Genomic DNA, 72,089 nt, shown 5'->3' on the forward strand with positions numbered 1-72,089 from the left:
AGCGCTTCTTTTTGATTATAATAATAATAATAATAATATACGTATATGGTTCTAAACTGTTGTGTTCTGAGCACCTCTGCAAAAACAGCGATTGTGTGAGTGAGGTGAAAGTGTTGAATGATGATGAAAGTATTTTCTTTTTGGGGATTTTCTTTCTTTTTGGGTCACCCTGCCTCGGTGGGAGACAGCCGACTTCTTAAAAAAAAAAAAATAATGTAGGTATGTAGTCCACCTGGGCTACATACCTACACCTACCTACATAGCTACACATTATTTAATGTGGCCCAGAGCCATATTATTACCATCGACATACCATGTTCACTGAGTTTAATCATTTCTAACAACTATCTTTAGATGCCATCATAAACAAAGGGAGAAGTAATGAATAATTCATGCCGAGAATTGTAAACAAAAGCGTTACATATTAAGGGGTAACGTAATGTTTTCCCTCCTCCTGGCTACCGCACTTCAATAGTATATAAACATAAAATGTTTATATGCTATGTAACGTGTTTCTTATATAATTTGGAAAAAAATTTCATAGATGGATTAATGAAATGTCTATGTTAACATAAAATAAGACATTTAACCCTTTCAGGGTCCAGAGGCCAAATTTCAAAGTGCGCACCAGGGTCCAAGAATTTTCAAAAAAAAAAATTATTTTTTCTTATGAAATGGTAGAGAATCTTTTTCTGAAGGTAATAAAACAAAAAGTATGAAATTTGATGGAAAATTCACTAAATTATGCTCTCGCGAATTTTGATGTGTCAGCGATATTTACAAATCGGCGATTTTGCCGACTTTGACTCCCAGTTTAGGCCAATTACATTATTCCAGACGACCAAATTCTTAGCTGTTTCACTAGTATTACTTCTATTCTATCGATTGAGCACAAGAAATCGCCAAGTCAATTGTTTCAACTACAAAATTAAGTGATCGGAAATTGGTAAATTGGCCAATTTAACACAAAGTTCAAAATATTCCAATTTCAAAATAGGGTCCAGAATAAACAATGTAGGTATTCCTGGCACTAAACTAACATTTCCTCTGTTCATTAGTTACATTTTGAGGCTTTACAAATGAATTCCATTTTGATTTTTTATTAACATAATGAATTTTTATTCAAACCAAAAAATAGAAGATTTACTGTTATGCAATATTATAATAATTGTATAAATATCATCACCACATTTGTGAATGTATATTAGACCCACCTGCTGACGTGTTCTAGATGTGTGAGGTCGTTTGTTTACTCTTGAACATCAGCAAAAATTTAACATTTCCGCTACTTTGAGCTCAGTTTCAAGCCATTTCCAGTGCTAAAACCAATCAAATTCATCTCTATTTCTGTAATATATCTTCCATTCCATCAAATGAGACCAAGAAATCGCAAATACAACTATAAAAAACATACGAAAAACACTGCAAAGTCGCTGTTTTAATCGAAAATCACGGTCTCAGTTTTTTTCTCTCATTATACACTGTGTGCTGCAGGATTTGTTTTATGTGGTGCACCCATACCACATAGATGTATTCTCTCATATCTAGGCCCAAATTTACCACTCACAGCTTATCAGAGTGAGCTGAGCTCATGGCATAGATCTACGGTTTGGACCCTGAACGTAAAGCCATAGATCTACGGCACAGACCCTGAAAGGGTTAATGTGTACAAGAGTGATTATTATCAGTATTACATAATGTTTTCCCTCTTCCCGGCAACCACACCTCCGTAGCATATAAACAGCATGTTTATATGCTATGTAACGTGTTTCTTATATAATTTTGAAGAAAATACCATAAATGGCTTAATGAAAATGTCTTTACTGACATAAAATTAGACATTTAATATGCCCAAGAGTGATTATTATTACATAATAGAGAGATGTGCTCATGGAGAATGTAAACAAACCGAGTGGCACGTGCCATATTTGAAAGACCTCTTGCCATATAGAAAGTTTTGGTCATAATTTGAGATCGCCGTATTAGCGGACCACCGTAAGGTGAAACGCCAAAAAGCGGGGCCCTGCTGTATGTACATTAGTTTATATATTTTATGTGATGTTGTGGGGTTCATAGGGGATGTTTGGAATAATGCCAATTATTATAATCAAATAAAGCGCTAAACCAACAAGAGTTATGCAGCGAGAGTAATATAAAACACACGTAAGTTGTCTGGAGGTGTGTATTATAGTGTTGAGAGAGGAGCCCAGGCCACCTGTCTACCGTTCCTATGTCTAGTCGTTGAATGAGAGCAAGGCCTCTGGCCTACAGTTCACGTGGGGAGTCTTGTGATGTCATTGCAGGCAAGAGAGCCTTACTATAATGTGGCTGGAATATCAAAGTGTGCTACATGACCAACACTGTTGACAGTGCTTCAAGATGTCTTAGTGCTTCAAACATGGGTAAATTCTTAGTCTGACATAGTTCTGCTTGGAATATGCAGTATACTATATATTTTTTTTTTTCACTACTTAGCGTTGCTAAGTATTTCTTGTACCCTGGTCTTCTAACAGTTGTTTCAAGGTGTAATACTCCTCAAAACAGGAAATAAGTCACACTGTTTGTATTGGGTTATCCTAGGTTACCTTTCCTAGGCCGACCCCTGCCCCGCCTTCCTTCCACTACAGACTGATACACTCTTGAAGTCATTCTGTTTCGCTCCATTCTCTCTACATGTCCGAACCGCCTCAACAACCCTTCCTCAGCCCTCTGGACAACAGTTTTGGTAATCCCGCACCTCCTCCTAACTTCCAAACTACGAATTCTGCATTATATTCACACCACACATTGCGCTCAGACATGACATCTCCACTGCCTCCAGCCTTCTCCTCGCTACAACATTCATCACCCATGCTTCACACCCATATAAGAGCGTTGGTAAAACTATACTCTCATACATTCCCCTCTTTGCCTCCAAGGACAAAGTTCTTTGTCTCCACAGACTCCTAAGTGCACCACTCACCCTTTTCCCCTCATCAGTTCTATAAGGGGAAAAGGGTGAGTGGTGCACTTAGGAGTCTGTGGAGACAAAGAACTTTGTCCTTGGAGCAAAGAGGGGAATGTATGAGAGTATAGTTTTACCAACGCACTTATATGGGTGTGAAGCATGGGTGATGAATGTTGCAGTGAGGAGAAGGCTGGAGGCAGTGGAGATGTCATGTCTGAGGGCAATGTGTGGTGTGAATATAATGCAGAGAATTCGTAGTTTATATATACATATATATATATATTTTTTTTTGTTTTTTTCAACAAGTCGGCCGTCTCCCTCCAAGGCAGGGTGACCCAAAAAAAAGAAAGAAAATCCCCAAAAAGAAAATACTTTCATCATCATTCAACACTTTCACCACACTCGCACATTATCACTGTTTTTGCAGAGGTGCTCAGAATACAACAGTTTAGAAGCATACACATATAAAGATACACAACATATCCCTCCAAACTGCCAATATCCCAATATATATATATATATATATATATTATATATATATATATATATATATATATATATATATATATATATATATATATATATATATATATAATATACATATATACATACATACATACATACATACATACATACATACATACATACATACATACATACATACATACATGTATGTATGTATGTCGTGCCGAATATGTAAAACTGGTCAATTAGGAAGAACTCATTTAAAATTAAATTCATTCTAAAATTTTCTCTTATACGTTTGAAGATATATTTTTTTTATTAATTTTAATGTAAAAATTTTTAATTTTGCTCCAAAAGAATCTTAGAAAACTTACCTAACCTTATTATAACAAGAACAATTTATTTTACCCTAACCCAACTAAATATATTTTAGATTTGTGTACAGTAATTTAATACTAAACAAACACAGTGAAATATATTTTTTTCATTAGGTTCAGAATGATTTTGGCGAAATTATTGCATACACAAATTTTCGCTTGTCCTATATGGCAAGATGAGAGTTGCTATTTAAGCGAAGATCGCAAGTTCTGCCTATTCGGCACGACATATATATATATATATATATATATATATATATATATATATATATATATATATATATATATATATATAGCTATGTGTAGAAAGAAATTTGGTAATAAATAATACATATTTTATGAAAAAGAGGATAAATAAATATACAATGCATGATGCAGCATGTAATGAAAGTAGTTTGTTAGATTATGTATTGGTGGATAAAAGGTTGATGGGTAGGCTCCAGGATGTACATGTTTATAGAGGGGCAACTGATATATCGGATCATTATTTAGTTGTAGCTACAGTTAGAGTAAGAGGTAGATGGGAAAAGAGGAAGGTGGCAACAACAAGTAAGAGGGAGGTGAAAGTGTATAAACTAAGGGAGGAGGAAGTTCGGGCGAGATATAAGCGACTATTGGCAGAAAGGTGGGCTAGTGCAAAGATGAGTAGTGGGGGGTTGAAGAGGGTTGGAATAGTTTTAAAAATGCAGTATTAGAATGTGGGGCAGAAGTTTGTGGTTATAGGAGGGTGGGGGCAGGAGGAAAGAGGAGTGATTGGTGGAATGATAAAGTAAAGGGTGTGATAAAAGAGAAAAAGGTAGCTTACAAGAGGTTTTCACAAAGCAGAAGTGTTATAAGAAGAGCAGAGTATATGGAGAGTAAAAGAAAGGTGAAGAGAGTGGTGAGAGAGTGCAAAGGGAGAGCAGATGAAAGAGTGGGAGAGGCACTGTCAAGAAATTTTAATGAAAATAAGAAAAAATTTTGGAGTGAGTTAAACAAGTTAAGAAAGCCTAGGGAAAGTATGGATTTGTCAGTTAAAAACAGAGTAGGGGAGTTAGTAGATGGGGAGAGGGAGGTATTAGGTAGATGGCTAGAATATTTTGAGGAACTTTTAAATGTTGAGGAAGAAAGGGAGGCAGTAATTTCATGCACTGGCCAGGGAGGTATACCATCTTTTAGGAGTGAAGAAGAGCAGAATGTAAGTGTGGTGGAGGTACGTGAGGCATTACGTAGAATGAAAGGAGGTAAAGCAGCTGGAACTGATGGGATCATGACAGAAATGTTAAAAGCAGGGGGGGATATAGTGTTGGAGTTTACCTGGAGAGAGTTCCGGGGGTCAACGCCCCCGCGGCCCGGTCTGTGACCAGGTGGTTGGTACTTGTGTTTAATAAATGTATGAAAGAGGGGAAGGTACCTAGGGATTGGCGGAGAGCATGTATAGTCCTTTTATATAAAGGGAAAGGGGACAAAAGAGATTGTAAAAATTATAGAGGAATAAGTTTACTGAGTATACCAGGAAAAGTATACGGTAGAGTTATAATTGAAAGAATTAGAGGTAAGACAGAATGTAGAATTGCGGATGAGCAAGGAGGCTTCAGAGTGGGTAGGGGATGTGTAGATCAAGTGTTTACATTGAAGCATATATGTGAACAGTATTTAGATAAAGGTAGGGAAGTTTTTATTGCATTTATGGATTTAAAAAAGGCATATGATAGAGTGGATAGAGGAGCAATGTGGCAGATGTTGCAAGTATATGGAATAGGTGGTAAGTTACTAAATGCTGTAAAGAGCTTTTATGAGGATAGTGAGGCTCAGGTTAGGGTGTGTAGAAGAGAGGGAGAATACTTCCCGGTAAAAGTAGGTCTTAGCCCAGGGATGTGTAATGTCACCATGGTTGTTTAATATATTTATAGATGGGGTTGTAAAAGAAGTAAATGCTTGGGTGTTCGGGAGAGGGGTGGGATTAAATTATGGGGAATCAAATTCAAAATGGGAATTGACACAGTTACTTTTTGCTGATGATACTGTGCTTATGGGAGATTCTAAAGAAAAATTGCAAAGGTTAGTGGATGAGTTTGAGAATGTGTGTAAAGGTAGAAAGTTGAAAGTGAACATAGAAAAGAGTAAGGTGATGAGGGTATCAAATGATTTAAATAAAGAAAAATTGGATATCAAATTGGGGAGGAGGAGTATGGAAGAAGTGAATGTTTTCAGATACTTGGGAGTTGACGTGTCGGTGGATGGATTTATGAAGGATGAGGTTAATCATAGAATTGATGAGGGAAAAAAGGTGAGTGGTGCGTTGAGGTATATGTGGAGTCAAAAAACGTTATCTATGGAGGCAAAGAAGGGAATGTATGAAAGTATAGTAGTACCAACACTCTTATATGGATGTGAAGCTTGGGTGGTAAATGCAGCAGCGAGGAGACGGTTGGAGGCAGTGGAGATGTCCTGTCTAAGGGCATTGTGTGGTGTAAATATTATGCAGAAAATTCGGAGTGTGGAAATTAGGAGAAGGTGTGGAGTTAATAAAAGCATTAGTCAGAGGGCAGAAGAGGGGTTGTTTGGTCATTTAGAGAGAATGGATCAAAGTAGAATGACAAGGAAAGCATATAAATCTATAGGGGAAGGAAAGAGGGGTAGGGGTCATCCTCGAAAGGGTTGGAAAGACGGGTAAAGGAGGTTTTGTGGGCGAGGGACTTGGACTTCCAGCAAGCGTGCATGAGCGTGTTAGATAGGAGTGAATGGAGACGAATGATACTTGGGACCTGACGATCTGTTGGAGTGTGAGCAGGGTAATATTTAGTGAAGGGATTCAGGGAAACCGGTCATTTTCATATAGTCGGACTTGAGTCCTGGAAATGGGAAGTACAATGCCTGCACTTTAAAGGAGGGGTTTGGGATATTGGCAGTTTGGAGGGATATGTTGTGTATCTTTATACGTATATGCTTCTAAACTGTTGTATTCTGAGCACCTCTGCAAAAGCAGTGATAATGTGAGTGTGGTGAAAGTGTTGAATGATGATGAAAGTATTTTCTTTTTGGGGATTTTCTTTCTTTTTTGGGTCACCCTGCCTCGGTGGGAGACGACCGACTTGTTGAAAAAAACAAAAAAAACAAAAAATATATATATATATATATATATATATATATATATATATATATATGCAAAACAACCACTTTGAAAGAATAGAGAAATTCCAAGCGCGTTCGTGACTACTCATAGTTCCTTGATAATGTGAGTAGTCACGAAAGCGCTTGGAATTTCTCTATTCTTTCAAAGTGGTTGTTTTGCATATTTTGAAATCACCTGTTTACTGTGATCTTATTGCATATATATATATATATATATATATATATATATATATATATATATATATATATATATATATATATATATATATATATATATATATATATATACGTATATATATATATATATATATATGCCTCGGTGGGATATGGCCGGTGTGTTGAAAGAAAGATATATATATATACATGTATATACAGTGGTCCCCCGCTTTTTGTAGTTCCCGGCAATCGTAAAATTCGCCAATCATAGAGGTATTTTCGTATAAACATGGACTCGCTTTTCATAGGTTGACTCGCGAGTCGTAGTTCGTCCCGGACACGTACGCACAACGTGAGCCAGGGCAGCAGCCAGTCTGGCATTGTTTACCAGTGAGCGAAGGTCCCCTCACGTGCTCCAGTGAAATATTTCATAATATTCCATTTATTTTAGTGCTTGCAAGTACTAAATAAGCTACCATGGCTCCAAAGAAAGCTCCTAGTGCCAAGCCTGTGGTAAAGAAGGTGAGAAATACGATTGAATTTAAGAAAACCATCATTGAACAATATGAAAGTGGTACAAGTGTGGCCGATCTGTCCAGGATGTATAAGAAACCCTACACAACCTTATGTTCCATAGTGGCCAAGAAAAATGAAATAAAGGATGCTGTTGTTGCAAAGGGAGTAACTATGCTGACAAAAATGAGATCACCAGTACTGGAAGAGGTTGAGAAGTTATTATTGGTGTGGATAAATGAGAAACAATTAGCTGGAGATACTCTTATGACTTCGTTTATTTGTGAAAAGGCTAGGCAGTTGCATGAAGATTTGGTAAAGAAATTGCCTGCAAATAGTGGTGAAGTGAGTGAATTTAAGGCCAGCAAAGGCTGGTTTGAGAGATTTAAGAACCGTACTGGCATACACAGTGGTAAGGCATGGTGAGGCTGCCAGTTCGGACCACAAGGCGGCTGAAAAATATGTGCATGAATTCCAGGAGTACATAGAGGCTGAAGGACTGAAACCTGAACTAGTGTTCAATTGTGACGAAACAGGCCTCTTTTGGAAGAAAATGCCAAAGAGGACCTTCATTACACAAGAGGAAAAGGCAATGCCAGGACACAAGCCTATGAAAGACAGGCTGATGCTAATGTTCTGTGCTAATGCTAGTGGGGATTTCAAAGTGAAGCCATTACTAGTGTACCATTCTGAAAATCCCAGAGTGTTCAGGAAAAACAATGTTATGAAGAGTAAATTGTGTGTTTTGGAAATCTAATAGTAAGGCATGGGTCACGAGGGAAATTTTCGTCGAGTAGTTCAATGAAGTGTTTGGCCCTAGTGTGAAGGAGTATCTCCTGGAAAAGAAATTGGATCTCAAGTGCCTGCTAGTAATGGACAATGCACCTGCTCATCCTCTAAACTTGGATGACCTAATTTTCGAGGAGTTTGGGTTCATCACAGTAAAGTTCTTGCCCCCGAATACCACTCCTCTCCTCCAACCCATGGACCAGCAGGTTATTGCAAACTTTAAAAAATTCTACACAAAAGCAATGTCTCACAGGTGCTTGACTGTGACCACAGACACTCACTTGACCCTAAGGGAATTTTGGAGAGAACACTTCAGCATCCTCCACTGCATAACCCTTATAGGTATGGCTTGGGAGGGAGTGACTACCAGGACTTTGAACTCTGCCTGGAGAAAATTGTGGCCAGATTGTGTCGACAAGAGGGATTTTGAAGAATTTGGGACTGACCCTAATGAGCCTATGTCTGTTGTAAAATCAATTGTGGCACTGGGGAGTTCCATGGGGTTGGATGTGAGTTTGGAGGATGTGGAAGAATTGGTGGAAGACCACAGTGAAGAGCTCACCACTGAGGAGCTGCAAGAGCTTCAGCAGGAAGAGCAACACATCGCAGCTCAGAATCTTGCTGCAGAGGAGGAGGAAGAGAGATGGAAGAAGGTGCCTTCTTCAGAAATTAAAGAGATTTTTACTATGTGGGGTAAGATGGAAAGCTTTATGGAGAAACATCACCCTAACAAGGTTGTTGCAAGCCAGGTTGGCAACATGTACAGTGACAAAGTCTTGGGCCATTTTAGGGAAGTGTTAAAGAGATGCCAGAAACAGAGCTCTCTCCACAGTTATTTTGTGAGACAGGACTCCAGTGACTCTCAAGGTGGTCCTAGTGGCATTAAGAAACAGAGAAGAGAAGCAACCCCAGAAAAGCAAATGGTACCTGAGGTGTTGATGGAAGGGGATTCCCCTTCCAAACTATAAACAATCCACTCTCTCTCCTCCTCCAGTCTCCCATACACTAAGAAGAATCTCCAATAAAGGTAAGTGTTATGCTGTTAATGTTTTATTCATCATTTCCCATTATATTGTTTATGTACTACATGCATATTTCATGTTAAAAAAATTTTTGTTTTAATACTTCTGGGTGTCAGGAACGGATTAATTGTATTTACATTATTTCTTATGGGGAAAATTGATTCGTAAATCGTAAATTTCGTTTATAGTAACGGCTCCAGGAACGGATTAATTACGAACAACAAGGGACCACTGTGTGTAATATATATATATATATATATATATATATATATATATATATATATATATATATATAATAACACTTCGGTGGTTGCCCATCGAGGCAGGGTGACTCAAAAAGAAAATCCCTAAAAAGAAAACACTTTCACCTCACTCATACATAATCACTGTCTTTGCAGAGGCACTCAGATATGACAGTTCAGAAGTCCCTCCAAACTGCCAATATCCCAAACCCCTCCTTTAAAGTGCAGGCATTGTACTTCCCATTTCCAGGACTCGAGTCCAGCTAACCAGTTTCCCTGAATCCCTTCACAAAATATTACCCTGCTCACGCCCAAACAGCTCGTCAGATCCCAAAAACCATTCGTCTCCATTCACTCCTATCTAACACGCTCACACATGCTTAAAATCCAAGCCTCTTGCCCACAAAACCTCCTCTACCCCGTCCCTCCAACCTTTTAGAGGACGACCCCTACCCCACCTTCCTTCCCCTACAAATTTATACGCTCTCCAAGTCATTCTACTTTGATCCTTTCTCTCTAAATGACCAAACTACCTCAACAACCCTTCTTCAGCCCTCTGACTAATACTTTTAGTAAATCCACACTCCGAATTATCTGCATAATATTTACACCGCACATTGCCCTTAGACAGGACATCTCCACTGCCTCCAGCCGCCTCCTTACTGCAGCATTTGCAACCCAAGCTTCACACTCATATAACAATGTTGGTACCATTATATTTTCTCTTCCTTGCCTCCATAGATAACGTTTTTTTGTCTCCACATATACCTCAACGCACCACTCGCCTTTTTTCTTTCATTAATTCTATGGTTAACTTCATCCTTCATAAACCCATCCACTGACAAGTCGACTCCCATATATCTGAAAACGTTCACTTCTTCCATACTCCCTCTCTCCAATGTGATATCCAATTTTTCTTTTTCTAAATCAGTTGATACCCTCATCATCTTACTCTTATCTATGTTCACTTTCAACTTTCTACCTTTACACACCCTCCCAAGCCCATCCACTAACCTTTACAACTTTTCTTTAGAATCTTCCATAAGCACAGTATCATCAACAAAAAGTAGCTGTGTCAACTCCCATTTTGTATTTGATTCCCCATAATTTAATCCCACCTTTCTCCCGAACACCCTAGCATTTATTTCTTTTACAACCCCATATATAAATATATTAAACAACCATGGTGACATTACACATCACTGTCTAAGACCTACTTTTACCAGGAAGTAATCTCCCTCTCTCCTACATACCCTAACCTGAGCCTCACTATCCTCATAAAAATTTTTTACAGCATTTAGTAACTTACTACTGTACCTATTCCATATACAGTGGACCCCCGGTTAACGATATTTTTTCACTCCAGAAGTATGTTCAGGTGCCAGTACTGACCGAATTTGTTCCCATAAGAAATATTGTGAAGTAGATTAGTCCATTTCAGACCCCCAAACATACACGTACAAATGCACTTACATAAATACACTTACATAATTGGTCGCATTCGGAGGTAATCGTTATGCGGGGGTCCACTGTACTTGCAACATCTGCCACATTGCTCCCCTATCCACTCTATCATATGCCTTTTCTAAAACCATAAATGCAATGAAAACCTCTCTACCTTTATCTAAATACTGTTCACATATATGCTTCAATGTGAACACTTGATCTACACATCCCCTACCCACTCTAAAGCCTCTTTGCTCATCTGCAATAATAACCTTTCCATACATTTTTCCTGGTATACTCAGTAAACTTATTCCCCTATAATTTTTACAATCTCTTTTGTCCCTATTCCCTTTATATAAAGGAACTATACATGCTATCTGCCAATCCCTAGGTACCTTCCACTCTCGTACATTTGTTAAACGAAAATAACAAATCACTCCCACACCATATTCCCCCATTTTTAACGTTTCTGTCATGATCTCATCAGTTCCAGCTGCTTTACCCCCTTTCATTCTATGTAATGCTTCATGCACTTCCTGCACACTCACATCCTACTCTTCACTCCTAAAAGATGTTATAGCTCCCTTTCTTCATGGAAATTTAAGAGTTCCTCAAAATATTCCCGCCATCTACCCAATACCTCCAGCTTCCCATCTATTAACTCCCCTACTCTGTTTTTAACTGACAAAGCCATTCATTCTCTAGGCTTTCTTAACTTGTTTACCTCCAAAATGTTTTCTTATTTTCATTAAAATTTCTTGATAGTGCCTCTCCCACTCTATCATCTGCTCTCCTTTTGCACTCTCTCACCACTCTCTTCACTTTTCATTTACTCTCCATATACTCTGCTCTTCTTATAACACTTCTGCTTTGTAAAAACCTCTCATAAACTACCTTTTTCTCTTTTATCACACCCTTTACTTCATCATTCCACTAATCACTCCTCTTTCCTCCTGCACCCACCCTCCTTTAACCACAAACTTCTGTCCCATATTCTAATACTGTACTGTATTTTTAAAACTATTCCAACCCTCTTCAACCCCTCCACTATTATCCAGAGGGCTGAGGAGGGGTTGTTGAGGTAGTTTGGACATGTGCAGAGGATAGAAGGGAATAGGACTTCGAGTGTATAAATCTGTAGTGGAGCGAAGGCAGGGTAGGGGTCGGCCTAGGAAAGGTTGGAGGGAGGGGGTAAAGGTTTTGTGTGCGAAGGGCTTGGACATCTAGCAAGCATGCATGAGCATGTTAGGAGTGAATGGAGACAAATGGTTTTTAGGATTTGACGTGCTGTTGGAGTGTACGTAAGGTAACATTTATGAAGGGATTCAGGAACACTGGCAGGCCGGACTTGAGTCCTGGAGATGGGAAGTACGTGTACAGTGTCTACACTCTGAAGGCGGGGTGTTAATGTTGCAGTTTTATAACTAGTGGGAGTGTGCCTCTGACAAGAGTAATGGAGTGAATCATGATGAAAGTTCTTTTTCAGGCCACTCTGCCTTGGTGGGGAGACGGCTGACGTGTTAATAAAATAATAAAAATAAATATAGGTTCGAGGGAATATCCTGGGTTATATAAGTAGTGCGTCCATAACACCTATGTGCCTTCCAGACTACTGTAAAATGTAGATTTACAAAAATGCTACGATATTACCATTGTTTCAAGGTGTATTATTATCAAAGAAAGCGCTAAACCAACAAGAGTCTTACAGCACTACAGGGCAGAAAATAGTGCCATGGTTGTAAACAGCTAGGTGGAGAGGGAATCAGAAGTGAGGGGAAAAAAGGGCCGAGACGCTGAGGGCTGTGTATCAAAGCTCGTATAGTAAAGCAGTTGCTGACAAAGTCAGAGTGATTTTAAATCAAAGGCAGGGCCATCTGCAAGAAGGAAGGATCAGGTTAGAGCAGTAAGGCAGCAGCGTCGTTGAAGGTAATCCTATGAGCTCACTGGTAAACCGGGCAGTCCACAAGAAAGTGAAGAACCGACATAGAGACCCGACAAACCTCTCGGAGAATAGGGTGTCGTTCCATGAGATACCCATGGGTTAGGCAAATGTGGCCGATGCGGAGATGGGAGCGCGCAGTCTCTCTTTCAAGATGTAATACTTATCAAAACATGGAAATAAGTCATAATGTTAGGCTTTATTGGGTTAAATTTACCTAGTGTGCTTTATGGCTGAATTCCACTGTTAGTATCATATTTTAATAAGTCATCTGCATGCCACTTCCACACAGTTTGATGATAGAGAAGCTGGTGGTGGAGCAGCAGATACTGATTTCATTATTTACTTATGCTAGTTTGGTGCATTAGTACATTGGAATTGCCTTTGTTACTTTGTCTGCTCTAGTGACCTTTGTGTTCCGTCTACGTGTAGGTTGGTCTCGGACGTTAGTAGAAGTCCATCATTGGTTCGGCGCCCCTGCTTACTCTAACCATTTTCTCTTCATCTTCACTTGCTCCAGTCTTCTCTCCAGTTGCCTCCCTTGTATGTTCATTTAGCGTCTGCTAAATGGAATAGGTTCCAACAGTTCATGTCTGTTCTCTCCTACTGCCGTGCGCCAAAGCTCTCCTACCTACGACTGCTTCTCGCTCTTTTTCTTGCTCACTTCTGGTTGCATGCTCATGCTGTTGCTGTTTATACAGATGGTTCTAAATCTTCTGACCATGTTGGGTTTGTGTCGGCGTTCCCTGACGATGTTGTCCAAGGTCATTTGTTAGACTCTGCTAGCATTTTTACTGCCGAATTGTATGCCATCCTCATAGCGCTTCTCCATATTACGTACGTCTCCTTCGACGTTTATGATCACTTCAGATTCCCTCAGTGCTTTACAAGCCATCAAACAATTTCATTCCCCTCATCCATTAGCCCTTCATATTCAACTATGGTTGTGCCATGTAGCTAGCAAAAACAGACATTGTTTTCTGTTGGGTCCCTGGACACGATGTGCAGGGCAGTGAACAAGCAGATGCTGTTGCGCGGTCAGCGGTGCATGATCTTCCAGTTTCCTATAGAGGTATTCCATTCATATTATTATTATTACAATCGAGGGGGAAGCGCTAAACCCGGAGGATTATACAGCGCCTGGGGAGGGATGTGGAAGGCATTCAGGCTTAATTTGGGGAACTGGAGCACCATTCCATTCAGAGATTATTTTCCGGTCATCCCGGCCCGTCTTTGTGGCTATTGGCAACAACAGTGGTTAGGCATGCACCATAACAAATTGCACTCTATTAAACTGCTTTTAGGTTTGTGGCCATCTTCTTACCACCATTGCCATACTTGGGAGACTGCGCTCTCCAGTCTCCACATTGGCCATACTCGCCTTGCCCATGGGTATCTCGTGGAACAGCACCCTATTCCTCTCTGTGAGGTTTGTCAGGTCCCTATTTCGGTTCTTCACTTTCTTTTAGATTGCCCGGTTTACCGGCGAGCTCGCAGGATTTGCCATCGCTGCCCTACCACTCTTACTTTGTCTTCCCTCCTTGCAGACGGCCCTACCTTTGACTTACAATCATCTTTTGACATTTTGTCAGCAACTTTACTCTACGAACTCTGACATGCAGTTAGCGTCCCTTCCAGCCCTTTTCTCTCCTCACCTCTGATACCCACAGTGCTGTACGACCCTTGTAGGTTTAGCGCTTTCTCTGTTTATAATAATAATACGTTGGAAACAGTCACCTGTGTGAAAACTCTGGGTTTTCTAAAGGTCAAAAATATCAGCAGGTGGCAGGTTTTAAGGCACAAAAAAATTGTGCATGCTAGTACATTAGACACAATCATCAATTGCATATTAGAACATTGGACACAGTTAAGGGGTTAAGTCACAACACATTGTCCTATTTAACTTGTAACCACCTACAGTTCAAGGGACAGGCTATCTGCTTATATGCTCACAGTCCAACATGAAAATAAGCTGTATCAATAAATTTTAAATGGTTAATAAAACAATGAAACAAAAGTTCTTTTATTTCAAAGGATTTTGAAGGCAGTAAGAAATTAGTTCTGAACAACAATATTATAGAATTAAAGCCACTGATGAACATAAAAATTGACTAGACTTGAGAATGGTAAGTCACATGAAATTTATATTTAAACAGAAAAACCTAAAAATAATGGAAGTAAATGTGACAAAAACTAATTCATTGCAGAATCAAATATATATTTTAAGAATGTCATAATCTAACTTTTTAATTATGAACACTATGATTTGGATTATTTTTAAACACTATGAAAAAATGTTCCATAGTATGTGAAGTTCAACCATGTACCATAATTGACTTACTAACCACTCACCATTATATGATGGTTTTCAAATTTTTAATTGTATACTGTTTAGTTTTGAATAAACTGGTACCAGAACTCAACAATCATAAGTTTATAGCAGTTATGTAATAAACTTTATACAAACAAGAAACAAATTAGTATTACATGCAGATTCAATAAAATTTTCGAAGTATTTAACAGCACATATGCCCCAGTATACAGTAGTATGCAATTTTTCAGCTACATAACCATAATTATATTACACAGAAGAAATAAGGAGAGAATATAAAACTCATTGCATGAGTAAAGGGAAAATATTCTTTGGCACTGGATTCCTGCTCAAAATACAAGTGTTACTCTGTGAGTGTAAATCACCTGTCACGATCTGCATCATGTGACGACTCACTGAATTGCTACAAGAGGTAAAAAAAAAAAAAAAAAAATCTTCAGAGGGCAGACACAAAAACAATTAATGATTACACTGGTAATTTTTCAGTAATATTTATACAGTTCCTACCAGGTCTTGTTTTACAAATAAATTTGTGCTTAGTAGGAATGATCATTGGCCTTTTTAGGAACATTTTTCAAAGGTCAGATATGAAAGCAAAAATATTAATACTCGGTTATAGTGCACAACTCAGTTATGCACTATATTAAGTACCAAAACCATCTCGGACAAGAACAATTTTATCTATGAATATGGGCTGAAAATTTTTTTGTGTGTAGTTAGTTTTCTTATTTTATATCATTGCTAATATTTGCTTTACTTCTACTGAAGTAAAACATTATTTTGATCTGTGAAATATTACACTGATTCAAAGTGATGGAGAGAATATTTACTGTATATGCAATTTATGAAAGTCATTTTCTACAGTTTTACAAAATAGCAATTCAGATTTAAAGCCAGGGAATATCTATAAATTTTATGAAACAAAATGTGATACGGATACATTTTCTTGCTGAATAGTATTACATTCTCTAACCCATTTGAGTGGTCTTGTTAGCATTATCCCTTCATCTTTTATGTCCATGAATGACCCCAAGATCAAGTTTGTGTGAATAGAAATCAGCTTATGGTTCAGTATAGTGTACTACATAAGCTTTGACTATGTTGTGTACTGGACAATGAAGGATAATTGGTATTTACCCAACGTAGCAACCTTTATATATTAAAAATAATTACTGATTATGATGTTGATTTAGAACTGCAAGATTGAGCAGGTTTGGATTTCAACTAAACTACAAAGAATAATATATATATATATAAATATATATATATATATATATATATAAATATATATATATATATATATATATATATATATATATATATATATATATATATATATATATATATTTATTTATTTATTTATTTATTTATTTTATAGACAAAAAAAAAAAAACTATCAGCCTGGCTGACAAACTATGTGCTTTTCATTTACTATACAAGGTCTCAGCATGGTCACCTTATTTAATGGATTACGGTTACCCTATATGACGTTTAAAACTTGAAAGTTCATTACAGCTAGATTGAATTTGCAAAATTACTCATCACTGTTATAGGTACAGAGCTGTTCACTGTCACAAAAATTCTCTAAACTTAAACTAATTGTTCTGATGATACCACCAAATGGTAGACATACCTAGTATAAAAATTATTCTGAGTGGAATTTTAATTCAATAAATTATAAACTCTCATTTGAAAGTGAAATACAGCAATGCAAACCGTATAAAGAAATAATCTAAATGGGTTTTACTTTAGACCTCTTACGATGTTCAAAAAAAGCTCTGCTCTTATTAATAACTAACAGGATAGCCTAATGCTAAACCAAACATTTTAAACAGCTAGCCTCTTCTGACTGGAGAATACTGTTCAGGTAGACATTAAACAAGGCACGAGGTAAGTCAGCTAGTGCTGCTAGTTCCCTTACCAATGATAATGCAAACAGACACTGCTGAATTAATCTCTCTCCCTGAGTTCACAAAACATAAGATATATAAATGATAATTACACCAGTCACCCAATTTTTAAAATTAATATAAACAGTAAGAATAAATAACTTGAGAATTCTAAATAAAAATTATGCAATTTCTCAAACATTAACACCCTTCAAATGTCACTTTCAGAACTTTTAACATGTATGAAAAACCAGGTACAGCACACTTATAAACAAAATTAAATTTTCATTCTTTTGTAGTTATTTAACTTGTGACCTTCACTGCTGTTTAAATTCCCCAATCATCAGAGGCTCATACAGTATAGGTACATTTATATTAATTGTAAATGATACAAAATTAATTACTAAATATTAACACTACATTAAATACTGTAATTATATACAGCTATCAAGACTATTTCTTAAATCACTGAGGTGAGCATGAGTTACAGGACTGAAATTATCTGTAAACTTTATACAATTTCTTGTTATATGAAGTATAACATATTGTAATAAAATGTAAAAAGCAATTTAGTTAAAGAATGGACTAAAATATTACAATAAATCTTTCCCCAAATACATTACCAAATATTATTACTAATCAGACCCCTCCTGTTTACATATTTTAAATATCAACCTAAACTCAATTCATGTTTCAGAATCAACACCTTGAAGAAAATTACACCAGACATGATTACAATACTTTGGAACCCTTCCATATCACAAAGCAGTTACCAGAGGGGGTTATGGAAGGAACAAGTTGAACAGCTTTTTTGCCTAAACAGTTCCTTCAACAAAGTTATTACTAGTGCTTTAAATAAAATGCTTCTATTATATCACGGCCATAGCTTTTAAAGTGAAATGTTATAATATCTGTTCTATCGGTAAATCTAAAAGTTTACATTTATTCTGATTATACTGGACCAAAAGTAAAATTAAATACAGTACCAGGAGAGGGGCGGGATTAAATTATGGGGAATCAAATACAAAATGGGAGTTGACAGTTACTTTTTTGCTGATGATACTGTGCTTATGGGAGATTCTAAAGAAAAGTTGTGCTGTATAGCCCTTGTGGCTTAGCGCTTCCTTTTGATTATAATAATAATGAAGAAAAGTTCCAAAGGTTAGTGGACAGGTTTGGGACAGTGTGTAAAGGTAGAAAGTTGAAAGTGAACATAGATAAGAGTGAAGTGATGACGGTATCAAAATTGGATATCACACTGGAGAGAGGGAGAATGGAAGAAGTGAATGTTTTCAGATATTTGGGAGTTGACATGTCAGCAGATGGGTTTATGAAGGATGAGGTTAACCATAGAATTAAGGAAGGAAAAAAGGTGAGTGGTGCACTGAGGTATATGTGGACACAAAAAGCATTATTTATGAAGGCAAAGAAGGGAATGTATGAAAGTATAGTGGTACCAACACTCTTATATGGGTGTGAAGCTTGGGTTGTAAATGCTGCAGCAAGGAGGCAGTTGGAGGCAGTGATGTCCTGTCTAAGGGCAATGTGTGGTGTAAATATTATGCAGAGAATTCGGAGTGTGGAAATCAGGTGGTGTGGAGTTAATAAAAGTATTAATAAGAGGGCTGAAGAGGGGGTGAGGTGGTTTAGTTATTTAGAGATAATGGATCAAAGTAGAATGACATGGAGAGTGTATAAATCTGTAGGGGAAGGAAGGCGGGGTAGGGGTTGTCCTCAAAAAGGTTGGAGGGAGGGGGGCAAAGGAGTTTTTGTGAGCGAGGGGCTTGGACTTCCAGCAAGCGTGCATGAGCGTATTAGATAGGAGTGAATGGAGATGAATGGTTTTTGGGACCTGACGAGCTGTTGGAGTGTGAGCAGGGTAATGTTTAGTGAAGGGATTCAGGGAAACCGGTTATTTTTTATATAGTCATATTTGAGTACTGGAAATGGGAAGTACAATGCCTGCACTTTAAAGGAGGGGTTTGGGATATTAGCAGTTTGGAGGTACATGTATATGTTATATATCTTTATATATGCTTCTAAACTGTTGTATCTGGGTGCCTCTGCAAAGACAGTGATTGTGTGTGTGTCAGGTGAAAGTGTTGAATGATGATGAAAGTATTTTCCTTTTGGGGATTTTCTTTCTTTTTGGGTCACCCTGCCTCAGTGGGAGACAGCTGACTTGTTGAAAAAAAAAAAAAAAACTAATATTAGATCTTTCGTTAAGTATTTTTAATTTTTAAATATTTATTAACTCCCTTAATCTCCTAATGCATCAATCTGTCCTCTTGTGAAAACATGCAAGTTTATAAAAAAAAAATCAGTACGTATTGGAATTTTGCCACAGTATTGGTTTTCTGATGTATGGACCTTGGCTAACTACTACATACAAGTTGTTTATTTTATGTTAGGAAAAAGAGAAATTACCCACAATTAACAAAATCTAAAAGAATGCAAGGAAAAAATATGCTTGTGGGAGCACTGTGTGTTCTCTCATACATATAGTTACCAGGCAAAGGCAGAAGTTGCCTTATGATCCACACATTGCAAAACTAACACTGAGGCAGAATGATTCTTTTTAAGTCATTGTTTTCAAACAAGTTTACTAGGCCTATATTGTCCTCTGCTAATTAAAGTGCTTTAATTAAAGGGGAAGTTATTAGTACTGTAATGTCGGAGGAAAGTTCATGTAATTGGATAAATATTTATATGCCTATTAATGAATACATTTCACCAAGACTTTACAACTAATGTACCAATACTGTATCTATGAAGTCGTACAACCATAAAGTAACAGTGTGTCATTGTTAATAAACTTACAGGTCAAAATGCATTGAAAAATGTTTGGTTATTGAAAGGACTGCCAATAAAGATATGAAGAACAATGTTACACAAAGAAACCTCTACAGTACACAATGTTGTCCTTGGGTCGAGCTTTCAGTCCAATAGATTGATAAAGCTCATCCGAACCAAACACTGTCTACCATAAAAACTGTGCTTGTGTGACATTTCTTTTTAGAAAGTGTTCTCAGGACACTATTTTTACATCATTATTACCTGTTTTATCAGTAAATTATGCCCTTATGACTCCAAGTCTTATTATTTGAATTCTATCATGGAATACTTTTCAAGAGAAGTACAATGCATCTCCAGCTAATTTTATGTCTTCAAATAATGAAAAAAAATTCCTTGATTACTTATATTTATACATGAATTGCAAAATCCCCCTTAAATGGTCCATTATGTTATTTGTGTACCCTGTAATACTCTATCATCAATCTAATTCTCTTTGATAAGATTTATTTTCATGAATAAAACATTTAAAACTAACATGAACTAATATCAAAACAATCCTTAATGTCAATCTTATGATACACCATTTGTCAATATTGAGCAGGATAATCTAACTATAATTTTCTCTAAATACTTCAATCATATCACATCTTGGCACATATGCTATAATCCAGCTATTAACAACACTGTTATCCCTTGTAACAAACTATCCCAGTCATGTTCAGCTTAAATTGGCCCAGTACCTACTCTTTTTATTTAACTTTTTATATACTATAATTCTGCATCCACTTCCATTAATTTATTTTATGTCAGTATTTTTTCTAACATGTTGTACATCTTACTCCCAAAATTTCTTAATTTTCCTCTCCAAAATGATATGGTACATCTGACTATCTTGTTTATTACTCCTAATAATTATGACAGTATTGATAGCAATTCCATGAATTTTTATTACATTCATAGGGAAATGCTAAGCCTATACATTAGGGTGGTACAGAAATCCATTAACATAAAAAAAAGGACTAAATACCAATATAAAGTGCATAAGTTTCTTAAATAGGGAAGATTTCTAAGTGTGATTTATTTCATATCTCACAGTACAGCTGTTTGTGAAATGCAATGCTGTAATTAATGTAAGCCTAGAGTGAAAATTACTGCCTGCTTATTTTTTCTTTTTTCTTTTATTAAATATCACTAGCAAACTTTCAGGTTATATAAAGATATATTTCTGGAAATCCTGCTATCTATATAAGTGTTATAACTTGTTTTGCAAGTAATGCGACAATAGAAAATAAATAACCTTCCTAAATCACCACAATAAAGGCACTACTTATTAATTTTACACTTCCTATCCCATAACACATACATACAGTCAATCTGACCTAATCTTTAGTTCTATCTTTCACAATTTCAATCTCCCTTCACAACACTGTTTTTCCCATTACACCAACAGTTACAATGTACAACCTTTATGCCAAATCATTACATAATTAACATTAACCTACTTATTATTCAATTTTTTTTTGGCTTCAAAATTAAATTAAAAGTTTAAATATGCAGTACTAATAGCTTACTCAGACCAGAATGATGAAAGTTTAGCACGTATTATACACTCATAAGTAGGGGCTGCAAAAATGGTGATTGTGTGTGAATGATGGTGAAGAGGTTTCTTCTCTTTTGGGTCACCTGCCTCGGTGGGAGATGGCTGACGTGTTAAAAAAAAAAGTAGGGATATGCCAAAATATCAGTATCAGTGGTATTGGCTAATTTTGATGGTATCGGTGGATTCTGGCCTAAAATTGAGCATCTGTATCAGGAAAAATAATTGGTAGTGCCCCAGCCCTACTCACAAGTGTGTAAATTTTCACTTCCATGTATGAATGGTACTTTGGATTATTTGAATTAACCTGAATTGAGAGAAATGCCAGCTTCAAACAGTGAAAGAAGTTTAGATCACTTATCAATGTAATTATTGTATTTACTGGTCATACTTATTTCAGTAGCATTAATAGTGTTGGAATTAAATTTACCAATATCCCTAAAATATTTATTCATTATTGTGAGTGTCATTTTAAATTACTTATTATGTTGCATTTCTAAAGGGGTATAATTTTTTTTGTTTATTTTTGCATGATAATGTCATTATTCAAGTACTGCACTTAGCACTGAAATTAATTAGCATGATTCAACATATAGTTTGTTACACATTCTATGTAATGAACACTAAAGGAATTCACTTATTTAAAGTTTTGGGCCTCTCATCTGTGAAGCCTTGATACAGCTCATTTCATTTTTCTAGGCTTCATTTAAATAATTTATTACATGTGATGGTGTTGGTTAGAAGTGCCACTCATGTCCAGATAGCATCCATCACAACCTACACTCAGGTATCTTTATGTTGAACATATACTGACATCCAGCAAACTATACGATTCTCTAGTTACATTACAAATGTTCCTCAACTGAGCAGCATATTTTGTAGCTGAAAAAGTACAGTAATTGCCATGGTATTGATTCAGTTTAGACTGGAGGCACCATTTCTAACAATTTTAAAATGGTATAATTTTTTCACTTACTGGGGCTTTAATATAAAAATTATATATAGCCAATATCATCCAATATGGATATCGAAAACAGATTTTTTTTTAAATAACTAAACCTTGCTAAATGGAATAGACATCATCACCCATGGACTATCATACAACTTGACAATGTGTAATGTCTGCTAGGACTAAGACACTTAATATGGTATGAGTTATTGTAGATGGGCATTATAACATAATATATTTACAAATACGATATGATACAAAATGCTTATCCAATGATGAAAATTATTCTATTTACAAGTAAAATGTGGATGGAGATAATAAGTGAATTTCCAGGTACTTTAAAACTCCTACAGGAGAATACTTGTTAATTGTGACCCTAAATGTATGATTTGTGTACATGAAATATATATAAGCTGTAGTAAATTATTATCAAAGCATGGAAATAATTTATAGTGTACTGTAAGTGAGGCTTGGTATCTGATATTACTACTGGACTAGAAATAATGCAAATTGGAAAAGATTCCTGTATAGCTCCTCTGATAGTTGACTTTGAATTCTTTTATTACACTACCTTGTAAAATTCTCAAGATATTTCTCGTAACACTGCATTTCTCTGGATCATTTAATAGTCCTTTCATACAGTGTTTCATAATGTCTAGATATACAGATATACTACACAGACTACAGGTATATCATATATTCTTTGAAAGTACAGAGTACAAGTAAAGAGCATTAATATATTGTGGTCATGTTGTACCCATGTTGGAGTTACTTAGACAACTGTGCAATAGCTAACTGGAAGAATTCAGTTTCCAGAACTCTTTGCACAGAATGAATCACACGAGTTTACCTCTTTATGAAATACAATTAAACAAATTACATGATGATAATTTTGCTACAAATTTACTTCTTGCAAATAAACATGCATTACTGTATTTTTTAAACATGTATTATGTGCATTATAATCAGTGAATGTTATCTTTCTTTGGTGAATTACCACATTTTCCATCATATAAGACGCACCTTCACATCAGACTTGCCTTAAATTTAGCAACAGTTATTGATTTGTTTTTAGTATACATAATCATACATGGGTACTCTACTGCTGCTATAATTAACTTCTGGTACTCAGGACAACAGACATTAAAATTAAAATGTCAATGAAAAAGAAAGAGATTTTGAGAATAGTTAAAATGGTGAATTTGTCATATTTCTGCCTGAAAACACACTACAAGTATTGTGGCAGCATGTTGTGAAGGATTGTAGTGTGTGGTAGTTAGCATGTTGTAGAGGATTGTAGTGTGACAGCATGTTGCAGAGGATTGTAGTGTGTGACAGCATTTTGTGGAGGATTGTAATGATAGCATGTAGTGGAGGATTGTAGTGTGTAACAACACGTTGTGAAGGATTGTAGTGTGTAACAACACGTTGTGAAGGATTGTAGTGTGACAGCATGTTGTGAAGGATTTTAGTGTGACAGAATGTCATGGAGGCTTGTAGAGTGTGACAGCATGTTGTGAAGGACTGTAGTGTGTGGTGGCATGTGGAGGATGGTAGTGTGGTGGCATGTGGAGGATTGTAGAGTGTGGCAGCATGCTGTGGAGGATTGTAGTGTGTGTGGCAGGATACTGTGGAGGATTGTTGAGTGTGGCAGGATGCTGTGGAGGTTTGTAGAGTGTGGAAGCATGCTGTGGAGGACTGTAGTGTGGTAACATGCTGTGGAGGATTGTAGTGTAGTACCATGCTGTGGAGGATTGTAGTGTAGTACCATGCTGTGGAAGACTAATGTGGTACCATACTACTGAGAATTGTAGTATGGTACTGTACCATGCTGTGGAGAATTGTAGTATGGTACTGTACCATGCTGTGGAGGATTGTAGTATGGTACCATGATGTAGAGGATTGTAGATTATGGTAGCATGTTGTGAAGGATTGTAGAGTGAGATAGCATGTTGTAAAGGAGTGTAGTACAGCATGTTTTATAGAATTGTAGTGTAGCATATTGAGGAATGCTGTAGTGTGTGGCAGCATACTGTAGAGGATTGTAAATGGTAACATGTTCTAGAAGATTGCAGTGGCTTGTGATGGAGGGTTGTAGAATGTGTGTGATATGTCGTGGAATATTGTAGCATGTGGGGCATGCTGTGGAGGGTTGCAATGTGTGGTAGCATTGTAGCATATGGAGTATTGTTTGTGTGGTGGAAGGTGGTTGTGTATGGCAGAAGGTTGTGAAGTGTGGTGGCAAGTTGTGTAGGGCTGTAGTGTAGGGCTTTACAGTAAATAACTGGATATAGCATCTACATTTAAAATAAAATGACAGTAGCTCAAGGAATGTGTTACTGTGCAAACTGAGCTGCACAATGGCTCCTCGAGATCACTAAAATCTTAAAACCAGCTACTACAGTAACAGGTTCATATAATCCTTAGGTCATCATACACTCAATACCCAACAACATCACCAACTGCGAATGGCAGTAAAAGAATTTGCTTTGATGGTTTTAAATTAAGAGCTACCTTACCATTCCTTAGATCAAACCTGATTACCACAACCCCTTCTATTCCTCTGGCACTGTATGACCCATATGGGTTTAGTGCATCCCTGTCAATATAATAATATAGCTTTATGACTGATCGTGGGTTCTAACCTCACCCGTGGTATGGTTTGTTTGCAATCGTGTCATTACAATTTCGTGAGCCATAGTTCTGACATAACCAATTAAGATTGTTTTTTTTTTTTTGCTTCATTTTAAAGAAAAATTGTCTTATATGATGGGAAGTATGGTGCTTAAATATACTGAAAATTATTTAACTTTTCACATTTACAACTTACACACTGAAATTGATATTATTATTATTATTATTATAATTATTATTATTATTATCATCATCATCATTATCCATGTTCCTTATAAACACTTCCAGGTGATGACTATTTTAATAACACTAATGTGTTAAAATATATCTATATGTATTTAATTTCACCAAGAATATGTAATCATAAATTACCCAAAGACAATAAACATCAGAGCCATGGCTTATCAGGTTTACATTTCCAACAAAATATAATGCACATACTAAAGCTCCATACAGTGCATCCAATTACTAATAACATGAACATAATATAAAACCAAGATTAATCAGTGTCAAGCCATTAACATATTTCTAATTGTGTTGTCCTACTCTATAACTGATAGTTCTGAGAGTGTTCCATCACCATTATCAACAAGTGTACCCTCTTCCATAGTTACTCCTAAAATAACACCCTGCCCCCCTAACATGTTTTCAGGTTGATTATCAAGGGAACCAAGTACTGAAGTAATACCTGTTGGAGTTGACGCAAGCTGGTTCTTTAGGGCCCGGGCCAACATTGCTGAAGAAGACAACCCTGTTCGCTGCGAACCTTTCAAAGAATTAAATGAGCTTGCAGGTATAGCTACTGAAAGTGTAGATGTAGTGACTGCTACTTGATGCTGAGATAATTTTGAATTAGACTGAAGTAATTTACTAAGTTCTATTTGTTGAAATCCATCAGTTTTTAACTGAACAAGATGATTTTTTCCATCATCTAGAGAGAAATCATGTTTTGAATCTGATTTGACTAGGGTTGCTAATTTTCCTTCCAAAGGTTGTGAAAGTAGTAGCTGACCATTTGGGAGAGCTTTAAGAGCAATTTTACCACCACTGGCTGCTACTAAACCAGTTAAATTAATACTTGATATGGTCGTAGTTCCTTTTGTAGTTGCTGCCGACCCTCCCTTTATGATCTGTCCAGTTACGGCTATTGGATTGTTGACAGTAGAAGGTGCTGTCGTACCGCTTACCTGAACAATCCCTTCATTCTCAAATGATCTAGTTACTGGTGTCGTTGAAGATTTGTTGTTATCAGAGAGCTGACTGTTGGAATTTGATGAAGACAGCTGGTTTGCAGGTACTTGAAGAACTTCACCAGTATTTGTTGTGACAGCTGTTAAACTCTCGTTTTTATGTGAATGTGTACAATGATTTTTGAGGCCTTGGTTTGTACAGTAGCTTTTACCACAGTAACATCTATAAGGTTTTCTCACTCTGAAAAATAATAAGTGTATTAGGAGTGAAGCTAAATATACCTACTACTGCATTTGTATGAGTAGAAAGATACATCACAGCTCTGACATCACAGGGTTTGAAATCTGCATACAGCCTCTCCTCACTTAGCGATGTACTCATTTACCAATGACTCAGACTTAAGACAGACTCTCTGACCAGTATGCATTCCTAAATAATGTATATTAGAACTGATTTCCTCTAAATACAGTACACTGCTGTATAAACATTTAAAAATATACCAGAAATGTTATAAATGGTGCAAAAGTGACATTAACACAATATCAAAGATGGTTGAAATAAACCCACTACCATTATAGCATGCTCCTCACTTAGCGAGAAATTCATCGACCGACGTGGTCCTAGGAACGGAACTCCGTCGTTAAGTGAGGAGAGGCTGTATAGCTTTAATTCTTGTGATTTATGGTCATTAAGTAAAGTTTCCTTTGTATTTCTCTCAGGGGTAAAGGAGGTGTTGTGGGCGAGGGGTCTGGACTTCCAGCAAGCGTGCGTGAGCATGTTAGATAGGAGTGAATGGAGACAAATGGTATTTGGGACCTGACGAGCTGTTGGAGTTGAGCAAGGTAATATTTAGTGAAGGGATTCAGGGAAACCGGTTATTTTATATAACCGGACTTGAGTCCTGGAAATGGAAAGTACAATGCCTGCACCCTAAAGGAGAGGTTTGAGATATTGGCAGTTTGGAGAGATATATTGTGTATTTTTATACGTATATACTTCTAAACTGTTGTATTCTGGGCACCTCTGCAAAAACAGTGATTATGTGTGAGTGAGGTGAAAGTGTTGAATGTTAATAAAAGTATTTTCTTTTTGGGGATTTTCTTTCTTTTTGAGTCACCCTGCCTTGGTGGGAGACGGCTGACTTGTTGAAAAAAAAAAAAATAGTGTATTTACATTTATAGGCACTGTGCAAGTAAGAGGAAGGTACTTGTATACCTGGAGGGATGGGGGTTTCAGGGGTCAACGCCCCAGTGGCCCAGTCCGTGACCAGTATATTAATAAACTTTTTGAAACTGCATCATGAACTATTCATATAAATACAGTACTTACATACATACTTTGAATTAAAAATACAGTGGGCCCTCAACCAACGGCAGCATCGACTAACGCCAAAATCGACTAACGGCGCTCTTTGGCATCAAAATATTGGCTCTACCAATGGCAAAAAACTCGTCTAAAGGCTTTTGTCCTGAACGTGTCCATGCAGCTTGAGCAGGCCCAGCCACTCCAAGACTCCACGTACAGCCAGTGTGACATTGTTTGCAAGCCACTGTGGTCGATCCCACGTGTACCTGCGATATATTTTGTATTATTCCATTGTTTTTAGTGCTTGTAACTGCTAAATAAGCCACCATGGGCCCCAAGAAAGCTTCTAGTGCCAACCCTGTAGTAAAAATGGTGAGAAACGCTCTCGAAATACTATCGTACCACAGTCAGCTGCTGCTGCACTACTATCAGCTGTTGCTGCACCACCATCAGCTGCTGCTGTACCACGGTCAGCTTCTGCTGCTGCTGCACTATTGTCAGCTGTTGCTGCACCACTGTCTGCTGCTGCTGCACCACGGTCAGCTGTACTACTCGAAGATGTGGAGAGACTGTTGTTGGTGTGGCTTATTGAGAATACTGAGAAACAATTAACCCCAGAGGGGTTAATTGTCAATAATTTGTATGCTTTCATAAAAAATCCCTTTTACATCACAAACTTTACAGCATTGAAAAATGATAACTTTTCAAAAGAGCTAACATAATGCCTGCCACCAGTTCAGCTAGTCACATTTTCTTTTGAAGAAATTACAGTACAGCCTCTCCTCACTTAGCAATGTACAGTGGTACCTTGACTTACGAGTGCCCAACTTATGAGTTTTCCAAATTACAAGGTTACGCTCGGTTGATTTTTTGCTTTGAGTTGTGAGCCAAAATCCGAGTTACAAGCGAGCTTCAGATACGTTGCCACTAGTTGGTGCAGTGAACACCACAACATCCACTCAACATGCTTTTTGTGCAGTTATTTTGCCAAATTTCTTTTTTCTAACCATGGGTCTTAAGAAAGTAAGTGCAAAGGACAGTGCTGAGAAGAGGATGATGTCCATTGAATTAAAGCATGAAATCATAGAAAAACACAAGAAAATCGCTTTTGTTTCAGTGTTTTCCTTATGAAACTAGTGATCTAGTGCAGTTAGCCTCACAAACACTCCGTTTTCTCTTATAATAAGACGTCAGAAGGTCAAGAATGGAAATGTATGGTCAGAGCAATAATTATTTTTACCCCGGGAGTGGAGCAACTAGGCAAGTACAAATAGGAAGCGCGTCTGTCTGGCGCTCAGCAGACAGAGGATCAAGCCACCACGTCATGCGCTGAATGATCCCCATGGATTTAGCGCTTAACATAAATTATATTATATACCTCGGGAGTGGCTGCCACCACTTGTCACATAATGACATATTTTATTCATTCTAGGATATATATCATGTTTCTATGTTATTTATATTGTTTATTTTGTCATATTAGATCACTTGTGACAGATAAATAAGCAGCCGAGTTGATATTAGCGTTATATTGAAATATTTTCTCCTGCCTCCCAAAAGCCAGGAATTCCGCTGTAACGGATTAATGGCATTTCAGTTAATTTTAATGAGGAAAATTGATTTGACACACAAGCAAATTGAGTTATAAGCTCGGTCACGGAACGAATTAAACTCGTAAGTCAAGGTACCACTGTACTCGTTTACCGATAACTCAGACTTTAGATGGGCTCTCTGACCAGTATCCATACCTAAATAATGTATATTAGAACTGATTTCCTCTATTCTGTTTATTACAATATACAGTACAATACTGAACAAACTTTTAAAAATATACTAAAAAATGTTGTAAATGGTGCAAAGGTGACATTAAAACTATATCAAAGATGGTTGACACAAATCCACTACCATTATAGTATGTGACAAATTCGTTTACCAATGTGGTCCTAGGAACGGAACTCTGTTGTTAAGTGAGAAGAGGCTGTACTGTACTAATATGAAAAGCAATATAGTATTTTACACCACCTGAATGTAACACAGTATAGTATAGCAGTATGGTATGTGTTACATTGGACCAGTCATCCTGCACACATCTCTAACCCACATGTTTTTTGTTTTTATATCAAGGAAATTTATTTGGGAAAATCACTCTTATTCAGATTTTTTATCTGAAGTGGAAAGAGATCCAATTTCCATAATTCTGAGTTGTCTATAATCTGCACACACCTGAGCACACATTATTCTGAATAAGAAACATAGCTACTTCATCGTTAGAGTTAATACTACAGTAAAAAAGTAACAAGTGCATAAATTTTGTGTGTACCATTATACGTTCATGACACTCAATAAAACTTACTTGCTATCTTTTTTATGTGCATTCTTTGCATGATACTTTATCCCATTCACATTTTTGTATCGCTTGCGGCATCCAACCACTGGGCAAACATATGGTTTATCTTCACCATTGCTGCTGGAGTGGCCTCTGGAAAAAAATGGAAATATAAACAATGCTTTTATCGACACAAATTATGATTTATGAAGCCCCTCTTTTTATACCTGAACATCTATGTGAAGCTTATCCTGACCCTAGGAGGGTGTATAAAGCTGGGGAAAAGAGAAAAAGGGCTGGTAGTTATTCTAGGAAAGATTGGAGGGAGAGAGTAAGGAAAGTTTTCAGTGGTAGAGGCTTGAGCTTGCAGCAAGCATGTGTGAGTGTTAGATCAGAGCAGAGACAAGAGGTTTTTATAAGAAAATAAGAAGGAAAAAGGGAGCAATGGGCTAGTAACCCCTTCTCCTGTAGAAATTACTAAATTTAAAAAGAAAAACTTTCATTTTTCTTTTTAGGTCATCCCGCCTCAGTGGGATACAGCTGGTTTGTTAAAAAAAAAAAAAAAGTTTTTCTTTTTTGGGTCACCTCGCCTTAGTGGGACACAACCAGCATATTGCAAAAAAAAAAAAAAAAAAAAAAAAAAAAAAAAAAAAAAAAGGAAGGAAGGAGCACTGCACCAGGTCTACCGACCCATGCTAGACAGGTTCAACTCATACCCAAGACTTTCATTTCAATTATTCTACTCAGGAGTTTGTTCCACTCATCCCCAACTCTATTACCAAACCAATGCTCTCCTATATGGTTTCTAAATCTAAATTTTTCCAACTTGAACCAGTCAGGTCACACCAGTTCACCACCACCCAGATAATTCCTCAGCCCCAAGAAATTGGGTTTGGAGTGTGAGCAAGGTAATATTTATGAAGGGATTCAAGGAAATTAGCTAGCTGGACTAGAGTACTGGAAGTGGAAAGGGTAGTGCCTGCACTCTGAAAGAGGGGTGGAATGTTCCAACTGAAGGGTAATCTGAACAGTGACATCAACACACTTCTTGAAAGAAAGCTATTGAATGAATGATGATGAATGTGTTTTCTTTTTTGGGGTCACCTTGCATTAGGGGAAGGAAAAAAGGTACAGTTCCTACACTTTGGAGGAGGAATGGGTATGTTACAGTTTAGAGGATTATTTCAACCATGATGCTTGTCCATGTATGGCAAGACAGTTATTAAATGTATGATGGTGATTGTGTCCTTTTCTTTTGGTTTGGGTCATTCTATCTTGGTTAGAGAGAGCCAGTGTTTTAAAAATAAGTAAATGTCAATGTAATATTATGTAACTGGTTTAGTATCCATGATTTTACATTTGTTTACCATGATTATTGCCTTTGTAATGAAATACAGCACAATTTCAAGCAAATTTTTCTCGGAGGCCACCTGGCTATTAAGATCAGCGACCATTATAGCAAGGTTTCACTATGTTTGTAATTTTTATGAAAAATGTGTCCATGATACCTACTTGCTTGCTAATTTTATAATAAGCTCTGCTGGAATCTCATCTTGAGTCGTCCATGAATCATTGCTGTCCTCATTATCACTATGAAGCGTTTCTTCACAATCACTCACTAGAAAAATGAGAGAAAAACTCATGAGTCTAGATCATTTACTTTTAATAACACATTAAAAATGTCATATAAAAGTGTACATATCTGAAAATAAATCTGGAAAAACTACCCTTCACATTTCAACAACTGTTGAAGAATTGTGTAATGCTTGTGATTATCTTACAGAAGTTGTGAACAACAATTACTTTTGACAATCCCTGAATCACAAGTGCATTAAAAGCTGGAGTTTGGTACTGTACTTCAATTTAATGTGTACATTTTATTTTGCAGACAGTTTATCATGTAGTGGTTTTAAACTATAACCCTTAAAACACTTACTGATAATGCTATTAAAATACTGTACATATAATAACTTACCAAATGAAAAAGTAATACAGAAATGAGAAGAATAATAAACTTAAGAACAATTTACCTACCTTTTTTATAGTAAACATGATACAAACATTTAAAGATGAGATCATCGCTATTATAGTAATATTGTACATAGTTAAAGCGAAGTTTTTCTGGTAAGAAAAAGATATACAGCTACCTATAATAAAATATTTAGACAACAAACCATTGCAGTCACAGTGAATCACAGCATTTTTGCTTTCCATCCATAGTACTCTTCAGCTGTTTTACAATAACACAATTTTACAATATCTTACACATTATAGAATTTTTTTTTAGAATGCAAATATTCCTATACACCGTGTAACTACCCAAGCTCTCATGCCCTGACTAACCTGGAGGGCTGTTACTGATTGCGCTGACAGGAGTGCTCTCTCGTGTGGAGGATGGAGTACCCACACTGGACCCTCCCACGCTTGAGCCTCCTCCACTCGAGCTGCTCATGCTCGAGCCCACACTTCCCATTGTCTAGAACAAGTGGTATGTCTTTGACCACCTCAAACTTATATAAATTTTTAAGCAACACCATAGCAACTCTCCTCCAAATTAATTTTCATTCAAAGAACCTCAAGAGTTCTTGAAAACTATACAAAACAAATATTAATATGAATACTGCAAATAGGGAACAAAATATTGAGCCTAATAATGACATGTACCACATGTAATGAATATATACTCAATAAAAATGTATACAAACACTTTATTTTTATTAACACATTAAATCATAGTTTAGAAGAGATGAACAGCTGAGTGATAACATCATTCACTTAGTCATGAATAAATACACATACTGGTACGTATTCTGAAATGTAATTTATTTAAAGCATTACATTATTAACTTATGACCCTCCTATTTCCATCATATACATGAAAAACTATTTCATAAATTTTTGAACTAAACATTGGATTTTTTCAAATAAAATGCAGAATATGGCATTTAAAAACCTGATAAATAAATACTTGCCTCATAAACGGTAACAAAGAGAAGTTATGCTATTGCAGTACCTTTGGTCTTTGAATGTTACACACAAGTGTAATACAGTCCGGTGTTGGAAATTTCTAGTGAAATTAAGAAGTACGGTACTCCATTAAGATTAGGAAGTTAAAGCTGTACTGCAGAACATGGAGTTAAAATGTAAAATTTGGGATGCATGCTGGCTATGCCAAAAGATTTAGTTAAAAGAATAACTCACTGAACCACAAATGGATTATTGATGGCAAACAGACCGAGAGAAGGTAAAATATACAAATACAGTAAGGCCCCGCTTTATGGCGTTTCCCCTTATGGTGTTCCGCTAATATGGCGATTTCAAATTATGACCAAAATCTGCTATACAGCAAGTGGTCTTTCAAATACGACGTGCCCTACACGGTTTGTTTACATTCTCCATGAGCACATCTATTATGTCAGGAACTTTCCAAAATTTCAAGTGTTTTAAAAGTTATTGCATATTTTATATGTACTCTAATAATTATAACTGTACCTAAATACACCTACCATCCAACTTATGACCGAGTTCGGTTCCGAGAAACCAGTCATAAGTCGAAATGGACGCAAGTCGAACTTTACTACTGAATATCAACATAACATTTTTGTAATGACTTTATTTTATTGTTTTATTTTGGTATTTCATGTTTTACTTTACTTTTTATGCTGTTAGTACTGTATTTTATACTGTAAGGTTTAGGATAAACACTGTGTACAACACAAACACTTGTTTATTTCCCAGAAATTTGGCATAAAACACACGGTCGTAAGTTGAGTCGTCGTATGTCGAGCAGGTCGTAAGTCAGATGGTAGGTGTATACTTATACACTGTGCTGGCATGCAGGTACACATTAAAATCACTAAGTCTCTCTCTATTCATGATGCCATAGTAATACTATGTAATAATAATCTCTCTTGGGCACATTAAATGACTTATTTTACATTAATATAGACATTTTCGTTACTTCATCTATATTTTCTTCAAAATTATATAAGAAACATGTTACATAGCATATAAACATTAAAGATACACCAACAGAAAAAAAACTGACAAATATGAGATTTGTTTACAAAGCAGCTTTGTAGGAGTGTCGGAAGAATTAAGTTTTCTCAAGTCAAACACTGGGGTATAACTGTAGATAAATATTCCTTTTGTATGCCTTCACTCTATATATAGCAATTCACAACCCTTGTGGGTTTAGTGCTTCTTTTTTATTATGATTATAATAATAATTTGTTATAATAATAATTTGTAATAATAATAATTTGTCAGAGCATCATTCCTTCTAAAAATTACACAAGAAAGGACGTGTTGGAGACAACTTGTACACAATGTAAGGTGTTTGTATGAATGTTTATGAACCATAACCAGATGCTTTGTCTGTTTGTTTACATAGTGGGTGGGGTGGCGAGGCTGGGTTCCCTACACTACCCTACCTACCACACTGACTTTCTACAAATAAATACTGTATATTGTATATTCTACAAATAAATATGTACTGTATATGCATCTTGAGAGTGAGCCGCAGGCATGATCACCAAAGCCTCAGTCAAGCACCTAAATTAGTGGGAGCTCTTGAAGTCCCTCGAGCTGCACTCCTTGGAATGTAAGTGAGAAAGATACATAATTTACCCTTGGAAAATTTTGTGGGGATTGATCCCTTACTTGCACACCAAACTCATTGGATATGAAAGCAAGAGGCTTGGCAAATGGTGTAGGATATCAATGATGAAGAGCTGGAGTGCAATGAATACGCGGAGAGAACTCGGTAAGTGTAAAAGGACCACGACTCTAATATCCACCCTTCATGTAGAAGGGGAATAACCCATGAACCCCCTAGCTGTCTTCAAGAGGTTCTCGACAAGCTCATTAAGTCGGTTCCTGAGATACATACGTTGGAGGTTTAACCCTTTGACTGTTTCAGGCCCCTTTCTGAAACTGTCATTCTATGTCGATAAATTTTTGAAAAAAAAAAAAAAAATCATTTTTTCTTATGAAATGATAGAGAATCTTTTCCCGATGGTAATGCCACCAAAAGTTCGAAATTTGGTCGAAAACTCGTGGAATTATGCTCCGGCGAAGTTAGCGGTCTCGGCGACATATGCGTATCGGCGATTTCGCCGACTTTGAGCCCTATTTTCAGCCAATTCCGTTGTTCCAGTTGACCAATCTCATAGCTATTTCTTTAGAACTCCATTTTATCTATCAGCTGAGTACAAGAAACCTCACATTTACCAATTTGGACTACCCAATATTGTGGTCAGAAATTGGCAATTTGGCCAATTTCACGCAAACTAAAAAAGATGCCAATTTCAAAATAGGGTCCAGAATAAACAAGGTAGACATTCTTGGCACTAAAATAACATATCCTCTGTTCATTAGTCACATCTCTAGGTCCCTCTTATATTATTATTGCTTTCTATTTTGATTTTTTATTCATACAAAAAAATACAAAATTTACTGTTATGCAGACTACTGCATTATTGTAAAAATGGTATAAATAATATCAGTGCACTAGTGAAAGAATATTAGACTCCCCAGTTGATGTGTATTGGACGTGTGGTGTGATTTGTTTACTCCTGAACATTGGTAAAAATCGAACATTTCCGCTACTTTGAGCTCAGTTTCAAGGTCAGTTTTCATCGTCAAAGTAATGAAAATCATCTCTATTTCTGTAATATGTTTTCCATTTTATCACCTAAGACCATGAAAACGCAAATACATCGATAAATACTATACGAAAATACACCTCAAAGTCGGCGTTTTAATCCAAAAAAACGATCAGAGTTTTTTTTTCTCATTACGCACTGTGTGCTGCAGGATTTTTTTTATGTGGTGCACACTGACCACACAGACCCATTCTCTCACATGTGGGCCTACCAGCTTTCTTCCGCTTGATTTGAAGCCGCTACAATTATCGAGTATATATACGTCTGAAACACTGGCTCGTAAGACGTATATATACGACCAAAACAGTCAAAGGGTTAAGCATTGTCATAGTATATTGTGTGTCTGTGGGGTGGCCAGGAGGGCTACCACACCTTACTCTTACAGTAAATACTACTCACCTTTTGCCCTACATTAAGACTACAAATATTTTGAGGTAAATAATGAGTGCACTGTGTGTGTATTTTACTTTTTATTGTATTTTAATGCCTAGTTTTATTGCTAACTTAATATGTTAGTGTAAACTTGTTATCTGACATTTATATGCATTTGTAAGTGGAAAAAATAGTGTTTTGCTTTCCGGCAATGTTTGCTTTCTGGCAGTAACCTGGAACCTAACCTGCAGTATATGTGGGACCCTACTGTACGTATATAGATATCTGGTTTAGAAAGATGTGTATGTATGTATGAATGTGTATGTGTAGAACTATTGTTAAAATACTGCCAAGCTGACAACAATAATTTTAAAAAAGGGTTGCACAGCCATTTTACTGGGTTGGATCAGTGGACTACAATATAGCAAAAGCTTGGGTTCCAAAACTTATATATACCACAATTTGCACAGAGGTAATACTTTTTGTCACAATTTTCCACTTCATGTAAAGGAACTGTAGCTCATATTCTTAGCCAATAATAACCTGTTAGCTATACAAGGCTGATAAAATATGTACTTTTCATTTTTTAGGCCTCAGCTTATTCAGTGAAAAAGTGAAAACAAAAAATGTACTTGCTCTTGTACTGTATTGAAAAATTGGCTTTTTTTTAGTGCAACCTTTTAAACTGTAGTCTGAACAACAATAAAGTGTCTTGACAATAGAACAAAATCATGGTGTTGCCAGTCCCAATAAAAAGAACATAGACAGCCAATGTTCAGTCTAATTCAAGCCTTACTGAGACAAGAATGAAAGTTCATTTATAGATGAAAGAGGTAACAAATAAGAATGTCTAAATAGCAGCCTTCAAAGATAAGTACAAGTTCTGAACCTGAGGCAACCATTTGTAGAAATTAAGTAATTCCCTTCCATAAACTTGAATCAAAGTCTGTTAGTTTATAGATCAAACAGTTCTAAACTTTTTGTTTAGCTATATCAACAGACACTTCTTGAAAGATTCCAATCTATCTTGTACAGTTTGCAGCATTATGATTTTTTCCATGTGCTTTTCAAGATTATTCTGATGTGGAAAAATATTTAATTCCACTAAAAGGAACTGACACTGCAGAAGCTCAAATTTACATTAAAAAGTCAATACATTATTTGCAAAGTGTGAAACAAGCAGCTGATAGTAAAGTCAATTTTTTTCAATTATTTCAAGGGCTGAGGCTCTTGCTATTTGATGCTATTTCCTTAACAGACTGATGCACCTGCATCAATACCCTCTGGTAAAGCCATGGACCCATCAAAATATGTACCACTAATGACTGCAGCTGCTGCTGATACAGCAATTGTTACACAGAGATGTTCTGAGACTGGTACTCGGGCTTGGGACTTGACAGGGGCCAAGGCTGTCACCTCCAAAGGTGCAGTAAAGGGAGAAACAGCCCTGAAAATGTAGATGCCTAATACAAAAGGATTGCCCCTTATCCTCAAATTAGGCCTTGTAAAACCCAGATGGAAGGGATTCACATAAGGACAGGTAAGGGGATCACGAAAGGAAAATTATTATTTTATTATCACACTGGCCGATTCCCACCAAGGCAGGGTGGCCCGAAAAAGAAAAACTTTCACCAAAGGGGTTATAAATCAATGTTTTACTGACTCTGTTTACAATGTGACTCCTTAAATAATGTTTTTTGCCATTATAACAACTTCTTTATTGACTTGAAAATTATAATGTCCTAAATAGTTAGAACCTAGGTAGTAGGTTGGTGGACAGGAACCGCCCAGGGAGGTACTACTGTCCTGCCAAGTGAGTGTAAAACTGAAGCCTGTAATTGTTTTACACAATGGTAGGATTGCTGGTGGCTTTTTTTTTTTCTGTCTCAAAAGGAGAAGTAGATGTAAAATAGAAAGAGACAGGCACTCCCTTTACAGGCGACGGAAAAGAATAACAGAGCGGCTAAAAGAGGTCAATATATCTGAAATGCGTAGGGAGACACTGGTCAGAGAAATAGCAAGCATCGAACTCAAGCTAAAGGAATCTTATAGGAGTCAGGAATCGCGGGAAGAACTAAAAGCCATAAATAAAATCGAAAGAAACCCAAAGTATTTCTTCTCCTATGCCAAATCAAAGTCGAGAACAACGTCCAGTATTGGGCCCCTACTTAAACAAGATGGGTCCTACACAGATGACAGCAAGGAAATGAGTGAGCTACTCAAGTCCCAATATGACTCAGTTTTTAGCAAGCCGCTAACCAGACTGAGAGTCGAAGATCAAAATGAATTTTTTATGAGAGAGCCACAGAATTTGGTTAACACAAGCCTATCCGATGTTATCCTGATGCCAAATGACTTCGAACAGGCGATAAATGACATGCCCATGCACTCTGCCCCAGGGCCAGACTCATGGAACTCCGTGTTCATCAAGAACTGCAAGAAGCCCCTATCACTAGCCTTTTCCATCCTATGGAGAGGGAGCATGGACACGGGGGTCGTCCCACAGTTACTAAAAACAACAGACATAGCCCCACTCCACAAAGGGGGCAGTAAAGCAACAGCAAAGAACTACAGACCGATAGCACTAACATCCCATATCATAAAAATCTTTGAAAGGGTCCTAAAAAGCAAGATCACCACCCATCTAGAAACCCATCAGTTACACAACCCAGGGCAACATGGGTTTCGAACATGTCGCTCCTGTCTGTCTCAACTATTGGATCACTATGACAAGGTCCTAGATGCACTAGAAGACAAAAAGAATGCAGATGTAATATATACAGACTTTGCAAAAGCCTTCGACAAGTGTGACCATGGCGTAATAGCGCACAAAATGCGTGCTAAAGGAATAATAGGAAAAGTCGGTCGATGGATCTATAATTTCCTCACTAACAGAACACAGAGAGTAGTCGTCAATAGAGTAAAGTCCGAGGCAGCTACGGTGAAAAGCTCTATTCTACAAGGCACAGTACTCGCTCCCATCTTGTTCCTCATCCTCATATCCGACATAGACAAGGATGTCAGCCACAGCACCGTGTCTTCCTTTGCAGATGACCCGAATCTGCATGACAGTGTCCTCCATTGCAGACACTGCAAGGCTCCAGGCGGACATCAACCAAATCTTTCAGTGGGCTGCAGAAAACAATATGAAGTTCAACGATGAGAAATTTCAATTACTCAGATATGGCAAACACGAGGAAATTAAATCTTCATCAGAGTAGAAAACAAATTCTGGCCACAAAATAGAGCGAAACACCAACGTCAAAGACCTGGGAGTGATCATGTCGGAGGATCTCACCTTCAAGGACCATAACATTGTATCAATCGCATCTGCTAGAAAAATGACAGGATGGATAATGAGAACCTTCAAAACTAGGGAGGCCAAGCCCATGATGACACTCTTCAGGTCACTTGTTCTATCTAGGCTGGAATATTGCTGCACACTAACAGCACCTTTCAAGGCAGGTGAAATTGCTGACCTAGAAAATGTACCGAGAACCTTCACGGCGCACATAACGGAGATAAAACACCTCAATTACTGGGAGCGCTTGAGGTTCCTAAACCTGTATTCCCTGGAACGCAGGCGGGAGAGATACATGATTATATACACCTGGAAAATCCTAGAGGGACTAGTACCGAACTTGCACACGAAAATCACTCACTACGGAAGCAAAAGACTTGGCAGACGATGCAACATCCCCCCAATGAAAAGCAGGGGTGTCACTAGCACGTTAAGAGACCATACAATAAGTATCAGGGGCCCGAGACTGTTCAACTGCCTCCCAGTATACATAAGGGGGATTACCAACAGACCCCTGGCAGTCTTCAAGCTGGCACTGGACAAGCACCTAAAGTCAGTTCCTGACCAGCCGGGCTGTGGCTCGTACGTTGGTTTGCATGCAGCCAGCAGTAACAGCCTGGTTTATCAGGCTCTGATCCACCAGGAGGCCTGGTCACAGACCGGGCCGCGGGTGCGTTGACCCCCGGAACTCTCTCCAGGTAAACTCCAGGTACACAAGAGTAAGTCTTGCTACTTCTACTTATATTTAGGTCACATTACACATACATGTACTACAAGCATATACATACACACCCCTTTGGGTTTTCTTCTATTTTCTTTCTAGTTCTTTTTCTTGTTTATTTCCTCTTACCTCCATGGGGAAGTGGAACAGAATTCTTCCTCCGTAAGCCATGCGTGTTGTAAGAGGCGACTAAAATGCCGGGAGCAAGGGGCTAGTAACCCCTTCTCCTGTATATATTACTAAATGTAAAAGGAGAAACTTTCGTTTTTCCTTTTGGGCCACCCTGCCTCGGTGGGATACGGCCGGTGTGTTGAAAGAAAGAAATAGAACAGCAACACCCAATGATTTTAATCTATTTAATTCTGCAAATGTCTCCAGATTATCAGCTCTACCTAAGAACATTGTAATAATTTACCCTGAAAAGGCAAGCCATCAGACATCAAACTTTTCATGTAGAAGGCCTAGCTAGCCAGGGGAAAAATGAAAATACATCTACCTCAAGGTATTCAAGGATTCATAATACCCAACCTTCCATTCTATGCATAAGTTGAATTGCACCAGCAAATATCAAGTTTACTATAACAAAAGAATTAAAAGAAAGTACAGTGGAACCTCTACTTGCGAGCGCATCCACGCGCGAGTTTTTCCAAATACGACCAGTCAATGGGTTGATTTTTTGCTTCCATACGCGAGCGAAATTTCCATAAGCGAGAGGACCTCAAGGGAGGTTCCTTGACGCTGGTGAGGGGCTCTTGTTCTTGATCTAGGGAACTGGATCTCATTTGCTTGTTCGGCTATCTTATTGAAACTTGGGCAATGTATGATGGAAAGATGCTTCTTAATGTACACCAAAAATTAAAGAGATCTAAGCATAAATAATGGAGCTCACTTCTCAGCAATTAGCCACCCCTTAGCGGTATTTTCGTATGGTTTTTATGGTTGTATTCTCGTTTTTTTTTTTGCTCTCTTTTGATAGAATGGAAGATATATTACAGAAATAGATACGATTTTGATTGCTTTCACGATGAAAAATAACTTGAAATTGAGCTCAAAGTAGGAGAAATGTTTGATTCTTTGGGTATGTTCAAGAGTAAACAAATGACATCACTGTCCATTCCAATATGCAGTCGTGAATGGGTTGACATTATTCATACAATTGCAATAAAAATTACAAATTATTTATATAGTAATAATAATAATACATATGTAATAATAATAGTATAATAATAATAATAATAATAATAATAATAAGGTAGTAGGTTGGTAGACAGCAACTGCCCAGGGAGGTACTACCGTCCTGCCGAGTGTAAAACGGAAACCTGTAATTGTTTTACATGATAGTAGGATTGCTGGTGTCTTTTTTTCTGTCTCATAAACATGCAAGATTGCAGGGACGTCTTGCTACTTCTACTTACACTTAGATCACACTACACATACGTGTACAAGCATTTATATACACACCCCTCTGAGTTTTCTTCTATTTTCCCTCTAGTTCTTGTTCTTGTTTATTTCCTCTTATCTCCATGGGGAAGTGGAACAGAATTCTTCCTCCATAAGCCATGCGTGTTGTGAGAGGCGACTAAAATGCCAGGAGCAAGGGGCTAGTAACCCCTTCTCCTGTATAAATTACTAAATTAAAAAGAGAAACTTTCAGACAGGATGGGACTTACTCAGACAGGATGGGACTTACTCATACAGGATGCAACTTACTCAGACGGGATGGGACTTACTCAGAAGGGATGGGACTTACTCAGACAGGATGGGACTTACTCAGAAAGGATGGGACTTACACAGACAGGATGGGACTTACTCAGAAAGGATGGGACTTACACAGACAGAATGGGACTTACTCTGACAGGATGGGACTTACTCAGAGAGGATAGGACTTACTCAGAGAGGATGTGACTTACTCAGACAGGATGGGACTACTCAGACAGGATGAGACTTTCTCAGACAGGATGGGACTTTCTCAGACAGGATGGGACTTACTCAGACAGGATGGGACCTACTCAGACAGGATGAGACTTTCTCAGACAGGATGGGACTTTCTCAGACAGGATGGGACCTACTCAGACAGGATGGGACTTACACAGACAGGATGGGACTTACTCAGACAGGATGGGACTACTCAGAAAGGATGGGACTTACTCAGACAGGATGGGACTTACTCAGACAGGATGGGACTTACTCAGACAGGATGGAACTTTCTCAGACAGGATGGGACTTACTCAGACAGGATGTGACTTACTCAGACAGGATGGGACTTACACAGACAGGATGGGACTTACACAGACAGGATGGGACTTACTCAGACAGGATGGGACTTACTCAGACAGGATGGGACTTACTCAGACAGGATGGGACTTACTCAGACAGGATGGGACTTACTCAGACAGGATGGGACTTACTCAGACATGATGGGACTTACTCAGACAGGATGGGACTTACTCAGACAGGATGGGACTTACTCAGAAAGGATGGGACTTACTCAGACAGGATGGGACTTACACAGACAGGATGGGACTTACACAGACAAGATGGGACTTACTCAGACAGGATGGGACTTACTCAGACAGGATGGGACTTACTCAGACAGGATGGGACTTACTCAGACAGGATGGGACTTACTCAGACAGGATGGGACTTACTCAGACAGGGCAGGGCCACCCTGCCTTGGTGGGATACGGCCAGTTTGTCGAAAAAAAAATAATAATAATACATATATAATAATAATGTACTATATAATAACAATTATAATAACAGACAGCTTCAAAATGCCATCACTATATGGCAGCTTTTAGCACAACAAAGAGGGAGAGGTTGTGGCCACCTCCACCTGTTACATAATGACATATTTTATTCATTCTAGAGTATATATCAGGTTTCTATGTTATTTATATTGTTTATTATGTCATATTAAATGAACTGTGATAGATAAATAAGCCGTATAGATGATATTAGTGAAATTATTCGAGTAGTACTTTGTCCGGTCTCCACACAAGCTCTCGTCCGCCGACGATACCACTACATGAATGACGTATTTTATTCATTTTAGAGTATATGCTGTATTAGGTTTCTATCTTATTTATATTGTTTATTATGTCATATTAGATGAACTGTGATAGATAAATAAGCCGTATAGATGATATTAGCGAAATTATTCAAGAGGTATTTTGTCCGGTCTCTAGACAAACTCTCGTCCGCTGATGATATCACTACACGAATGGCATATTTCATTCATTCTAGAGTATATATCAGGTTTCTATGTTATTTATATTGTTTATTATGTCATATTAGATGAACTATAACAGATAAATAAGCCACAGAGTTGATATTAGGGAAATTATTGAAGTACAGAATTTCACTGGAACATATTAATTGCATTTCAATTAATTTAAATGAGGAAAATTTACTCTGCAAATGAGCAAATCCAGTTGTGAGCAAGGTCACGGAACAGATTAAACTTGCAAGTAGAGGTTCCATTGTAATTATGGCAATTATTATTAACCCTTTGACTGTCGCAACCCCCAATCCTGAGGTGTCTCCTGGTGTCGCAAAATTTAAAAAAAAAAAAAAAATATTTTTTCTTATGAAATTATAGAGAATCTTTTCCCGATTGTAAAGACACCAAAAAAAAACGAAATTTGATGGAAAACTGACGGAATTACACTCTTGCGAAGTTAGTGACCTCGGCAATATTTGCAAATCGGCGATTTCGCCCACTTTGAGCCCTATTTTCGGCTAATTCCATTATTCCAGTCAACCAAACTCATAGCTATTTCTTCAGAACTCCATTTTTTCCATCGATTGAGTACAAGAAACTGCCCATTTACCGATTTCAACTACCCAATAACATGGTCAGAAATTTGCAATTTGGAAATTTCACGAAAATTAAAAAATATGACAATTTCAAAATAAGGACCAGAATGAACAATGCAGACATTCCTGGCTCTAAAATAACATTTTCTTTGTTCATCACTCATGTCTCCAGGCCCCTGTGATATTACTCTTGCTTTTTATTTTGAAATTTTATTCAAACAAAAAATAGAAGATTTACTGTTATGCAGACTACTGCAATACTGTAATAATTGTAAAAATTACATCAACCCATTCATGACTGCATATTAGAATGGCTATTTGGACATTTATTGGACAATGACATCATTTGTTTACTTTTGAACATCGGCAAAATTCAAACATTTCCCGTACTTTGTGCTCCATTTCCAGGTTCTTTTTATAGTAAAATTAATCAAAATCACCTCTATTTCTATAATATAGTTTCCATTCTATCAAATGAGACCAAGAAAATGAGAATACAACCACAAATACTATACGAAAATAGACCACAAAGTCGGCATTTTAATTAAAAAAAACTGTCTTTTTTTTTTTCTCATTATGCACTACGTGCTCCAGGATTTTTTTTATATGGTGCACACTGACCACACAGACCCATTCTCTCACATGTGGGCCTACCAGCTTTCTCCTGCCTGATTTGAAGCCGCTAGAATTTATGAGTATATATACGTCAAACACGGTACCTCGTAAACGTATATATACGGCCGCGACAGTCAAAGGGTTAAAGGCACTACTTTGGATTCTTCCGAATATTTTTAAATAAAAGTATCATATCTGTATGTACAGAATGTACCTCCATGAAATAAAGAGAGATCTAAATATCAAGTTCAGAATATTAGTGTAAAGAAAAATAACAAGCTTTCTAAAACAATTAAAAAAAGGTATTTTTACTGCAGTCTCATGTCTATTATCCAGATGGAACTAGTACCATATTCCACACCCTAGTGACCCCAGTTCACATCTCTGTGAAACAGCTTTAGCCATAAATGATTTTATCACAGTAGACGAGGCTGAGGATTTTTTTCCAATCTTACATTGGCTTATCATCAATTAATAAAGAACCACAAAAAGCACGTAATAAATTATGCAAAAATGTTCTATAGTAGAGCAGAGTTCAGCACAAGAAGAATTTCTCTCCTGAAGCTCTGTAAAGCTCTCTAAACAAATGTGAATAATGTAACTAAGCTGCCACTTATGCTCACTGAACTTACCATTAAGCAAAGAAAACTTGCAAGCTTAAATATGTGTTTCCTAATCAACAAAACTGTTGCACACTAAAAGGTGTTATTCTGTTGTACCTTTACCAGTGTTAAAAATTAGAACAAAGGAATTGACAAGCTGGAGGTTGCAAATGTACCGACTCAAAATACAGCCTCTATTTCAAATGATACTGTGTGCAAGATTTCTGAACTAGTAAAGACTTGCTTAGATTTTAACTTTCACATCTCATCCCAAATGCCATAGACAAATGCTTTGCACACCTAAGGGTTTTGGATATTTATTCTTATTAATTACCGTAATTATTGTATTTTATTTGGGGAAGCACTAAACCCATAAGGGTCAAAAAGTACCTGGGGAATATGATGCAATCAGGTCTGATCCAATAAAAGGGAGGAAAAGTTCAATTCCTTGGATCAAGAGCCCCCTCACCAACATTAATGAACCTCTCTTGAGGGGCCTCAACCATCTATAATTCCATACTGAACTACAATACTGTATTTAAAAATGTTTTACACAATTCAATCCTAAGATCTTTTCAATTTAACAAGACCCTCCAGGGTCAGTTCACAATTCATTACTGCAAGGTTATAGTCCTCACTTTGTCAAAAACTGACAAAAACAATTATCAGACACTTACCACCAATAACCTACATAATCTTTCAGTGAAAATGGTAAATGTTAAATCTGCTCAACATTTAGAAGGAAAGGAACCGATTTCTCCAAACCAACCTTGCATTAACACTTTCAGGGTCCATCCCGTAGATCAACGGCTTTACGTTGAGTGTCCAAACCGTAGATCTACGCCAAAATTCTAGCGCCGTCAAATTTAGCGCGAAAACGCTCATAGGCCTACATGTGAGAGAACGGGTCTGCGTGGTGGGTGTGCGCCATAAACAAAAAATCTAGGCGCCCGCATAGCATTGTGGGAACGCCGGCTCAGTTACCCTTGTTCACCATGCCTCGTCGCAAGTCAGCTCTCACTCCCCGGAAAATTGGGACTCTCCTCTTCCTATCTGATAGTTCTGACACTGATGGAAGTGGAAATGAAGACGAATTCTACGGTTTTGATCAGTTAGTGACCGAAAAGAATGACCAGGATATCGATAATAGTGCAGAAAACCCTGACGATCCTCAACCTTCCACCTCTGGTGTGGGCACTCGTGACTCACGGTCGGTTGTTCCTCATCGCAAGAGAAAACTAATATTTTCGCGTGGCCAGGCCTCTGACATCAGTAATGATGATGATAGTGACGTGGACTGTGATTTTATTGCGCTCGACGATCAATCGAGTAGTGATAGTGAGGAATCATATTCACCAGTGAAGCGTCGGTATGTTCGCCGCCGCATGCGCTCGGGTAGTGTACCCTATGCTGTGCCCAGGGGACGGAGTACATCCCGGAGTACATCCCGTGGCCCAACACCAGTTTTAGGTAGTGATAGCGAGGATGATGTGGCTACACTTGGCATGGATAGACCACAGGCATCAGTGGATGGTGTTAGTGGTGATGGTAGTGGCACCGCCATGCGTGACTCACCAGGCCACGCTGGGACCCATGCTGACTCGTCAGTTCAAGGACAAAGCAGAGCGCCAGCCACCAGCCCACCACAACCACAACCACCCGCACAACCAGCCTATGATGTCCAGTATCCACCAGCAAACCGTATGTGGGATTGGCAGCAAAATCCCAATTTTGTTCCCAAGCCTCACCACTTTGATGATTCTCAAAGTGGAATTCTACCTACTTGTCCCCTTGGAACCATGGCCAATGAACTGGAATTCTTTGAATTATTCTTTGACCAGCCATTGATGGAAATTATTGTCAGGGAAAGTAATAAGTATTTTGAGTACACCATGGCAAATACGATCTTATCACCACAGTCAAGACTACACAGGTGGAAAGAGACGACTGTTGCAGAAATGTATTTGCTTTTTGCAACAATAATGCTTATGCCTCATGTCTATAAGCATAATATAAAAGCATACTGGTCCACAGATCGGCTAATTTCTATCTTACTCTTACATATGTTGCACTTCTCTGACAAAACCAGGCCTGACAGAAGTGACAGGTTATACAAGATTAGAAATGTTTTCATGTATCTCAAACAAAAGTTCAGGATATACTTTTATCCATTCAAGAATCTTGTAATTGACGAGTTTTTGATTTTGTTCAAAGGTAGACTGTCATTCAAGCAGTATATACCGAGGAAGAGGAAACACTTTGGTATAAAACTGTTTGTACTCTGTGATTGTGACAGTGGCCTGGTGTTGGATATTGTTGTATACACGGGTAGTAAAACATTGAAAGATACCAAGATGTTATTGGGTATCTCAGGTGACGTAGTGAGAAACATGATGGCACCTTATCTTGGTAAGGGGAATACATTATATACCGATAACTGGTACACAAGCCCATTACTCAGTGATTTCATGCGAGTGAACAAGACAGATGTGTGTGGCACAGTGCGTTCTAATCGTAAACATATGCCCAGGCTCAACGCAGGTGCTCGTGGTGATGACGTGCAGGTGTTTACTGCCAATGACATCATGGCATTACGGTGGCATGACAAATGAGATGTCACATTGTTGACAACCATTCACAGTAATGAAATGCAAGACAGTGGCAAAGTTGATCGAGTGACTAATGAACATATTCGAAAACCAGTGTCAGTGATTGATTATACACAAAACATGCGCTTGGTTGACAAGTGTGACATGCAGATTGGTTTTGTTGACTGTGTTCGTAAGAGTTACAAGTGGTACATGAAACTTTTCTTCTATCTCATGGACATTTCAATGCTCAATGCATATAATATGTACCAAATAAAGACTGGCAACAGACCACCGTATGGTGAATTTTGTTTGTCTGTTGTCAGACAACTCATAATGAAGTACCAGGTAACAACACCTGCTATACAACATGGTCCTCGAATTCCTCAGGATATACCCAAGCGTTTGAGGAGAGGTGATCATTTCATAATACAGCTTCCTTCAACTCAGAAGAAATTTGCTCAGAAGAGATGCATTGTCTGTGCACAAACAAAACGACGGCAACAAAGACGCAAAGACACTCGGTTTATGTGTGAGGAATGTAAGGTGCCTCTGTGCATGGTGCCTTGTTTCAAGGAGTTCCACAAGCTCCAGCAGTTCTAAAATCATGTCCAGTGATTGTAAATATGTAAATATATGATAGAACATTAGTATTATACAATATTTGTGCATGTTTATTGTAATAAACAACAGTGGTAAACAATAATACGATAATAACTTTAGTGCGGTTATCGTGTTCAATACAGAACATTATATACAGTATTGGTCTCTCAGGCCCCAAATGTTAGTAGGAATAGAAAAAAATTGGAAAAGAAAAGAAAAAAACTAAAACCACAAAATAATGTAATGCGCGTATGTGGAATTCGTCGATGTTGCCACCACCACAACTTCTTGGCACTGTATCTCGGTAAGTACTGATCAGATTTTTTTTTTTTGTCTTATTACCTTCACAAAAATATGCTCTTTAATTCTGTAAGAAAAATAATTTTTTTTTTTTCAAAATTTCTTGGACACTGGAGCACCACTTCAGATTTTGGCCTTGGACCCTGAAAGGGTTAATCACTTCTGCTCAACCCTGGACCCCTGATACAACTAGAAAATGACACTGGAGAATCTTTTTAACAAGGATATGAGATGTTAGCAATCTATTTTTTTTAGCATTGAAATGGCCTGTGGTGCAACTTGTTGTCACATGATCCTTAAGAGAACTTATTTCATATGGACTGCATTGGCTCATTGCCTATTTTAATTTAAGGTTTCCTGCAACAACAAAAATCCTGAGTTGTTGAATCTCTGATCCCTGATAAATGGTTCACAAGGATATGTTCTTAGCAACATACTTCTTTCTTATATTTTTTAAAAGTGCCTTTGGCATTCCTACCTTTGTATCTAAAACTCTGCAGTTGAATTTATTATGTATACATGTATTGGGTTTTACTGGTATTTCTACTCTGGAGTTAACCATGTCATGCCACCATAATATGTTTAATGGAAACTAGTCATGAAATAACGTGAAAACAGAAAAAAATAGTACCATACACAAAAAAAACAAGAGGCCACAATTTTAAATTAACAAAAAATAAAAAAAAAAGGCACTGAAAGACTGGAAAGTTTTTTTCAAACAGTGAGGCAGAGAAGTTAGGCCTTTGCTTTTGTGCATTAACTGTCTTCCCTTGTAGCCACATACAGAATAAGAAGGAAGAAAGAATGGAGAAACACTACAGCAGGCCTACTAGCCCATGCTAGGCAGGTCCCCCACACACCCATCTCAACCCACTCAAGTACCTGGCCAACCTATTTTCAGAAATACCCAAGGTTCTCACCTCAGTGATGATACTAGGGAGTATGTTTCACTCATCCACAACTCTACTGCCAAACTAATGCTTTCCTATATCCCTTCTAAATCTAAATTTGTCAAACTTGAACCAATTGACTAGATGTTTTCAACGCATTATTTATATCCCCTTATTTAATCCTGCTTTTCATTTGTAGACTTCAGGCATAGCCTCTAATTCTATGTCTTTCAACTCTTCAAGGGAGGTTCCTTATTGCTGGTGAGGGGCTCTTGATCTAGGAACTTGGATCTGTGCTCCAGTTCCCTGAATTGAGCCTGAATACCTTCCATAACCTCCCCCCACCAAAGGCGCTGTATAATCCCTATGGGTTTAGAGCTCCCTCATGATCATAATACAGTGGAACCTCAGTTTTCAAGATTAATCCATTCTAAAAAGTCGGACGAAAACTGAAGCAATATTTACCATAAGAAACAATGCAAATCCAATTTATCCGTTCCAGACACCCAAACATATTAACAAAAAATACATTTTATGGAGAATAACTATAGTTTTACACGCAGAAAACAATGAGAAATAAATATAAATTACTAATGAAATGGATGAATGAACATATAACATCACCTTTACCTTTATTGAAGACTCTTTGTTGGTGTATGGAAGATGGCGAGGAGGGGAGAGAGAAGAGGAGAGGTTATTGTTTGGAAGGGGAATTCCCATCCATAAGGACTTCAGGTAACAAGGCCCTATCTGGGGTTACTTCCCTTCTTTGTCTTTTAATGGCACTAGGACCAGCTTGAGTCACTGCACCCCTATTGCACAAAAAATACGTCCAGAGAGGTCTGTTTCTGGCATCCCTTTAAGATTTGCCTAAAATGGGACAAGGCATTTTCATTGAGCATGTTGCAGACATGGCTTGCAACAGCTTTGTTAGGGTGATATTTCTCCACAAAACTTTGCAACTCACTCCACTTTGCACACGTCCTTAATCACTGAAGAAGGCACATTCGGAACTTTCTTTGTCTCCATGGTGGTTTATTTAGCAGTAGCACTCAATAACCAAGCACAAAAAACAATGGATTATTACAAAATGTTTCAGATGAACGCATGGGGTGATGCTCACTCAATGAGAAACAAAGACAGACTGAGTCAAGAATGCATGGGATGCTTTGTGTGGGCGCTTGAGTGACCGAGTCATGCGGACACATTTGGTACAGACCATTTTCAACTCTACGAAAACTGAGTGGATGTATGAAAACTGGGACAAAATTTTGACGAAAAGAGTCATCGAAAACCAAATTCTACGAAAACTGGGGCATACAAAAACCAAGGTTCCACTATAATAATAATAATAATACACCTTTCAAGATAATACAAATTCAGTGGAGTCTACCTTCATGGGAAAGATTTCCAAAATAAAGGATCTATATTTTCCAGTGCACTTACAGTACGCCCATTCTGTAGTATGAAGACCAGAAGCAAGCACCATTATCTAAATGAGGCCTTCCCAAGGATATATAAAGTTGAAAGTATAACCAAAAGACTTATTATTAATCCCTCTTGATAAGAAGTCAAGAATTCTGTTAGCTTTATTGCAAAAAACTTATTCATTATTGTTTTGTCTTCAGATTATTGCTAACAAAAACTCTTAAGTCTTTTTTGCATTCAGTGTGAATGAGATGTACATTATTTAGGTTATACATACATGCTAGATCATCCTCTAGGTCTCTAGTGTCCTCAGAATTTATTTGACAACCTATTTCAGTGTCATCGGCAAACTTGCTAATGTTGCTATTCATTCCCAAATACTAACTCCTGTGGAAGACCACTTGTAATAGGTCCCATTTTTAATTTCTTTTCATTTATGTAAACTGTTGCCTACTGATCAACTATGCCTTAACCTTGGAGATAATGTCTACACCTATTCTATGGACTCCTACTTTCTTCAACAGTCTCCTGTGTGAAACTATAATATTCCTTACTGTAATCAACATACACTGCATAATCATGCACTCATTATCTTGGTCTAAAGCCTCAAATGCCTTAATGACAAAGGTTAGTAAATTTATAAGATGTAAATGCCCCTTTGTAAAATCATGCTGAGATTCATTATTAAATTATATCTTTCAAAGTGAATTTTAATTCTGTCTACATATATTGATTTCATCAACATCCTGCAACTGAGGTTAAGCTAATTGGTCTACAATTTGCAGTTAAGGACCAATCACCTGCTTTGTACATAAATGGGTATCACATTTGCCATTACTTATTTATTTGATCTAATATGCATTTGTTGTGATCTGTTAAAAAGACTATGTAAATGGTTTACTAATTTCATCCTAACATTTCAGAGCCCTTAAAAACAGTCAGGGCCAGGTGACTTGTTTGGTTTTAACCCCATCACTGTCACAACCCCTGTAATTAAAAGATTCGACAGTGTTACAGTTAAAAAAAAATTATCTTCTCAATTACGGGGAATCTATTTATGAAAATAATGGCACCAAAAAGGTGAATTTAATGAAAAACTTATGGAATTATGCAGGTGCAAATTATTATAATCAAAGAGAAGTGCTAAACCTACAAGGGTCATAGTGCAGCAGGGCAGGGAAGGGTGCAGGGGTACTGGATGCAGGTGCAAAGTTAATGGTCTAGGTGCAATTTACACATTGGTGATTTTGCTCACTTTGAGTCCTATTTTAAGCCAATTCCTATCTATTTCATTTGTAAGGGGTTAAAAGATAAAGAATCTAACACAAAGTGGGAGTTGTCACAGTTGCTCTTTGCTGATGACTGTGCAATTGGGAGATTCTGAAGAGAAGTTGCAGATGTTGGTTGATGAGTTTGGTAGGGTATGTAAAAGAAGGAAGTTAAAAGTGAATACAGGAAAGAGTAAGGTGATGAGGATAACAAAAAAAATTAAGTAATGGAAGACTGGATATCAGATTGGAGGGAGAAAGTATGGAGGTGGTGAATGTGTTCAGATATTTGGGAGTGGACATGTCAATAGATGGGTCTATGAAGGATGAGGTGAATCATAGAACTGACGAGGAGAAAAAGGTTAGTGGTGCACCGAGGGATCTGTGGAGACAAAGAACTTTATCAACGAAAGCAAAGAGGGGAATATATGAGAGTATAGTTATACCAACGCTCTTGTATGAGGCATGGGTTGTGAATGTTGCAACAGAGAGAAGGCTGGAGGAAGTGGAGATGTCATGTCTGAGGGCAATGTGTGGTGTGAATATAATGCAGAGAATCTCTAGTTTGGAGATTAGGAGGTGGTGTGGGATTACCAAAACTCTTATCCAGAGGGCTGAGGGGTTACTGAGATGGTTTGGACATGTAGAGAGGATTGAATGAAATAGAATGACTTTGAGAGTATACAAATCTGGAGAGGAGGGAAGGGGTCAGCCTAGGAAAGGGTGGAGGTAAATGAGGTTTTCTGTATGAGGGGCTTGGACTTCCAGCAAGTGTGCGTGAGCATGTTAGACAGGAACAAATGGAGACAAATGGTTTTTAGGACTTGAGGTGCTGTTGGAGTGTAAGCAAGGTAACATTTACGAAGGGATTCAGGGAAACCAGCAGGCCGGACTTGAGTCCTGGAGATGGGAAGTACAGTGTCTGCACTCTGAAGGAAGGGTGTTAATGTTGCAGTTTTATAACTATAGTGTAGGCATGCCTCTGGCAAGACAGTGATGGAGTGAATGATGATGAAAGTTTTTCTTTTTCGGGCCACCCTGCCTTGGTGGGAAATGGCCGACGTGTTAATAAAAAAAAAATATTTACTTGTAAGGCTTTTGTTCTATCAACTGAGCACAAGAAACTGCCCATTTAACTGTCAGAACTACCCTACAATGTGCAATGAAGTCAATAATTTGGCCATTCTTGCATAAAATTAAAAGAAAAATAAATACAAAATAAACTCTATAGAATTCCAACCACTAAAGAAACCTTTCCTCTTTTCACTTATCACATCCCTAGGCCTCTCTTACGTAAGATTTTCCCTACATTTTGAGGTCATCACACAAGAAAATAAAATTTTACCCTCAGATAATATAAATATAACCAAGAATAATTGGTCACATTCTAGGCAGAGACCCAGTTCTGAACCTTGGTATGATTAACACCCATTCCAAGCACAAAATGCCAGTAAAACCCTGTATAATCCACTAAAAACAATACAACTGTGCTAAATTTTAAGTCAGTAATACAGTAAATCAATATTTTTAATGAAAGATCCAACAAAAGTATGTCTGGTAACAAGTGCTTTCATTTCATTCAGCATGCAGATCATCAATTCAGAGTACAGTAATAGTTATAATATATGGAAATAACTCACCTTGCCTGGTGAATTAAGGAGTGAAGAAAGATGCAGTGAACTCCCATTATTTGTATTAGTAGTAAGGTTAGGTGGTGGAGACTTGCTATTTGTACGCTTTCCAGAAGATGATCCAGACGATTTTGAATGAGATAATTTGGGAATTTTAGACTGAGGACCCCCAGGGGTCTTACTGCTAAGTGGGTGCTTGCGAGGAGTAGCTCGAGGGGCACTTGGGCTGAAGAACCGCAAGACAGATGACAAGGGAAGGCATGATGGCTGCTGGGTTTCTTGAACAGCTTCTGTTGCTGGATCTGTAATGGTTTCTGAAAAAGAAAAAATTATTTGCTTTAATGAAAGATTTACCAAAAATAAAAAGGATATAAGAAAAAATAATTTAAATGTAATATCCATGCAGGTTTAGTACATATTTGTGAATTCTGTACCATATAAAATACAATGCAGTACAAAACTTATTACACAAAATGACCCAAATATTTAAAAAAAAATAACATTTCAGCATATGGGTGATGAGCCAGTGGAGACTATGATTTTAGATATTGAATGCAAACTCCATACATACAGTACTTAATTTTTAAGTGTAAATATGACAAGTCTATGGGTTAGAGATTCATTACAAGAAGTGGGGGTCCAAGAGCTGGAAAGCAAATCCCAAAAACACAATAAAAGTTGGAAGAAACCATTAAGCTTCAATAAATATATTAAGAATGCCTTTTTCTAACCATTTAAAACTATGTTTAAAGGGGTTTAATTCCAGCTCAAGTCTTTTGATTGTTGAAATATAACTCCTGACTCCACAACTTTTATGGCTATCCCTGAGGAAGTTGAGCTCCAGCTTTTCAGTTTGACTGAACTTAAGGATGCTGAGCTGCACCACTTGTTTTGCTGAGGATATGTAGGTCCAGTTCCTGGTTCTTGCACCTCTAATAGATATCTTGAAAAAGTCCTTTCCTAACCATCTCCAACTTAGGCTGTGGATGGAGGGTGCAATACCAGCTTCTGGGGCTCTTGAAGGTGCAAAATTACAGCTCCTGGTCCCATAACTCATCTACCTGCATTCCAGTTTCTGAGCCTGCCACCTCTTTAGGGTTTTGAGCTCCAGTTCCTAGGCCTACTAAGGGTGTTGGACTCCAGCTTCAAGCCCTCTTGTAATCAAGTTACAGCATCTGGGCCTACATAATTAACTCTTCATGGGTTAAGTTCAAGCTTCTGGGATGGTTATTCACCACCTTACATATCCAACCTACATGCATATAGCATACTTCTGTACATCTTCCCAACTCTTACAACTCTCTCACATACATACCTCTATACTCATCCCTTACCCATACAGCTTACTCCAACACTCCTAAAACTTACTTTTACACCCTACCCATAACCCTGGAACTTACAATTACATTCCTCCCACACCATATAAATGTAGTGGACATTAGTAGCCAGGAATACTGCTTGCAATCACAGTGACCAAAATGTATTTTAAAAAAGAAGTCTAGGTGTAAAATTTTACAGAATATAGACAAATTGAGCACATTTTGTAGCTCATCTTACTTACTCTGGTGGCCTGGTGGTTAACGCTCTTGCTTCACACGGTGAGGGCCTGGGTTCGATTCCCAGCCAGAGTAGAAACATTGGACGTGTTTCTTTCCACCTGTTGTCTATGTTCCCCATCAGTAAAATGGGTACTTGGGTGTTAGTCGACTGGTGTGGGTCGCATCCTGGGACACTGACCTAAGGAGGCCTGGTCACAGACCGGGCCACGGGGGCGTTGACCCCCGGAACTCTCTCCAGGTAAACTCCAGGTAAGCCTTTTTCTCTTCTTAACCTTTTGTAGCTCTATGCTTTTTGTAATGCACACACATACCATTACTTAAAACAAAAAAATTTTTGCCTAATATACATTCTGAAAAGCTTTTGTTGATATTCTTCCATTCCTCTACCTTAAGGCTATTATATGCTGTACCAGTGTAGCATACGATTTTTCTCAATTTCATTTACGAGCCCTTAGCTATTTCTGATGCTCTCAATATTTAATTACACAAGCTATAAACTTCATGTTTCAGGTTATTGGCTGGTCACAGACCGGGACGTGGGGGAATTGATCCCCCGAAACCCTCTCCAGGTATCTAAGAACATAAGAACATAAGAACGAAGGAACACTGCAGAAGGCCTACTGGCCCATGCGAGGCAGGTCCAAGTCTCCTACCGGCTTAAGCCAATGCACCCAACCTAGTCAGGTCAGGTCACATTGACTTAAGGGAGGAACACGGCAACCGACCTGGTAGCACAAGCTATCAGGTCTAACTCACACCCACCCACATCTACTCATGTATTTATCCAACCTATTTTTAAAGCTACACAACGTTCTGGCCTCTATAACTGTACTCGGGAGTTTGTTCCACTCATCCACAACTCTATTACCAAACCAGTACTTTCCTATATCCTTCCTGAATCTGAATTTTTCCAACTTAAAACCATTGCTGCGAGTCCTGTCTAGGCTAGATATTTTCAGCACACTATTTACATCCCCTTTATTTATTCCTGTCTTCCATTTATACACCTCAATCATATCCCCCCTAATTCTACGTCTTTCTAGAGAGTGCAGTTTCAGGGCCCTTAGTCTATCCTCATAGGGAAGGTTTCTGATACATGGGATCAACTTTGTCATCCTCCTTTGTACATTTTCCAGAGAATTTATATCCATTCTGTAATACGGTGACCAAAACTGTGCAGCATAATCTAAATGAGGCCTAACCAAGGATGTATAGAGTTGAAGAACAACCTGAGGACTCCTATTATTTATGCTTCTTGATATGAAGCCAAGGATTCTATTAGCTTTATTGCGAACACTTATGCACTGTTGTCTTGGTTTCAGATTACTGCTAACCAGAACTCCTAAATCTTTTTCGCAATCCGTAATATTAAGATCTACATTATTTAGTTTATATGTGGCTTGGTTATTGTCCTGTCCAACATTTAGAACTTTGCATTTGTCTATATTAAACTGCATCTGCCACTTCTCCGACCACTGCATCAGTCTATTCAAATCTTCCTGGAGTGCTCGAATGTCCTCGTCAGAATGAATTCGACGGCCTATTTTGGTGTCATCGGCAAACTTGCCGATGTCGCTCTTTATGCCCTCATCTATGTCGTTTATGTAGATTGTGAACAGCAGGGGGCCCCAACACTGACCCCTGTGGAACACCGCTCGTGACACTTCCCCACTCTGATTTCTCCCCATTTATGCAAACTCTCTGCTGCCTATTTGTCAACCATGCCTCTATCCAGGAAAAAATTTCTCCTCCTATTCCATGTGCTTTAATTTTCCTCAATAGTCTCTGATGTGGGACCCTGTCAAAAGCCTTACTGAAGTCCATATACACAATATCATATTCATTACCATGATCTACCTCCTCAAATACCTTAGTGAAAAAAGTTAATAAATTCGTAAGGCAGGAACGCCCCTTTGTAAAACCATGCTGAGATTCGTTGATTAATTTATGCTTTTCAAGGTGGCTACGAACTGCCTCGGCAATTATTGATTCCATAAATTTCCCACAATTTTGTTTATCATGGCACTTATAAGAACATAGGAATGTTAAGTAATACCAGTCCACTATATAAAATAAGTAAAAAAAAAGTAAAAATACATTTAAATTTTTATTAAATCTTCTCTTTCACGTTGACACCTCTCAAGGAAAGTTCCTTGATGTTGGTGAGGGGCCTCTTGATTCAAGGAATTGGAATTGTCCTCCACTTCCTAGAATCAAATCAGGTTACCTCCCATTCCCCCAGGTGCTGTATGACCCATACAGGCTTAGCGCTTCTCCCTAAATACAATAATAATAATCTGGGGTACACAACCAGGCAAGTTGCATGACTTTCACCACATATAAACATTAACAACACGGCCACAAACGCCTCATAATAAATCCAGGAGCCTAGAGCAAAGCATATTGGAGCACCTGTACACTTAAGGAGAGGGTGACCCCGGTAATCTAATAATGAGAGTGAAAATTGCAAGAGGAGAGCAAGACGCAATAACCTTACAGGGGCGTAACCCATTTTCTGAGTCACAAATGTAAACAAATCCAGAGGTGGGATGGGGAAGGGAGGGGCAATGACAACAATCACCATTTACTGCCTATTACGCCCATTTAGGGCTCCAATGAAAGCATATCCGGGTACACTGTACCTATATGTGTCTCCTCGATGTGTTGAATAAGCTCTAATAGGTTGGGAAATGACAACCCACAGCCATTAAACTTGCAGTGGTTCAGTAGGAAGACTGCCATAATCAGCTGTTTGCCAAGTATCCATAGTCCTCTTCCAACACATATTAAAAAACATTCCCAAAATCAAATTACAATCAATCCGTTATATACCTTCCCAGTAAATATCTCTTGCTCATCTCCAAGCATTCACACAAGATTTTCTTTACAAGCGAGGAAATAATGGGGATCTTTGGTTCTCACTTGACTCATGTTCCAGGGGCTGGGTCGTCGACCGGGAAGGCTGACCTGCTCCTCCTCCTCCAGCCAAAAATATTTCATGTTATTTGCCTTTTTTTGAGTTTAATTTTCACTTATATCATGATCTTATGCAACTTATGTATGCACATAATAATCATATGCCTAATGGAAGTATTCTAGGAATTCGGCGTAGCTCTGCACTGTAGCCATAGACATAACCACATGTTTTTTTCCTCATTATTCTTCATTTACCATCTGTTTCCTGTATAGTCCTTGTGGCTTAGCGCTTCTTTTTTATTATAATAATAATAACCATCTGTTTAAATTACCACATATAGGTAACCATCTGCTTGCATTGCCAGCTTTTTTAGTCTACCAGCAATGTCATTCATTACCTGCTTCAGTATGCACATGTTTCGGTCAACACCTGCTTCAGTCAACACGTTTCACTCACCACCTGTGTCTATCATCTGTTTCAGTCACCACCTGTGTCTATCATCTGTTTCAGTCACCACCTGTGTCTAGCATCTGTTTCAGTCACCACCTGTGTCTAGCATCTGTTTCAGTCACCACCTGTGTCTATCATCTGTTTCAGTCACCACCTGTGTCTATCATCTGTTTCAGTCACCACCTGTGTCTATCATCTGTTTCAGTCACCAACTGTGTCTAGCATCTGTTTCAGTCACCACCTGTGTCTATCATCTGTTTCAGTCACCACCTGTGTCTAGCATCTGTTTCAGTCACCACCTGTGTCTAGCATCTGTTTCAGTCACCACCTGTGTCTAGCATCTGTTTCAGTCACCACCTGTGTCTATCATCTGTTTCAGTCACCACCTGTGTCTAGCATCTGTTTCAGTCACCAACTGTGTCTATCATCTGTTTCAGTCACCAACTGTGTCTATCATCTGTTTCAGTCACCACCTGTGTCTAGCATCTGTTTCAGTCACCACCTGTGTCTATCATCTGTTTCAGTCACCACCTGTGTCTATCATCTGTTTCAGTCACCACCTGTGTCTAGCATCTGTTTCAGTCACCACCTGTGTCTATCATCTGTTTCAGTCACCACCTGTGTCTATCATCTGTTTCAGTCACCAACTGTGTCTATCATCTGTTTCAGTCACCACCTGTGTCTATCATCTGTTTCAGTCACCACCTGTGTCTATCATCTGTTTCAGTCACCACCTGTGTCTATCATCTGTTTCAGTCACCACCTGTGTCTATCATCTGTTTCAGTCACCACCTGTGTCTATCATCTGTTTCAGTCACCACCTGTGTCTATCATTTGTTTCAGTCACCACCTGTGTCTATCATGTTTCAGTCACCACCTGTGTCTATCATGTTTCAGTCACCACCTGTGTCTCATCTGTTTCAGTCACCAACTGTGTCTAGTCATCTGTTTCAGTCACCACCTGTGTCTATTATCTGTTTCAGTCACCGAATGTGTCTAATTATCTGTTTCAGTCACCAACTGTGTCTAATTATCTGTTTCAGTCACCACCTGTGTATATCATCTGTTTCAGTCACCACCTGTATCTGTCATCTGTTTCAGTCACCACCTGTGTCTCATCTGTTCCAGTCACCACCTGTGTCTATCATCTGTTTCAGTCACCACCTGTATCTGTCATCTGTTTCAGTCACCACCTGTATCTATCATCTGTTTCAGTCACCACCTGTGTCTATCATCTGTTTCAGTCACCACCTGTATCTATCATCTGTTTCAGTCACCACCTGTGTCTATCATCTGTTTCAGTCACCACCTGTATCTATCATCTGTTCCAGTCACCACCTGTGTCTATCATCTGTTTCAGTCACCACCTGTGTCTATCATCTGTTTCAGTCACCACCTGTATCTATCATCTGTTTCAGTCACCACCTGTGTCTATCATCTGTTTCAGTCACCACCTGTATCTATCATCTGTTTCAGTCACCACCTGTGTCTATCATCTGTTTCAGTCACCACCTGTGTCTATCATCTGTTTCAGTCACCACCTGTGTCTATCATCTGTTTCAGTCACCACCTATTTCGATCACCAGTTGTTTTAGTCGCCTGTTCCAGACACTATTTCAGGAATAGTCTGTTTCCAACACCACCTGTTGCCATCACTACAGGTTAGTCACCACCTGTTGCCATCACTACAGGTTACAGTCACCACCTGTTGCCATCACTACGGGTTACAGTCACCACCTGTTGCCATCACTACGGGTTACAGTCACCACCTGTTGCCATCATTACAGGTTACAGTCACCACCTGTTGCCATCACTACAGGTTACAGTCACCACCTGTTGCCATCACTACAGGTTAGTCACCACCTGTTGCCATTAATACAGGTTAGTCACCACCTGTTGCCATCACTACAGGTTATAATCACCGCCTGTTGCCATTACTACAGGTTACAGTCACCACCTGTTGCCATCACTACAGGTTACAGTCACCACCTGTTGCCATTACTACAGTTACAGTCACCACCTGTTGCCATCACTACAGGCTACAGTCACCACCTGTTGCCATTACTACAGGTTACAGTCACCACCTGTTGCCATCACTACAGGTTACAGCCACCACCTGTTTCCATCACTACAGGTTACAATCACCACCTGTTGCCATCACTGCAGGTTACAGTCACCACCTGTTGCCATCACTACAGGTTAGTCACCACCTGTTGCCATCACTACAGGTTAGTCACCACCTGTTGCCATCACTACAGGTTACAGTCACCACCTGTTGCCATCACTACAGGTTACAGTCACCACCTGTTGCCATTACTACAGGTTACAGTCACCACCTGTTGCCATCACTACAGGTTACAGTCACCACCTGTTGTCATTACTACAGGTTACAGTCACCACCTGTTGCCATTACTACAGGTTAGTCACCACCTGTTGCCATCACTACAGGTTACAGTCACCACCTGTTGCCATCACTACAGGTTACAGTCACCACCTGCTGCCATTACTACAGGCTACAGTCACCACCTGTTGCCATCACTACAGATTACAGTCACCACCTGTTGCCATCACTACAGGTTACAGTCACCACCTGTTGCCATCACTACAGGTTAGTCACCACCTGTTGCCATCACTACAGGTTACAGTCACCACCTGTTGCCATCACTACAGTTTACAGTCACCACCTGCTGACATCACTACAGGCTACAGTCACCACCTGTTGCCATCACTACAGGTTAGTCACCACCTGTTGCCATCACTACAGGTTACAGTCACCACCTGTTGCCATTACTACAGGTTACAGTCACCACCTGTTGCCATCACTACACGTTACAGTCACCACCTGTTGCCATTACTACAGGTTACAGTCACCACCTGTTGCCATCACTACAGATTACAGTCACCACCTGTTGCCATCACTACACGTTACAGTCACCACCTGTTGCCATCACTACAGGTTACAGTCACCACCTGTTGCCATTACTACAGGTTACAGTCACCACCTGTTGCCATCACTACAGGTTACAGTCACCACCTGTTGCCATTACTACAGGTTACAGTCACCACCTGTTGTCATCACTACAGGTTACAGTCACCACCTGTTTCCATCACTACAGGTTACAATCACCACCTGTTGCCATCACTGCAGGTTACAGTCACTACCTGTTGCCATCACTACAGGTTAGTCACCACCTGTTGCCATCACTACAGGTTAGTCACCACTTGTTGCCATCACTACAGGTTACAGTCACCACCTGTTGCCAATACTAAAGGTTACAGTCACCACCTGTTGCCATCACTACAGGTTACAGTCACCACCTGTTGCCATTACTACAGGTTACAGTCACCACCTTTTGCCATCACTACAGGTTACAGTCACCACCTGTTGCCATCACTACAGGTTAGTCACCACCTGTTGCCATCACTACAGGTTACAGTCACCACCTGTTGCCATCATTACAGGTTACAGTCACCACCTGTTGCCAACACTACAGGTTACAGTCACCACCTGTTGCCATCACTACAGGTTAGTCACCACCTGTTGACATCACTACAGGTTACAGTCAACACCTGTTGCCATTACTACAGGTTACAGTCACCACCTGTTGCCATCACTACAGGTTACAGTCACCACCTGTTGCCATTACTACAGGTTACAGTCACCACATTTTGCCATCACTACAGGTTACAGTCACCACCTGTTGCCATCACTACAGGTTAGTCACCACCTGTTGCCATCACTACAGGTTACAGTCACCACCTATTGCCATCACTACAGGTTACAGTCACCACCTGTTGCCAACACTACAGGTTACAGTCACCACTTGTTGCCATCACTACAGGTTACAGTCACCACCTGTTGCCAACACTACAGGTTACAGTCACCACCTGTTTCCATCACTACAGGTTACAATCACCACCTGTTGCCATCACTGCAGGTTACAGTCACTACCTGTTGCCATCACTACAGGTTAGTCACCACCTGTTGCCATCACTACAGGTTAGTCACCACTTGTTGCCATCACTACAGGTTACAGTCACCACCTGTTGCCAATACTAAAGGTTACAGTCACCACCTGTTGCCATCACTACAGGTTACAGTCACCACCTGTTGCCATTACTACAGGTTACAGTCACCACCTTTTGCCATCACTACAGGTTACAGTCACCACCTGTTGCCATCACTACAGGTTAGTCACCACCTGTTGCCATCACTACAGGTTACAGTCACCACCTGTTGCCATCATTACAGGTTACAGTCACCACCTGTTGCCAACACTACAGGTTACAGTCACCACCTGTTGCCATCACTACAGGTTAGTCACCACCTGTTGACATCACTACAGGTTACAGTCAACACCTGTTGCCATTACTACAGGTTACAGTCACCACCTGTTGCCATCACTACAGGTTACAGTCACCACCTGTTGCCATTACTACAGGTTACAGTCACCACATTTTGCCATCACTACAGGTTACAGTCACCACCTGTTGCCATCACTACAGGTTAGTCACCACCTGTTGCCATCACTACAGGTTACAGTCACCACCTGTTGCCATCACTACAGGTTACAGTCACCACCTGTTGCCAACACTACAGGTTACAGTCACCACTTGTTGCCATCACTACAGGTTACAGTCACCACCTGTTGCCAATACTAAAGGTTACAGTCACCACGTGTTGCCATCACTACAGGTTACAGTCACCACCTGTTGCCATTAGTACAGGTTACAGTCACCACCTTTTGCCATCACTACAGGTTACAGTCACCACCTGTTGCCATCACTACAGGTTAGTCACCACCTGTTGCCATCACTGCAGGTTACAGTCACCACCTGTTGCCATCACTACAGGTTACAGTCACCATCTGTTGCCACCACTACAGGTTACAGTCACCACCTGTTGCCATCACTACAGGTTACAGTCACCACCTGTTGCCGTCACTACAGGTTACAGTCACCATCTGTTGTCATTACCACCTGTTGCCATCACTACAGGTTAACGCCACCACCTACTTCAGTCACCACCTGTGTCTATCATCTGTTTCAGTCACCACCTGTGTCTATCATCTGTTTCAGTCACCACCTGTGTCTATCATCTGTTTCAGTCACCACCTGTATCTATCATCTTTTTCAGTCACCACCTATTTCGATCACCAATTGTTTTAGTCACCCGTTCCATTCACTATTTCAGGTATCGTCTGTTTCCAACACCACCTGTTGCCATCACTACAAATTGCAGCCACCACCTATTTCAGTCACCACCTGTTCCAGTCAGTAACCATAAGTGAAGCTATGTATGCATAATTAATGTATTTATAATTAACATATGTATAATTAATATTCTAAAATATCACCAAATAAAAAATAAATGTTTTTTCGTCTAACGTTACAACAAGTAGTGTTTTTTGTGGATGTATAATTAGTAGTTAGTAACTATATTTATAGCTTTAAAAGTTTATGAATGCATTATAAGCGGTTAATGATTAGAATTTTAAGCTATGAAGGCAATATTGGCGCAGCTTCATGCCTCACAGGTCGACGACACCAGCACGGAAGTAACGCTACACGCCCATGTGTCCGCACTAGGTATACAACAACCCAGGTCTCCACATACTAGGTTTACGACAGCCCATGTATCCACGCTATACGACAGCCCATGTATCCACACTATACGACAGCCCATGTATCCACACAAGGCAGGGTGGCCCAAAAAAGAAAAACTTTCATCATCATTCACTCCATCACTGTCTTGCCAGAAGGGTGCTTTACACTACAGTTTTTAAACTGCAACATTAACACCCCTCCTTCAGAGTGCAGGCACTGTACTTCCCATCTCCAGGACTCAAGTCCGGCCTGCCGGTTTCCCTGAACCCCTTCATAAATGTTACTTTGCTCACACTCCAACAGCACGTCAAGTATTAAAAACCATTTGTCTCCATTCACTCCTATCAAACACGCTCACGCATGCCTGCTGGAAGTCTAAGCCCCTCGCACACAAAACCTCCTTTACCCCCTCCCTCCAACCTTTCCTAGGCCGACCCCTACCCCGCCTTCCTTCCACTACAGACTGATACACTCTTGAAGTCACTCTGTTTCGCTCCATTCTCTCTACATGTCCGAACCACCTCAACAACCCTTCTTCAGCCCTCTGGACAACAGTTTTGGTAATCCCGCACCTCCTCCTAACTTCCAAACTACGAATTCTCTGCATTATATTCACACCACACATTGCCCTCAGACATGACATCTCCACTGCCTCCAGCCTTCTCCTCGCTGCAACATTCATCACCCATGCTTCACACCCATATAAGAGCGTTGGTAAAACTATACTCTCATACATTCCCCTCTTTGCCTCCAAGGACAAAGTTCTTTGTCTCCACAGACTCCTAAGTGCACCGCTCACCCTTTTCCCCTCATCAATTCTATGATTCACCTCATCTTTCATAGACCCATCCGCTGACACGTCCACTCCCAAATATCTGAATACATTCACCTCCTCCATACTCTCTCCCTCCAATCTGATATCCAATCTTTCATCACCTAATCTTTTTGTTATCCTCATAACCTTACTCTTTCCTGTATTCACTTTTAATTTTCTTCTTTTGCACACCCTACCAAATTCATCCACCAATCTCTGCAACTTCTCTTCAGAATCTCCCAAGAGCACAGTGTCATCAGCAAAGAGCAACTGTGACAACTCCCACTTTATGTGTGATTCTTTATCTTTTAACTCCACACCTCTTGCCAAGACTCTCGCATTTACTTCTCTTACAACTCCATCTATAAATATATTAAACAACCACGGTGACATCACATATCCTTGTCTAAGGCCTACTTTTACTGGGAAATAATTTCCCTCTTTCCTACATACTCTAACTTGAGCCTCACTATCCTCATAAAAACACTTCACTGCTTTCAGTAACCTACCTCCTACACCATACACCTGCAACATCTGCCACATTGCCCCCCTATCCACCCTGTCATACGCCTTTTCCAAATCCATAAATGCCACAAAGACCTCTTTAGCCTTATCTAAATACTGTTCACTTATATGTTTCACTGTAAACACCTGGTCCACACATCCCCTACCTTTCCTAAAGCCTCCTTGTTCATCTGCTATCCTATTCTCAGTCTTACTCTTAATTCTTTCAATAATAACTCTACCATACACTTTACCAGGTATACTCAACAGACTTATCCCCCTATAATTTTTGCACTCTCTTTTGTCCCCTTTGCCTTTATACAAAGGAACTATGCATGTTCTCTGCCAATCCCTAGGTACCTTACCCTCTTCCATACATTTATTAAATAATTGCACCAACCACTCCAAAACTATATCCCCACCTGCTTTTAACATTTCTATTTTTATCCCATCAATCCCAGCTGCCTTACCCCCTTTCATTTTACCTACTGCCTCACGAACTTCCCCCACACTCACAACTGGCTCTTCTTCACTCCTACAAGATGTTATTCCTCCTTGCCCTATACACGAAATCACAGCTTCCCTATCTTCATCGACATTTAACAATTCCTCAAAATATTCCCTCCATCTTCCCAATACCTCTAACTCTCCATTTAATAACTCTCCTCTCCTATTTTTAACTGACAAATCCATTTGTTCTCTAGGCTTCCTTAACTTGTTAATCTCACTCCAAAACTTTTTCTTATTTTCAACAAAATTTGTTGATAACATTTCACCCACTCTCTCATTTGCTCTCTTTTTACATTGCTTCACCACTCTCTTAACCTCTCTCTTTTTCTCCATATACTCTTCCCTCCTTGCATCACTTCTACTTTGTAAAAACTTCTCATATGCTATCTTTTTCTCCCTTACTACTCTCTTTACATTATCATTCCACCAATCGCTCCTCTTCCCTCCCGCACCCACTTTCCTGTAATCACAAACTTCTGCTGAACACTCTAACACTACATTTTTAAACCTACCCCATACCTCTTCGATCCCATTTCCTATGCTCTCATTAGCCCATCTATCCTCCAATAGCTGTTTATATCTTACCCTAACTGCCTCCTCTTTTAGTTTATAAACCTTCACCTCTCTCTTCCCTGATGCTTCTATTCTCCTTGTATCCCATCTACCTTTTACTCTCAGTGTAGCTACAACTAGAAAGTGATCTGATATATCTGTGGCCCCTCTATAAATATGTACATCCTGAAGTCTACTTAACAGTCTTTTATCTACCAATACATAATCCAACAAACTACTGTCATTTCGCCCTACATCATATCTTGTATACTTATTTATCCTCCTTTTCTTAAAATATGTATTACCTATAACTAAACCCCTTTCTATACAAAGTTCAATCAAAGGGCTTCCATTATCATTTACACCTGGCACCCCAAACTTACCTACCACACCCTCTCTAAAAGTTTCTCCTACTTTAGCATTCAGATCCCCTACCACAATGACTCACTTGGTTCAAAGGCTCCTATACATTCACTTAACATCTCCCAAAATCTCTCTCTCTCCTCTACATTCCTCTCTTCTCCAGGTGCATACACGCTTATTATGACCCACTTTTCGCATCCAACCTTTACTTTAATCCACATAATTCTTGAATTTACACATTCATATTCTCTTTTCTCCTTCCATAACTGATCCTTCAACATTACTGCTACCCCTTCCTTTGCTCTAACTCTCTCAGATACTCCAGATTTAATCCCATTTATTTCCCCCCACCGAAACTCCCCTACCCCCTTCAGCTTTGTTTCGCTTAGGGCCAGGACATCCAACTTCTTTTCATTCATAACATCAGCAATCATCTGTTTCTTGTCATCCGCACTACATCCACGCACATTCAACCATCCCAGTTTTATAAAAATTTTCTTCTTCTCTTTTTTAGTAAATGTCTACAGGAGAAGGGGTTACTAGCCCATTGCTCCCGGCACTTTAGTCGCCTCATACGACACGCATGGCTTACGGAGGAAAGATTCTTTTCCACTTCCCCATGGACAATAGAAGAAATAAGGAAGAACAAGAGCTATTTAGAAAAAGGGAGAAAAACCTAGATGTATGTATATATATATATGCATGTGCGTGTCTGTGAAGTGTGACCAAAGTGTAAGTAGGAGTAGCAAGATATCCCTGTTATCTAGCGTGTTTATGAGACAGAAAAAGAAACCAGCAATCCTACCATCATGCAAAACAGTTACAGGTTTCTGTTTCACAGTCATCTGGCAGGACGGTAGTACTTCCCTGGGTGGTTGCTGTCTACCAACCTACTACTACCTTGTATTCACACATTATACGACAGCCCATTTATCCACAGTAGGTATACAAAACCCCGGTGTCCACACACTAGGTATACGACAGCCCATGTATCCACACACTATACGACAGCCTATGTATCCACACACTATACGACAGCCCATGTATCCACACACTATACGACAACCCATATATACACACACTATACGATAGCCCATGTATCCACACACTATACGACAGCCCATGTATTCACACACTACGGCAGCCCATGTATCCACACACTGTACGACAGCCCATGTATCCACACAATACGACAGCTCATGTATCCACTGTACGACAGCCGATGTATCCACACTAGGTATACAATAGCCCACATCCCCACACACTAGGTATATAACAGCCAAGGTCTCCACGCACATTAGGTATATAACACGACTCTTCACACTATATAACAGTTGGATCTTGATCCTAGGAACTGAAGGTACTTTCCCTTCTCGCATCAAACCTGATTCCCTCCCATTTACCAAGTGCTGTATGACCCTTTCGGATTAGCGTCTCCCCATAATTACAATAACAATGACGGTAATAACAGCTCTTAGCGACATCATTTTTAGTATGATTATAAATATCAAGCTGTGAGGACAAGCTTCAACCAACATTTGAATATTTTCAGTGAGTCTTGAGTTTTCTTACACATTAATATTGTCTAGTATACAATTTCAAGCTGGTGTATATGGAGTTTTCTCGCATATTTACATTGTTGTTTTTTCCCCATGATGCGACACAAAGCAGTCGACAAACACTCAAGTACCTATTTTCATTTTTTTTTTGCTAGGTGAACAAGCACTGTATAAGGAAATTTACGTATCCGTTTTGCCGTACCTAGACATCGATCCCCGAGTTTTACGGTTGAGCCAGGGGCCACTCCTAATATAAGAGAGCACCTTGGTTGCTTTATCGACTACCCAAGTCATTAAGGCTTCATATGACTCAAGAAATCGTAATGATATCAAATGCTGCAACCCAGGATAACCATAAAGCCAGTGTGGCCTTTTTTACCATTAGGGTCTTTTTTTTTTTTTTTTGGGGGGGGGGGGGTCCTTCCCCATAATGTGACCCGGAGAGCTCGGCTAACTCAAAAGTATCTGTTTACTGTCATGTAACAAGGGCAGTAGGTGTTAAGAAACTTGCTTGTGCAACTCGCATCGCCCAGGATTCAACCTGGGCCTGTCTGAGGTACACAATTCACTGTATATACCCTAAGATACACACCTCTCTGTGTATATACATTGAGAGATACACCTCTTTCTCTCTCCTTAAGGGAGGTTCCTTGATGCTGGTGAGGGCTCTTGATCTAGGGAATTGGATCTGTGCTCCGGTTCTTTGAATAGAGTCTGAATACCTTGCATCCCCTCCCCACATGCGCTGTATAATCCTACGGGTTTAGCGCTCCCTATGATTATAATAATCTCTCTCTCTCTCTCTCTCTCTCTCTCTCTCTCTCTCTCTCTCTCTCTCTCTCTCTCTCTCTCTCTCTCTCTCTCTCTCTCTCTCTCTCTCTCTTTCTCTCTCTCTCTCTCTCACTCTCTCTCTCTCTCCCACTCTCTCTCAATATATATATATATATATATATATATATATATATATATATATATATATACACTGAAGAGGTGTGCATCTGTATATATATATATATATATATATATATATATATATATATATATATATATATATTTTATTATTATTTTTTATTATCACACCGGCCGATTCCCACCAAGGCAGGGTGGCCCGAAAAAGAAAAACTTTCACCATCATTCACTCCATCACTGTCTTGCCAGAAGGGTGCTTTACACTACAGTTTTTAAACTGCAACATTAACACCCATCCTTCAGAGTGCAGGCACTGTACTTCCCATCTCCAGGACTCAAGTCCGGCCTGCCGGTTTCCCTGAATCCCTTCATAAATGTTACTTTGCTCACACTCCAACAGCACGTCAAGTATTAAAAACCATTTGTCTCCATTCACTCCTATCAAACACGCTCACGCATGCCTGCTGGAAGTCCAAGCCCCTCGCACACAAAACCTCCTTTACCCCCTCCCTCCAACCCTTCCTAGGCCGACCCCTACCCCGCCTTCCTTCCACTACAGACTGATACACTCTTGAAGTCATTCTGTTTCGCTCCATTCTCTCTACATGTCCGAACCACCTCAACAACCCTTCCTCAGCCCTCTGGACAACAGTTTTGGTAATCCCGCACCTCCTCCTAACTTCCAAACTACGAATTCTCTGCATTATATTCACACCACACATTGCCCTCAGACATGACATCTCCACTGCCTCCAGCCTTCTCCTCGCTGCAACATTCATCACCCACGCTTCACACCCATATAAGAGCGTTGGTAAAACTATACTCTCATACATTCCCCTCTTTGCCTCCAAGGACAAAGTTCTTTGTCTCCACAGACTCCTAAGTGCACCACTCACTCTTTTTCCCTCATCAATTCTATGATTCACCTCATCTTTCATAGACCCATCCGCTGACACGTCCACTCCCAAATATCTGAATACGTTCACCTCCTCCATACTCTCTCCCTCCAATCTGATATTCAATCTTTCATCACCTAATCTTTTTGTTATCCTCATAACCTTACTCTTTCCTGTATTCACCTTTAATTTTCTTCTTTTGCACACCCTACCAAATACATATATATATATATACATATATATATATATGTATATATATATATATATATATATACAGATGCACACCTCTTCAGTGTATATACCCTGAGATAAACATCTCTGGGCGTATATACAAAGAGATGCCTCTTGGTTAACACTAGCGAGAACATGCTAGACAAAAGCGCCGTTATATGCTGCTAGCCTCCTGCTGCATATGGCCTTCACCTTGTCGTGGGGAGGCCTGGGGCCTCTCATCCCCCACTCTTTAAGGGGAGGAGTTCCTTTAATGCAGATAAAGGGCACTTGATCTCAGAAATCTGAGACATTCTCCCCTTCCTCGTATCGAATCTGATTCCCTACCAATCCTTGTCTTAGACACTGTATGAGCCCTAGGGATTTATCGGTTTCCTTTGAATCTAATAACCCCATTTCTTCACAACTGAGGGACCGGGCCTCTGTTCCCGGACGAGGGGGAACGTTGAGCGTGTTTCCTTACACCTGTTGCCCCTGTTCAGTCAGTATTAAGTAGGTGCTTGGGTGTTAGTCGACTGGTGTGTATTGCACCAGTAGCCTTGGTGACATCCTGAATGGTATGAGAGAAAGAGAGAGAGAAATAGTTATATACACAAATAACCCGCACATAGGAAAGAGGAGCTTACGACGACGTTTCGTTCCGACTTGGACCATTTACAAAGTCACACTAACAGAAAAGATGGTAGGTTTGTCAGGACAGGACAAGTGTTAACTGATGCGGGTCTGGACAAGCACCTAAAGTCGGTACCTGACCAGCCGGGCTGTGGTTTGTACGTTGGATTGCGTGCAGCCAGCAGTAACAGCCTGGTTGATCAGGCCCTGATCCACCATGAGGCCTGGTCACAGACCGGGCCGCGGGGGCGTTGACCCCCGGAACTCTCTCCAGGTAAACTCCAGGTCTTTAATCATATGATGATCCGCAACTGGAGCTTTTGGTCATCTGACCGAGGCCTTCCGCTGGCTTACTGGTCTACCCCTTTAAAAATTATGGATATCATTATAATCATTTTTGTATATAACAGAAAAGAGTGAGGCAGCCAGTATATATAAGGGAGCAGGACAAGGACGGAAACAGAGAAGGGAGAAGAGGAAGTAGTAATAGAAGAAACAGTGGAAGTAGAAAATAAGGAGAGTAGTTATACATGGGGAGTGGTTAACGGGATGCGGTACAGAGAACAACGGGGCACAGTAGACAGCGACTGTTGCAACTGAGGCACTTAAGTGGACTGAGTAAAATAACAGTATAAACAAGTTTTTATTGAGACCTCATTTATGATTTAAAAGTTTTACAATGATATTTATATAATTTTATATAATAAATGATTGGAGTGTTAACCCAATAAAGTTAAAGTATGACATATTTCCATTGAGTCAGTGGGGAGGCC

The 72,089-nt window shown here is 38.9% G+C and overlaps 1 protein-coding gene across 2 annotated transcripts; it reads right to left on the reverse strand.

The window, feature by feature from the left end:
• Positions 1-25,167: 25,167 nt before the first annotated feature.
• Positions 25,168-58,169, reverse strand: LOC128689979 (uncharacterized). 2 transcript variants are annotated; one of them, XM_053778444.2, is made up of 6 exons: positions 58,035-58,169; positions 53,843-54,147; positions 32,373-32,505; positions 31,542-31,647; positions 30,057-30,182; positions 25,168-26,638 (listed from the first exon to the last, which is right to left on the reverse strand). In XM_053778444.2, exons 1-6 carry the CDS (start codon positions 58,132-58,134, stop codon positions 25,750-25,752), a joined length of 1,659 nt encoding a protein of 552 aa, XP_053634419.1. In that variant the 5' UTR covers positions 58,135-58,169; the 3' UTR covers positions 25,168-25,749. The 2 variants fall into 2 exon arrangements, with proteins under 2 accessions (XP_053634419.1, XP_053634418.1); XM_053778443.2 differs by lacking the exon at positions 58,035-58,169 and adding an exon at positions 57,805-57,919.
• Between the last annotated feature and the right edge of the window lie 13,920 nt (positions 58,170-72,089).

The sequence above is a fragment of the Cherax quadricarinatus genome, chromosome 57 (assembly GCF_038502225.1).
Source record: "Cherax quadricarinatus isolate ZL_2023a chromosome 57, ASM3850222v1, whole genome shotgun sequence".
NCBI lineage: Eukaryota > Metazoa > Arthropoda > Malacostraca > Decapoda > Parastacidae > Cherax > Cherax quadricarinatus.

Bases quoted from the DNA above. Each gene is read 5' to 3' on its own strand.
- LOC128689979 (XM_053778444.2), bottom strand. From the start codon at position 58,134: ATGGCAGTCTTCCTACTGAACCACTGCAAGTTTAATGGCTGTGGGTTG. The intron at 30,183-31,541 runs GTAGGTATCATG...ATTTTTTTCCAG, and splicing joins ATTATAAAATTAGCAAGCAA to AGGCCACTCCAGCAGCAATG. The intron at 26,639-30,056 runs GTAAGTTTTATT...ATTATTTTTCAG, and splicing joins GCACATAAAAAAGATAGCAA to AGTGAGAAAACCTTATAGAT.